Genomic DNA, 72089 nt, shown 5'->3' with positions numbered 1-72089 from the left:
TCGTTCTCAGCAAACTATCGCAAGAACAGGAAACCAAACACCGCATGTTCTCACTCATAGCGGGAAATTGAGCAATGAGAACACTTGGACACAGGAAGGGGAACATCACACATCAGGGCCTGTTGTGGGGTGGGGGAGGGGGGAGGGATAGCATTAGGAGATATACCTAGTGTAAATGACGAGTTAATGGGTGCAGCACACCAATATGACACTATTCATATGTAACACACCTGCACATTGTGCACATGTACCCTAGAACTTAATGTGTAATAAAAAAAGAGAAAAGGAGAAGGGGTAGGAATTGGTCTTTTGAACTAATTATAAGAGGGGAGAGAGCTGCTATATGCTGGCAACATTATCTTCATGGTAGTCCATGCACAACCCTGAGAGAGCAGAGGCCCAAGTGAGAGTGAGCTGCCTCATGCTGAAGAAAGGAATATCTCCCCAGGTCTTTCAGGAATCCCACTGACATCTTTGGAAGATAAGAGCCAGGTTGCTCCCTTGGCATGGATGTGGGCATTGTCACCAGGACTACTAGCAGGGGCAATACTGAGGCTCCCTCAGGAGGTGGGCAAGGAGGTACTGGATCTCCCATATATAATCATGATAGAGAGCCTGGCTCACAAGCATCTGTGGACCCCTCTTCAGAACCACCAGGAAACTTGGAGTAGCCTGTGTGCCTGTTGCAGGAGAAAGGTAAGTGTGGTAGTCTCCTGTGAGTAGATGAAACAAGATAAAAAAAATCTCAATTATTGATGAAATGTGACCAATTATATGTAGTGATGTACAGAGGACATTTATTACTTCTATCTATTCTATGACAGTGTCCAGTTCCTCTTTTAGTCTCAGTGGTTCATTGTAAATATGAAATAATATATTGCAGGGACTTGTTTAACCTGTAGAATTCTGAGAAATTTTAAGTAGATCTTGGTACTTTTAAAAAAGTGTATGGATACTTTCAGCCTGGTTAAAGCCCTAATACCTTCAAAGCAATGCTTGCATAAGCAACAATAACAAAATAATTTCCCCATTGCCACATTTCATTATGTTCCCATTCCTCTAATTTTGCACCTACTCCCAATTTTGCTGTGGAGGATCCATTTCATCTACTTTTGATCTCTTGGCATCTATGGCAAAGAGTACTAGCCTTTCAACCCTGAAAGGTTTTCATAAGATTCATCTGAATCTTTGTATCTAAAAAGCATTGAATTGCTTAAGTTCTCACCAATGCTTATCAATGGATATGAGCCGTGACAATACTGGAGCTCCTTCAGTTGGCTTCGTGAGCAGAACTATCAACAATGGGGAACATGAACTGGAGCAGAAGAGGACAGACTGAGATATACCATATGGTGACTGTAGCTGAAAGCCAAATACATGAGTGTACACACATACACACCGGAGGGCTATCAGGAATTCTTGAGGATAAACACATCTCATGAGGGCAGGCGATAGTGTAATCTGGAATCAATGAGGAGCATATTGAAACTATATAAATCCTGCAGGAAAAGATAAAGATAAAATGTTCTACATCAAAAGGAGTGCAGCTTAGAAGAAATATAGGATGAGAAAGGACTATAGCAATATGTAATCCCTGACAAAACAGGAAAAAGTAACAAAACCAGATGTTTCAAGACACCCTCACTGTTTATGCATGGAGTTCAAAGACTCCCCAGTTCCATTAAAAGACTCGTCTTTCCTTGAAAAACTATTACTATTGAAATCCTGACCTAATGAAGATATCTACTAGAATATCTCAGAATAAATAACTGAATATTGAATAATGAAACCTGAGTGCATAAGATTAAATGATATTGTAACAACTCAAGATAAGTATGAAAGTTCAATCTAAGGTTCATTCTGCCATAGGAAAAACAAAGCAACTGTTTGGATAATTCAGAAACATGTTTTTTTTTTAACTCAGTAGCAAAGATCTTTAGTAGAGATGAGACCTCTAGACCTCATCTCTACTAGACATTTTAGACATGTATAGTCAGGGTGATAGCCTGAATATACATCTGCATATAAATTTGGGGGTTTTATCATGTATGTAAGTCTGAGTTTTTTATTTTGTTTCATTTTTTTATTTTCAGTTTTGTATTTTTTTATTTTTTTCATTTTTTAAATTTTTATTTTGTTTCATTTATGTAGGTGTCTGTTTTTATGCCAGTGCCATGCTGATTTGCCTACTATAGGTTTATAGTATATTTTGAAGTCTGAACACAGGTATTCCCTTGTGTTTAGAAAGTCAGGTAGTGTGATGCCTTCAGCGTTGTCCTTTTTGCTTAGGGTTGCTTTGACTATTGAAGATATTTTGAGTTCCAGCTAGGCACAGTGGCTCACACCTGTAATCCCAGCACCTGGGGAGGCTCAGGTGGGAGAATCTCTTGAGCTCAGAAGTTTGAGACCAGCTTGGGTAACATAGTGAGACCTCATCTCTACTGAAATTCAAATATAAGTTAGCCAGGTGTGGTGGTGGATGCCTCTAATCCCAGAATACTCGGGGGGCTGAGGTTGGAAGATGGCTTGAGCCTGAGAGGTTGAGGCCTTAGTGAGCCCTGACTATGCCACTCCATTGATATTTTGAGTTCCACATACATTTTACGAGTTTTTCTACGTATGTGAAGAATGCCTTTGGTATTTTGATGGGGATTGCACTAAATCTTTAAATTGCTTTGGGAAGTATCATTTTAATAATACTAGTTCTTCCAATCCGTGTGCTTAGAATATCTTTCTATTTTCATATATCATCTTCAATTAGCATTTTATACTTTTCTTTGTATAGGTCTTTCTCTCTCTTTTTTTTTTTGTTAAATTGACTTGTAGGTATTTTATATTCTTTATAGTTATTGCAAATGATTTATTTTTCAGGTTGTTCACTGTTGGTGTATATAAATGCTACTGATTTTTGTATGTTGATTTTGTATCCTGCAACTTTACTTAATTCGTTTATCAGTTACAAGAGTTTTTTGGTGGAGCCTTTAGGTTTTTGTAAGTATAAGATTATATCATCTGCAAACAAGGCTAATTTGACTTTCTCCTTTCCAATTTAGATGTCCTTTATTTCCTTCTCTTGCCTAATTGCTATGGCTAAGACTTCCCATATTATGTTGAATAAAAGTGGTAAAAGTAGGCATCCATGCTTTGTTCCGGACCTTAGAGCAAAGACTTTCCATTTTTCTCCATTCAACACAATGTTAGCTGTGGGTTTGTCCTATGAAATCTTTACTATTTTGAGTTGTTTTTCCTTCTATATCTAATTTGTCAAGAGTTTCTATCACAAAGTGATGTTGAATTTTCTCAGACGCTTTTCAGCATCTATTGAAATGATCATATGGTTTTTGTTCTTGCTTCTGTGGATGTTACATATTATTCCTGCATATGGTGTACCATACTTACATTCCTGAAATGAATCCCACTTGATCACGGTGAATGATCTTTTTAATGCATTGTTGAATTTGGTTTGCTAATATTTTGTTCAGGATTTTTACATTTATTTTCACCAGTGATACTGGCCTATAGTTTTCTACTTTTGCTATGCCGTTTTCTGGTCTTGGATCAGGGAAGCTAGCTTCATGGAAAAATTTATGAAGTATTCCCCCCTCTTCAATTTTATTTGAATAATTTGAGTAGAACTAGTACTAGTTCTACATTAAATGTTTGGTAGAATTGATTAATGAAGCCATCAGGGTCTGGGATTTTTTTTTCATGGGAGACAATTTTAAGTACAGCTTCAGTTTTCTTGTTATTTGTTTGTTGACGTTTTCTATTTCTTCATGGTTCAATCTTGGTAGGTTGTATATGTCCAGGAATTTGTCAATTTAGTCTGAGTTTTTGAAATTGTTGGCATGTAGTTGCTCATAATATACTGTAATGAGTATTTGTATTTCTGCAATCTCAGTTTTTATGTCTCCTTTTTGGGTTCTGATATTATTTATTGGGGTCTCTCTTTTTTCTTAGTCTAGCTAAAGGTTTGTCAGTTTTGTTTATTTTTTTAAAAAACAACGATTTGATCATTTAATCTTCTGTATTGTGAGACCACTTTCACTTATGACTACCCTGGTATATTTGATTTTGTCTTTCTACTAATTTGAGGTTTGGTTTGTTCTTGTATTTCTGGTTCCTTTAAGTACATCATGAAATTTTATTTATGATTTCTTTATTTGAATTCTTTCTACTTTTTCAATGTAAACATTTATTGCTGTAAACTTCCCTCTTAATACTGCTTTTTCTGTATCTCATAGATTTTGGTTTGTGATATCTCCATTTTCTTTGTTTTAAGGAATTTTTACATTTTCTTAATTTTTTAATTCATTCATTGGTTATTCAGGAGCATGTTGTTTAATTTCCATGTATTTGTGTAGTTTTTAACGTTTCTCTTGTTACTTATTTCCAGTAGTAGTCTCTTGGGTTTAGAAAAAAACAAACAACCCCATCAAAAAGTGGGCATAAGGATATGAACAGACACTTCTCAAAAGAAGACATTCATACAGCCAACAGACACATGAAAAAATGCTCATCATCACTCGTCATCAGAGAAATGCAAATCAAAACCACAATGAGATACCATCTCACATCAGTTAGAATGGCAATTATTAAAAAATCAGGAAACAACAGGTGCTGGAGAGGATGTGAAGAAATAGGAACACTGTTGGTGGGACTGTAAACTAGTTCAACCATTATGGAAAACAGTGTGGTGATTCCTCAAGGGTCTAGAACTAGAAATACCATTTGACCCAGCCATCCCATTACTGGGTATATACCCAAAGGATTATAAGTCATGCTGCTATAAAGACACATGCACACGTATGTTTATTGCAGCACTATTCACAATAGCAAAGACTTGGAATCAACCCAAATGTCCATCAGTGACAGACTGGATTAAGAAAATGTGGCATACACACCATGGAATACTATGCAGTCATAAAAAAGATGAGTCTGTGTGCTTTGTAGGGACATGAATGCAGCTGGAAACCATCATTCTCAGCATACTATCGCAAGAACAGAAAACCAAATACCACATGTTCTCACTCATAGGTAGGAATTGAACAATGAAATCACTTGGACACAGGAAGGGGATCATCACACACCGGGTCCTATTGTGGGGAGGTTGTAGAGGGGAGGGATAGCATTAGGAGATATACCTAATGTAAATGACGAGTTAATGGATGCAGCATACCAACTTGGCACATGTATACATATGTAACAAACCTGCACGTTGTGCACATGTATCCTAGAACTTAAAGTATAATTTAAAAAAGAAGAAAATGCCTGTTAATTCCAGATAATAAATAAAATTGATCTTCTTGAGTGTTAAAAAAAAAAACCTGTAACCTACCACACATTATGGCTCAAGTTGCACTACCTTAAACATGCTCAGAACATTTACATTAGTCTATAGTTAGACAAAATCATGTAACACAAAGCCTACTTTAAAATGAAGTATTGAATATCTCGTGAGTTATTGACTACTGTACTGAAAATGAAAAACAGAATGGTCGTATGAGTACTCAAAGTATGATTTCTACTGAACTCATATCACTTTTGCACCATTGTAAAGTCAAAAAATTGTAAGTTGAACCATCATATATCAGGGACTATCTGTACATTACCCATGTCAATGGCAAATAAGACAAAACTAATTTATATTTGCTGTTGAAATGTATTTTTATTCACAAATCTCTCCATCTTGACAGTAGTCACCATTGAATCTCAAGTGCAGCATAAACTGAGAATGCATCTATAATTGTAGGTTGAATTTTGCATGAGCTACAGGAGGCAGCCAGGTGGGGATACCCATTGTTCTGGGGGCAGGAGACACTGGTTTTGATTTTTGCAGTGTTATTAAGATGAAATCGCTGAGGGATTTTTTTTTTTCTTTTTGGAGCCCGGGTTGTGGGGGAGAGAAAGTGTAGGGTGGGAAAGAGATAAGAAGATGGGGGAAAGTGGATGGGGAGCTGATGATAACTTACATTTGTGAAATGAAATTGGAGTTTGATAAATAAAAAATACTGGATTTTATTCAACCAAAAAAAAATGGTACCATGTAATAACATTCTAAGGTTTTTTTCATAGACATCTCTAATAGGAAATCTATATTCCTGTGATGTTCTAAGAGAGAATCGTTTTAACTCCTGATTATACCTGCCAATTGACAGAGTATGCTAGAACATTGCCCTAACTTCTGCAGTTGAGTGCACAGCTGGCTAAGGTGCTGGTGTTCAAGTGCAGAACTAATGATCAGCTAGAGGTTGTGAGATCTAGTGTTACCCTGTCTCTCAAATGCTGCAGACTTCTGTATGCTAAGCTTCTTATGTTATCTCTATTTTAAACGGATGGCTGAGTAAACATTTGTGTTTATGGTGTTTCAGGTGGCGCTTTTCTTCTCGTGATTTTCCTAATGTTTACTTCCTACTTTGTTTGATAAGTACTAATTAGTAAAACGTTTATATTCCACATTTTTATGGATTTCATGTTATACTTAAAAAAAGTCTGTCAGGATCATTGGCCATTATAACAGGATTCTTGAGGCCACAAATAATCTTCAACAGTAGAATGGCTGAATAGTTGAAAGGAGGAATCATTTTTTTGTTTTCATTTGAGATAACATTTTTAAAATTTGGTATTTGAATAATATGAAAATCACTAGTCAGAACTTTCCCATTTGGATGTTTTGATTTTGATCGGTAGTTTTCAGCCTTGACAATACATTGATGTCTCCTGGGGAATCATGCTTGATCCCAGTCCCCAGAGATTCTAGTTTAATTAGTCTTGTGTGTGGCCAGGTTATCTGGGTGTTTAAAAGCTTCTCAGGTAATCTAATCTGTGGTCAAGACTAAGAAAATTACTATAGGTAATTTTAGTTCTTAAATTTTGTTCTTAAATTTTGAACAGCTAGGTTAAACTGACCAGTTGGTTCAAACAACCTGTAAGCACATTTTAAATAGTAGAGCAAGTTGTTTTTCTCTGTTGACGAGCTGTGAGATAAAATTTAACTGATGGTCAATTCCAAAAAAAGCTATTTTGTAAAGTGACTAGTTCCTGAGAATTTATTATTCTCAGAACGTAATAACTAGTTTATCATGCAGAATATATTTTAGTTGATGAACTGCTCTTGAAAACAAGACAGAAGTAAATTCAACTGATTCTTGAACAATGTGAGGATTGGGGTGCCTGCTCCCCCCACAGTCGAAAATTCAAGTATAATTTCTGACTCCCCCAAAACCTGACTACTAATGACCCACCTTTGACCAATAGCCTTACCAATAACATAGTCAAATAACACATATTTTTTATGTTATATGAATTATATATTGTATTTTTACAGTAAAGTAAGCTAGAGAAAAGAAAATGTAATTAAGAAAATCATAAGGAACATAAAATATATTTACTATTCACTAAGTAGTTGTGGATTATCATGAAGGCCTTCATCCTCACCATCTTTATACCAACTAGGCTGAGGAGGAGGAGGAAGAGAGATGGGTTGGCCTTATTGTCTCAGGGATGGCAGAGGCAGAAGAAAATCTGCATGTAAGTTAATGCAGTTCAAACCACTGTTGTTCAAGAGTCAGCTATAGATTTTAATGTTTTCAAGTGTGCTAAGAATATTTTATCAGCTTTTTGAGCAGAAGTTTCAATGGATTTTTTTTATTTTCATGAGATCAAAGTGTTATTTCATTTTTTTCTCCTAATAAAGATATTTATATTCATCTTCTGTCTCAGAGACTATTTTCCTGAGAATTTTTACCCAAGTTTTAATCTTGATTCAAATTCAGCCATTGTCTAGTTAACTTCAAATTCTGTTTCCAAGGCTACACAGGTTTTTAAATCTTTGCTCTTGGTCAGTGGAAGTTGGTGAAGAAAATAAGATGACTTTAATTCTTTCTGCCACCTCTAGTGATAGAAATTGAATCCCTAGAAATTAGATTTCTATCCAACTAACTTTTCCTTGTTGCTGTGAAAAGTATCATCTTCAGTTGGTCATTCATCCTAGAATCCATTTTTTTTTTTTACAGATATTTGTATTCAAATTGATTGGTTTGGCTAGTATGGCTTAGATCTACTCTTAATGAGCAAAAGCAAATTTGAAAGCTTTGTATGAGGTTTAGAGGGATAGGAAGCATTCACCACCAGAAAATATTAAAACAAGGGGGCAATTTCTTAAATTGCAGCAAAGGACATGAAGGTTTGGCCAATAGGAAAGTGCTTTTATAGCAACCAACAGGCCAACAAAGTGTAAGGTAATTAGTCTATTGGTCTATAAAAGCTTAGATGAATTTTAACTGTGGCCACATCCCCAAATCCAGATTCTATGGTTCCCTTTTCCCTTAAATATTTAAAAGATTAAAAATTAACATGTAGTAACACATACATTTTGCCTTTTTATTTTTCTCCATTCCCTTCAGTCTAAAAATGTGTTAACCATAATCTATTCCTTCGAAAACAAATATTTATTAAGGCCCCTTACTGCATGACTCTAGGCTCTGGGAATTAATTAGGTACATCAGTGAATTCTGTTAATAAACTATTTTCTAGAGAATTTTTAAAGATATATTTATGGGCTACAAGTGCAGTTTTGCTACAGCAATATATTGCTTCGTGGTACATTTTTATATATAAAATATCAATGAAATTTCTCTTTACTTTTCAGTAGCCAAATTATATAAATATTTATGCATGTTACTTCTCACAACTATTTTTTTTCATCCCCAGTGTCTGCCTTTAATAATGTCCCTGTTGAAGTAGCACTCTTATTTGGACCTATTACACATGTTTCCATCTGCAGTCTACAGCCAGATTCGTCTTTCTGAAGCTTAGCTCCAGGGATCAGCTCTCTCCTACTCACACATGAGCTCTGGCTTCCCACCAACAGGAAAACTAAAGTCATGCTTTGGCTGCCTCACCAGTTGACTAAAATCTTCCACAACTGGAGCCCAACAACTCTTTCAAATTTACCTTCTCCTAATTCCCTGCACCCTGTACAGGCTGGTGTGTTGTATAGGTCCAAATACATTTAAGTCATCATGTTCTGACTAAGGAAAATAGAAAAACCAAAAGAAAAAAAATGACTTTTTAAATAAACTTTTTGATTTAGATAAAAGAGTAAATTGTCTAGGCTAATATTTAATCAATGTGCTAAATTAGACAGTTCCATTTATTATCTTATATATAAATACAGTATTATATAATATGCTCATTTTCTCTAATTTCATATTCATAACAATTTTATTCAATATCTTCATCTATCTTTCAGATAAGTCACTCTTGTCACTGCTTTAGTTATTATTTCCACAGTTCACTTCAGTATCAGGTTTAGTATATTTATTTCTACCAAGTTGTTTGAGGTATGGCACATCTTTGGATCTCTTTGTGCTGCTGTTTCAGAAGTTTTATCCTAACGTCTAAGTACCTGTCTGCATATATTAGGGAAGATGGCCGTTTTATTTGCCCTGCGTGTATATTTATGATTTCCATTTCTTTAAAAAAAAGCTTTTGTGTAACAAATGTAGCCCCTCATTATATAAAAGATTTTATAGTCACTGAATATAAGACTATAGCCTCTTTCTGAAAGATACATTTCTAGGAGGAGTAATTTTACATTAGGGCACTATATTAGTCCATTGTCATACTACTATGAAGAAATAGCCAAGACTGGGTAATTTATAAAGGAAAAAGATTTAATTGACTCGGTTCTGCATGGCTGGGGAGGCCTCAGGAAAGTTATAATCATAGCCAAAGGCAAAGGAGAAGCAGGCACCTTCTTCACAGGGTGGCAGGATGGATTGAGCGCTGAGGGTAGGGGGAAGAGCCCCTTATAAAACCATCAAATCCTGTGAGAACTCACTTGCTATCATGAGAACAGCATGGGGGAAGCAATGATTCAGTTACCTCCACGTAGTTTTTCCCTTGACGTGGGGATTATGGGGTTTATGGAGATTACAATTCAAGAAGAGATTTGGGTAGAGAAAGCCTAACCGTGTCAGGCCCTTAGGGTACTGCCCTTCTGATTTCCCAAGGAAGTTTCTGCTTCTGTGGCTTACTTCTTGTATCCCATTGTTAGCTATTGGTGCTCTACCTGTTCATTCATCCCTATAAAACTCAAATACCAACAATTTTCCTATGCTAATATTGTAGTTATTCATATAAACATCCTCTTCCTCTATCAAACCCCAGGGAGTTTGGGTAGGGAGAGGTAATGACTATACTTTATGGATTGTTTTAAAGCATGAATTTGAGAAAGATTTATTGAGCAAATAAATGGATGAATAAATGAGTATATTGGTAAAAACTAATTTATTGCTCATGATTTTTAGAAAAAGAGTCTAGGGAAAAAATATTGATGTGTCAAATATTACATACATTGCCGTATTCAATCATAGTAATCCAAGGAGGTGTTGCTACTGCCATCCTTGTTTTAAAGAGTAATTTGTCCTTAGTGAAATTACATAACTTTTCTGAGGTCACCAGCATGATAAAATCAATCCCAGATTTGCCTATCCCTAGAGTGCATGCTCTTTCTACTGGTCTTTGAGCCTTCATGGTTTCTTTCCCTTGAGTAATCCCCAAAACTCTTAAGGCTCAACATAATGTCTATAGCTTCAAAATTTCCTAGAGACTCCTTGTTTCACAGGTAAAGTAAGCTGTAGACCTGGTACAGATCTATTGATACAAAAACATGTACGATTTACTGTTACATATGAGCTGCCTAAAGAAACCCAGATGGATATTTCACAGCATCTAATTCTATTAAATGGATTGCAGAAGAGTTAGGGTATGACAGTTTTAGAGATGTTGCATTTTTATAAAAATAGAAGCCTTAGGACAAGAGAACTGCTATAATATGCCAAGTCTTTGGTGTATACTTCAGATGAAAGCAATTTATAATAAAATTTGAAAATGCTTCTGAGAAAATGTCAAAAAATAGTCTTCTAAAGACTACTTCGTTCAGATACTAGCCTTTGAACATCTACCGTTAGTGTCTGGAGTTTCAGAAATATTATTGATGCCCCTTCTCCCCTGGCAGTAAATATCCATGAGATAATTTAATGGGGATGACCAGTGGATGAGTTTGCTGTTATCCTAGATGTAGCAACTGGAAGTTACACCAGATAATGATGTCCATTCTGCCTTGCCCAGCACAGTTCTGTAATGCACTCTCATTCTTCCCAAGTTTGAGAGTGGTGCTTGCACCTCTAAAGGCTTACTTCTCACAAGTGGCTGCCAAAACGAAAGATTTTTGCTGCTTTCATCAAACTAGTTACCTATCCTGGCCTGAGAATGAGTCCTTGCTGAGAAATGCCAGAGGCTTGTCAGTCCACAATGAGCTCACTTTTCTGGCTTACTGCATTTTTGTCTTTTGCTAAAATGCAAATGACCCTAAAAGAGGTCACTTTAAAATGTGTCTGCCAGTGATCTCTCTCAGCCAAGATTGCAAAATTTTATGCTTTGTGCCAACTCTAAAAGTGGCTATGGTTGTCAAGAGTGCTCCATTAGGAAGAATGATGGGGCCACACCTCAGCTCAACAGGAGAGATTAGAGTGATGGATTCGAGATGCCCACCTGGGCACAGGATGACTGGTGGTCTTGGTGGCCTATGTACCAGGCATTTATGGGTCCTGATTGAGTGAGTGAGGGAGGTGATCATACCTTTTCTAAAACCAGGGTGGAGGAGGAGAAAATGAGAAACTTGCTTCTAAAGGAAAAATATGGATACGTAGGGAGAAAGGAAAGCAAACCAGAGGCTCTAAAGACTAGCCTCCTACTTGCTGGCCTCCTCCATGTTGGCCTTGCTGAGTGCAGTCTTGCCCCTCAGCTCCTCCTCCTGGGGTTCTTTTTTACCGGCCAGAAAGCCTTGCAAAGCCACTGCTATGCAGCAAAGTACCACCATTTTCAGTAGTTCAGAGATTAACATTAGAGAGGAGGCTGATCTATTCTAAGCCATAAAACTTCTCAGATCTCATGCATTCAGAGTTGTGATTTTAGTATTTGGCAACTGGGAGGTTGCACAACATGAAAAGATGCGTGATAAATGAGGTTCTAATCTCAGTGATCCCCAGCACACACCATGGCCCACAAAGGTCCAAGGCCTACCTATTAGTAGCCCCATCTTCACTCCAACGGTGGCCACAGTGAACATGATTCCAAACATGGTAAGTGATATAAACATATTTGTGGAAATTTTGAATAGAATATTCCAACCCTGGATCACAGAGGCTAAGGTGACTTGTCTCCCAGGTGGCGGTACTGTCTCTTCATGGAGATATGAACACCTCTAGCCTTTCTCCTGGCTTCTCATTCTCAACTGCCCAATTCTCAGGATTCTCCAATTTCTCTTTGCCCAGTGGCCTTTAGCAAATGCCAATTAAGGGTAGACTGCCAAAATCTCTGTTTGGGAAACACCTACATTTCTTACCCTTCTCTTCTTTGCTCCCTTCCCCCACAAAAAAACAAAACAAACAAAAAACAAAACAAGAGAGGTGGGAGGGAGAAGACTCCTGCTGCAATTTCAGATGAACTTCCTTTTACTCTTTTTGCCATTAAGACAACCCATCCCATCACCACCGCCACAACCAGGGTAGATTTACAGGCTGTCACTTTCAGATTACCTCAACCTCTGGTGTGTGTGTGATTTCTTAGCACCTTTAAATGCCATGGAGTGATAGGCCCAGGCCTCCGTGTCAAGTGGGGTTCATGCCAGGGCCTGAGCCCATCAGTATAATTAGAGTCACTTTAACATACTTATACGTTAGTATAGATAAAGTTAAATTGGATGTTATTCAGATAATTATGCAGCACCCTTTTGAGAATTGGAGAGGACCTGGAAAGCAGGAAATTGAAAGCTGAAGCTCCTCTGGAGAAAATTCTGAATCATGTTTTTACATCTCTGCAGCTTCTCTGTTTGGAAGTTGTTTGCCTGCAGTCATCCCTGCCCAGCACTCAGCACATTTTCAATGAGCATGTGCTGAGCGGTACATGCCGAGTGCCAGGGTGGGGGGCACCGAGAGAATCTGCAGTTCTTTTTAGGGGTTCTGCCAAAACCATTTTTAATTTATTTGTTTAACTTCTATGATTTGCTTCAAACATCAATCAAAAAATTAATTTTACTCCTTAAATGAAAACTTGAGCATTTTAAACTAAGAGTTTCTCCCTACAACCATTTTAATTTTATTAATTTTTGTTTTGCAGTAATATTTGCATAACATAAAATTTACCATTTTAGCCATTAAGTGAAAGAAGCCAGACACAGAAGGCCACATACAGTATGATTCCATTTATATGAGACATAAAAATCTTTTGGGGCAGAAAATTGACTGGTGAGGGGTTGCCAGGGGCTGAGAGTGGGGAGAAATGGGGGAGAGATTGCTTTGAGGGGTGCAGAGTTGCCTTTTGGCATGATAAAAATGTTCTGGAGCTAGATAATGGTGATGGTACATGTGCTGTGACTGTGCCACATGCCACTGAATTCTACAGATTAAAATTTGTTTTCAAATTAGATTCACTCAGAATACAAATTTTAATTCATATGTGTAGACAAAGTCATTTCTACCAAGGGCCAAATGAATACCATATATATATACATATATATGTATATGGAGATATTGGAGAGAGTAGTAAAAAGGTTAAAAGCACAGTTCAATTTGTTAGATTTGCCTAGAACGCAGGCTCTGCCACTCAGTGACCTGAGGGAAGGTAAACAACCTCAGTAGTCCCTTCTCTGTAAAGTAGCAATAATCCTAATGCCTCCCTTGCAGGGTGGTTCTGGGATGTTTTGAGAGATTTTGTCTAAAATGTGCAGAACAGCTTGGCACTTAGTATGCATCCAATAAGCAACAGATGCTAATATAAAATGAAAGCATGAAAGGTTGGACACAGGGAGAGACATGAAGTCAGGCTGTGTAGCATGGCAAAGCAAATGCCCTGAGGAAGGAGGGTGAGTGTGGTGGAGGTGAGAGAAGTGAGTACCAGAATTAAAGGTTACAAGCATTTATAAATACAAGTTGAGATCTGCCCATACTAAGAAACAAGAAGTGTGCTGAACAGTATTTTGCCCTACATCTGAGGCATCACTGTGTGCTTTGGGAATGTTGATCAACTTAAGCTTTTCTCTCCATGAGAAGGAAAAGCAGCCTTCTCTGACCTGGTAAAGTTAATGGACTTCAGGTAAAGCAGAGGCCAGGTGAGAATGAAGTTGAGACAATATTACTTTTGCAGAATTTGTGTTCTGCCCAATATCTCACAATATATCTCACAGCCAGGTGAGAATGACTTTGCAAGGAGTAGAATTGGTGAAATTTTCCTGACACACTCTGGCATCTTGGCCCCTAAATGTCAAGTTCCAGGTCAGAACAGAAGCATGTTTACTCAAAAACAAGACCAGGGTGAGGCCTGGCTGCTCCAGCCACTTAGATGTTGAGCATCTGTGATGTGAAGGTCACAGTAGCTTAAAAATTAGTGAGGAAAGACATCCCTGTTGTGTATCAACAAGAATATAAAAGGAAAACAGCCCTTCTACTAAGTTCCTTCATTCCACTAAACCCAATTTTAAGATTGTGTGAAATGATTGCTTTCCCTAACAGAGAGGGTGAAAGTATTCAATATTCACAAAAGAAAACCGCATCCAGAGAAATGAATCTTTTTGTCATTTTACCGCTTGAATTTCTATAACTCAAAATTGTCTTTGGCGGATGAAACAGAGCTCTGTGAACTTAACTTTATCTGAGGAATTTTTTTCCCTTTGCAGTAAGAAGCCAAAACCACATCAAAAGCACAGCTCCCCAACAGAAGCCTCTAACCTTAGCCTACGATAGACACTTAGACATGTAACCTGAAAAAGAAATCCAAATGTAGACATCAACTTAACTGCTTTCTGTTTTGCAGCTCTCAGACTTCCAAGTTTTTTGAGGAATCTCATGATGTGATATATTGGGCAGAATACAAATGTTGCAAAAGTAATATTGCCTCAACGTCATTTGGACATGGAGTCAAGGATTAGGTCTGCCATTTTGTTTTCACATTGTTTGTGAGTGTGAGTGTTTTCTTTTTGGTTTTGCCAAGGGACCTCAAAACCCTTCTCTTCCTGTTTGGAACTAGGGGGAAGAAAATATGATGGAATTCCCACAGACTTGAGCAAATTTGATCTTCAGCAGCATAATGACAGTCCAGAGGAAAGTCCAATCAAGGCATTTACTGTAAATGACGAGTCTGACACTGCATTGTTACACACCATAGTAGTGCAAAGTCTTTATTCTTCCCATACTTCAACACTGAATTTTCTAGAGTTTACATTGGTTTAAAGATTTTCAAATAGGATTGCCTATTTTCATGAACACAGAATGGATTACCATTTCATAAATTCTTAATGAGTTTTTAACCTTTAAATATTGTATGTTGTTTTGTAGCTGGGGGATGATAGCACATCATGGGTTGCAGCTACCCTAATTGCTGAACTGGATGAAAGCTAGGTCATTTCTGAAGGGAATGTGTACTGAATGTTAGAGTGTACAGATGAAATAGGTGGTTAAATTGGAGAATGAGGTAGATGATTTGATTACTAAAACTGTTTTAACCAAAACGTAGCCATGTAGATATAGCATTAACTACACACAGTTGTAATTCAGCTTAATGATGACAAACTCTGCTTTTGTAATTTTAATTTTCTTATCTGAATATTTATAAATTATTTTTTCAAATTTAACTATCTGACCTCATTTAATACACATCAAACACTGATCCTGTTTGTAGAAAGTGTTGCTTTTATAAGGTTTCAATAATATCTAAAACAACACATTAAAAAGCTGAGACCATTTTATGAAGATAATTGTTTGTAATCATAGGTGTTGAAAGCAAAAAGGTGCCACTTGTGGTATTGATTTGTATTTATAACAAACAAACTGCTCAAGAGACTGCAGTGTTGGCTGTTCTAGATTTATTCACCTCTGAAGTCTCTTGCCCTTGCTTTGACAAAAACTGTTAATATCAGTTTTTCAGTGTTTTAGGGGTTGACAGCTGCTATCACTGACAGAAAAAAAGGGAATATTACCCCTCCACACCATCAGGCATACTAGGAAACATTGCCAGTTAACGATGACATAGAGTAGCTTTTAGGGAACATTTAGAACTCAAATAATATTAGAACAAACCACTGTAATTATCAAACACTGATATATAAATGATATGAGAGAAGGAAGAAAATGGAAATGTTAGAAATGTGACACAACGACCAGATTAAAGGATGTTTTCATTTATACTGTGACCTCTATTAACCATTTAACATCTAGGTAAGTCCTCCAACTAGCTGACTGTGTCATTTTAAAATAATGGTACCATAATTTTAAAATAAAAAAGTGAGTGAAAAGAGAATAGTTTATTTGAATAGTGTAATTGAGGAAACAATTCCCAGAGTTCTGCTTTGAAAAGTTCACTTTAGCTAAATCATCAAAGCCGCCTTAGTAGTTGAAGAAAGGCTGCTTTGGAGATGAAACCATGACTAGGCCCTTTCTTGCCTATGTGACCCTGCACCAGGAATATAACTTCTCTGTGCCTCAGTTGTTTGACCCACGAAATGGAAGATAATGAAATTATGTCCCTCTAAAGTTAGACACTAATAAAAAATAGAAAATGCTTAATATTCACGACAAATCAAAAGTGCAATAAACATTATCCACAATTAGTATTATATTGCATATTCAGAGTTGGGAGCCTTAGGTCATTCAAGTTTTTCATTCATTACAGATTCAACAATTATCCATATATTTAATTGATGTCAATAATACTAGAGTTTTAGTACTCATGGCTTGAGTAAAATTGCTTTTCCAATAATACATGCCTGAAATAATATTTCAGTTACATCCAGTTCCCAAATATTTTAATCACTACATATTTCTTTCATTCATTTAAGCAAATCATATATGCTAAACATCTACCATTGGTTAGATATGGTGCTCACACTCAGAGGCACACTGTTGAATGAAATGTGATCCCTTCTGACTTTTACTTTACTTGAAAATTATGCCAGACAAACTCAAAGATTTGGGACGATTACTCCTTGGGAGGAAAGCCAGGTAAAAAGATATGAGTAAAAAAAAATGTGTATTCCATAAACTGCTATAGGTTTCAAAATTTGTACATGAAGTCTATGAACACTTCCTTAGGAGAGCATATTGCGTCTACCGGACAAACGGTTTTAACATGTTTAGTGCTTATAGGCAGAGAATAAAAGTAGGAGGTCAGAAGAAGTGAATTTGTGCCTTGTGCTACTACTAACTAGCCATTGACTTTAACAAGTCACCTAAGTCAGTTTCCACACTGCAGTGTAGAAAACAGACTCACAAACACCAACTGGTTTACCCTGTGAATGTATACAGTAGAGGTCCCAGAAAACTAGCTTGCAGAAAGATTCAGTTTCATATGCAAAGGGCTTTTATTTTTGAATTACAGTTATTTAAAATTGAGAGCTTTTACATAAAAATTTGGAGTTCTAGGTTCTCTTGAAAACTTATACAATTTGGTAACAAATACTTCAATCTTTCATGGCAATTTGCTGGAACTAAATGTTAAGTGCACTCTTTAGAAATGACATTCACTCATTGATTAAACAAATATGCCTTGAGTGTCCACTTAATTCATTTAACAAATAATTATTTAATATCTACTGTGTGCCAGGTACTACTCTCGGTGCTAAGTGTATGCTAGAAATGTAAAAAGTCTTTTTAAGTCCTTTCTCAAATCTACCTTCTCATTGAAACATTCCCCAGTGAGGATTCAACACTCTAATCCCAGAGTTCACAAATTACAGCTCTTGGCCCAGATCATGCCAACTGCCCATTTTCGCAAATAAAGTTTTACTGGTGCACAGCCATACCCATGCATTAATGTATTGTCTATAGCTGTCCTCACAATACAGGGTTGAGTAGTTGCAATAGAAATTGTATGGCCTGCAAAGCCTAAAACATTATCTGATTCTCTACAGAAAAGAACTGCTTACCCTTTTCCTGCTGGTTTTCTCAATCCAGTTTCTTCTCCCCAGTTTCTTCTTTTTTTCCATTGCCTGATTGCCTCTAACGTTCTATTTACTCTACATATTTATAGTTTGTCTGTTTTCTCTTTGGATTTCAATGTTAACACCATGAGGGCAAAGATCTTAATTTTGCTCACATATCTATCCCAAATATCTGGAATACTCAATGAATATCTGCAGAGTGATTGAATGAGGTTAGAGGAATTAGTATACAACATGCAACCAAGGAAGCCATGGTGAGGAGCTAATGTTTAATTCTGAATGTTACGGGCAGCTACAAGAGTATTTTAAACATGATATGATCCATGGCACCACAGTTTCATGACTTCCTACACTGCTTACCCTGGATTATATGGCGGGTCCATTTACCTGTATGCTTGGTCTGTGCTACATGTTAGTCCAGCAAATACTGCATGAATAAGAAATGATCATAGTAATGGAATCTCAAAAGACTAGCATTCAATCACTTCACCTCAGAAGATTCCCCTGTGGGCAGAGGCCCCAGGGAGAAATGGTTTTAATGCCAAGCTCTGCATAGTTCTTTAATAACAACATTAAACATCTAGCTCAATTATTTTGGGATAGAGAGATCTTACGGGAATTTTACAAGCTTATGTATTACATTTGTTATAATGCTTGTGAGTTTTCTTCTGTGAAATTTATGCAATGATGTTAGTGTAACCAAAGCGTGATAAAACTCACCTTATCAACTAATAATGCTGAGTACATAGTGTGCTACAAGTGGGTTTCAGGTGTGCTGGAATAGTGATTTCTCTTCACCATGGGGGTGACCAAAGCCAGTCAGTATCTTAGTCAGTCATGGCCTCATCCATTTACCCTCAGATATTATAGAATTACTGTCATTTCCATAAGATTAAGTTCCTGCAATGGGCAACGATCATAATTTATTAATGATATTTATTTTCCAAAAGACAAGAAAAATAATTAAATTTGTAGTTATTCATAAAAGCAGAAGGCCTATTAGAACAACTTGAAAAAGGTTTCCTGAGAATATTCCTATTTTAAATAATTTACAAACTAGGGAAAGCATATATAAACAACAAGAAACAATGCTATGGATGGGTGCAGAAAAGAGGGCTTCACTAATTGCATCTAGGGGATTAAAGCAGGGCTTAGGAGGAATAGGAATTTGAGATGCACATTGGAGAGTAAAGACTTTTTGACAAGGATAGAGGGCCAGGGCCTGATAATTGGCTGACAATATTGCCCCAAAGATTCAAGTGAATGTCCACATTCTTTGTGATAAGAACCAGGGTGAGGACATTTTAACATTCTTAGATTGATCTAGGGATGAGATACCAAACAGTTGTTTCATTGTTTTCATCAAACAGCGTGAAATGGTTTTTCACTAACACCTCATGTTCCATATTATTGTCAGTCTTCCTACCAAAGAGTTTTTATCCCATGTCCACCATGGAGCAGCCTCACCAGTCTCACTCCAGGAGGAGCTGTGGAAAGCAGTATATGCTGCTCAACTACCTAATTAAGAAAACCCTGCCTCAATTCACTTATAGGCAGAGACTGGGGAACTGGGGACTATTTAGTCACAGAGTATAGGAATTACACACACACACACACACACACACACACAAATCAAAAAACAAAAAACTTCCTAGAATGTCACTTGGCCTTTTATGATTATTGTTAAAGCAAAATCAACAGTCAAATGATTGAACAATGTCAAACAACAAAATTGTGTGATTCAGAGATTCCCAAACTTCCTTGATCCACAAACCGTTTGTGTCTCAGTAATTGGCCAAAAACAATGTTTAACTATTCTGCTTATGAATAGTTAGGTCCAAACAATTTATGTCTTAAGAATTTAGTAGCCTTTAGGAAAAATATAGGCATAAATGAAAAAATATTTTTATTTTATTTTTAAATTACCGCAATTACCAAGTCATTAGGAGTCTGAGTCGATTTATGTTCCTTGAACTTTTCAAATTTTGGAATCTGTTTGGATGCTATCACCTTCATTTCCAATTTCATATTGATTTCTGTGCACTTTTTATCGGAGCAATAAATGAAAACCTAGGTTAACAAAGATGTGACATCATTGACAGAAATGTAGTGTGATGAAATATGAACTACTTCAAGCTAGTAGTTCATATCATGTCTGATGGAAGCTACATTTTGCTGTGTTTTTCTCATAAATTTAAAATCTGATCGATGTAATGTCAAAGAGATCTTTGATACAGAGCCAATGAGAGTTGTGTCTCTAAATGGCCAGCGTTTTAGATGTCAATGTCAATTTTTTCCCATGAGCTTATTTTTCATTTCAGAGATGAAAAACTGCATGAGTCTCATTTTGTTGTTTTGCTTCCCAAAACTGCAGCTTCAACTTATTTCTCAAATCTCCAAATCTCTCTCTATCAAGAATTACTGATTTGCTGCATGTTTAAAAGCACGAAGGGCACAATCAAAGGGCTTTTCCATGAGTATGGCTACTCACCCGTCATAAATCTATTCTGTATAGATATAATTTTATGGGAAATTTCCTTACAATAGAGTATTATGCCCTCTTCTCACCAAGTTTTCTATTATCAGAGTCTTTACCCAAACACTGTTCATTGACACCTTTTTGACATAAGCATATTGATAATTAACAAAAAAGTAACAAGGAAACATGCAGTTGGAACAATAGATAGAACATGGCAAGAAGTTGTAGAGAAATTGAAGAAATTAAAGGATGTAGAGACATCTTCAGCTGGTGATTATTATATCAGAGTTGGAAGGATCCAAGGCCATTGTCACAAAAAGCAATTTATAAAAGTTTTATTTGTGACTAATATTTCTGTGATTATATATATGTGTATGTGTGTATATATATATATAAACACAGGTGTGTGTGTGTATTTCTTCAGGGGAACTAAATTCAAGATTAACAAGAAAAGATCTAAGACCACTATGAGTTAATAAGTTCCATCTCACTACATTAGGCAAAAAATAATTATTCTTATTTTAAAGATATGGTTAGGTACTTTGGAAGATGATTTCCTCAGTAAATTGTAACAAATCAATTAGAATAGGCCTGAAACTACTTGGGTGATTAATCTTTTAACCAATAGACAGGCTGTGGCTCCCATCTTGTAGCCTAACCAAGATGAAAAATGACTGTGTGCCACATTGCAAACTAAGATCTTACAGATCTGGTCATAATGGCAAATGTGGACATATGGTCATGTTCCATGCAGGGCCATTGAAGAATTCTTTGTTATTGTTCCCATCTTTCATTTTAACAGAATAAGAGGGTAGTTCGTTTTAATGGCTCTGTACTGTATCTTACTTTGGACAGGATAACTAGACAGGTCGGACAATAAGGCGAATCACCTTTGGTAGATACTCAGTATGAAGTACTTACTCAGGCTGCTCAAAGTGCTGTCAATTAGAGAGAGAAGGGGGAAAGTTCTGAGCACATTAGAAAGCAGGTGAAGTTTCAAGTCCTCCTTTTTGTGTAATTGACACGAAGGAAAAGAAAAGCATTCACAGTCCTCATGAAGGCTGCAGGGCTTTCCCAGAACCATGAACCTCCATTTATGTTCCTTATTGCACAACAGGGGTTTCCATTCTCAGTTTCCTCTATGTGAATGATTCCAACAGGAGCTCTGTGATGCTACAGCCTTGATGGTCTACATAGTTAGTTTGATAATGTGGAGTAACTGCTTGAACTTTTTTTAATTTTGTAAGATGAATTTATCACACTTTATATTTTAAATAATGAATAGGAATGTTTTACACTGAAACTGGAGCAGCAAATAAACAGTAGCTTAAAACAAAGGTCAAATTCTATAAATTTATTTTTTACTCAAAAAACTATATTTTGTTGATTCAATTATTTAAACTGAAAATGACTTTAAGTATAAAATTTTAATTTATTGACTTTTCATATGCATTGTTATTTCAAATACAATGACAACACAACACCATCTTGCCTCATCCTAAGATTTGGAAAAGATTAAAAAAATAATAAGTACTAAATGTCATACAAATTCCTTTACTTATCAGATTTACCTTACAAACCAATCTTTTATCAATTATAGAAACACTAAATATATACATGGCATAATATTCACTACCATTGCTTAATCTGACATTAGATTATATATGCCAGTACCAATTTACTTAGTCCATCTCCTACAATGAATAAATTTATAATCAAATCTTAAAATTTTAATAATTATACCTATATAAAAATTGAAAAATAGGTCAACAGTAGTCACTTTTGAGGATACAACTTATTTCCGTAAGTTTCTAAGAACAGACCTTTCAGTTGAAGAAAAATGGCAAATATATGACTCTCTCTAAACAAAGTTAAATAAGCCTTTCATTGCAAATAGTTTGTAGAAATCCCAGCAGGGATATGCAGAATGCAGATACATAGTGCTGGATCAATTTGAATTCAACTCAAATACAGAATTGATTTTTCTCCCTGGCAGTTTTCTGAAATGTACATTATAGCTTTGTTTAGTTAAACCAGTCATGACACTTGTGCCTCTGAAATGCTAATATACCTGCAACACACCCTCTGAACGTGTTGACTTTACTTCTTTGGTGGAACAAATTTCTGTCCCTTTTATGCAGAAAACTAAGATGAGCAGATATTTGTGTAACGTATATGTTAATTAAAACACGCTGTTCCCTGGGGGCTGGGAGCAAAGAAAGTATTATGGCTATTTTAAGGAAGACATTCACTTGTGAAATACAGGAGCAATAGGGCAGGATAGTGGATTGCTAGATGCTGTAAAGTGACTTATAATAACGTACTTAAGAGAAAACCATGCTCTAAAAATAAATTTGGATGCCTTAATTTAATAGTAATAACGGTTTCCATCTAATGTTGTGTCATGCTGATGGTCACCAAGACAGTAAAAATTACTTCACCTGGTTGTAGGCTGTCACAGCTCTACTCACTCAATGGTTGATAGGTTTAAATTACCATAAATAATTAGCTTTTCCAGGTTAGCTGAAAACCGTCTTCAGACCCTATCACCATTCTACTCACTAGCAAACCATGGGCTTACAGATTAAGAGATAAAAAGCTAGCATGTCTCAATTGGTGCTATACTTTCATGCCAGAAGAATACACAGGCAAGCAGTGACTGTCTGATAGACAGTTGGTCAAAAACCCTCTGGACTCAGGCAGTGATCCCAGAACATACTCACTAGCTTCCTACTTATCTTTTGTTTGGTTAAAGATTCAGTTTCTAAATGTTGAGGTTATTTGTTTTGTTTTTAATTTATTGTCCATCTTGGTCCAAGAGTTGGTATATGTCACCCAGATATCAATCAAACACTCTAGGCTGGAGTTGACAACAAACTAACTACTCTTTTTCACAGTGGTATGACCATACTGGTTCCCTCACAACCAGCATTCAGTTAGCCCACTCAAGTCTTTCTTTGATGAGTGAAGTTTCTAACAAGTGTATGTGTCTTAGAAAGAAAACACAGGTGATGCGGTGAAGTTTCAAAGTGACTCACAGTTTTATTTGTAGAGTACAAATGTCCAAGTCTTATCTTCAATGTGAGATGTAGTAGCTGACCACAAACACGTGGAATATCTTGAGTAATTTCATCAGTTTTACATAGGTAAATGTGTATTGTCATAATTGCAGAAAATATACTTCTACCTGTATTTATTGATTTATTAACTTTAAAAAATAGTAATTGATTTCAATATGAATCATGAGCATTGAGATTTCAAATAGTTTTTTCTTTCCAATTTTTTATATTTACATAATTTTAAATATCCTATCATTTATAATTTAAATTCAAAAATATATACAAACATCCATATATTCAATAATCTTTTGACTGCTTATTTTTTACAATAATAATATTAACATTTGTCTCTTTTCCCGTCACCCTTATGCCACAGGCATTTTTAATGACCAAATAAATATAGCACTCTACTAATCCAAGTAGCATATTGGAATATAAATTTCCTTCACTAGGCATCCAGTCTGAAAGACGCTGTCTTTTACGTAGTGCTTAAAAGTGTGCTCTTTTTCATTTTATTTCCTATCTGGGAACCATTTTTCTCATCCAGTTTTCCCCCTTTTTGAGTGTCTAGTTGATTTTTCCCCTATATATTATTACTTGTTTTCATTATATTAATGTTTAACTTCATAAATATAGATTATATGCTATAAAGCCTTTTTTCTTGTTCTCCAGCTACCAAACTTCCAGTCTTTCATTGTCTTTCTCAGTCCAAACTGGTTATAGTTTAGATTTATTATATTACAGAGATCTCATTCTGGGACTTGCCTTCATTGTTTAATTGGGTTGTTCCATTGCTTTTTAGATTCCATGGCTTTCTTTCTCATGGATTACCCCATTATTTTGCTGAAGAACATCCTAATGGTTTGAATCTTTCCATGTCCGAAGAAACCATATTCCACCTTTGTATGGTTTGATTCTAGGCTAAAAAAGGGGAGGGTGGGATTACATAAGAATAAAAAGTTATAAAACACTATAAAAATTATTAACTAGAATATATTAATAAAGCCTCAAATATGCAATAAAAAAATGAAGTACCATAAGAATTCACTGACATACTGGATTTTTAACATATCTCTTTAGTAAATGGTCACTTAGATAAAAGATAAAATTGTAAGTACAATTTTTAATCAGCATTGTAGCCACCAACTGAGGAATATACATTAACTTCATACATAGATAAAACAGTTGACAACAATTTTAAGTAAATTACAAAGATAACTGCAATGTCACATAAAGTTGGAAATTTTCAGAAAAAAAATTAAAGGCTAATTTGGTTGTTTGAAAATACTGAAAAGCAGATAATTTTCTGGAAATGTCGATCGAGATAAAAGTTACAAATAATATCTGGAATGTAAAAAAGGGACATATTGCATGGTAGAGAGAATGAAATGTAATAGGAATAACATGATGAGTTTTATGAAAATAAGATTAGCTTACATAAAATTTCTTCAGAGAAAAACTCAAAAGATGAACTGAATGGACTTCTTAATATTAAAGAAATTCAATGATAATAAAATACAGTTATATACAAGATATAATTGGTCCAAATGGCTTTGCTTATACATTCCAGCAAACACTCAAAAAGTAATTCTAAGGATTCACCAACTTTTACATAGAATTTGTAAAAGAGCCAGTACTTTCCAATTCATTGAATTGGGTTAGCATATCCTTGACATCACAACAAGTAAAGATTGTACAACTTATAAAAACATAAAAATTATTGGCCAGTTACACTCATGCAATTCTAATTGCATCTTTTTAGATGTAGTGTTTTTTAGAGAGCAAAGCATCACAGCCCTTGGCACCTAGTATACAGATAATGACTTGACAATTTTTTTCATTATTGCTACCAGCAAAATTAGTTAGAAGCAATTTGTCTTTCTATATTAGGAAAAACAGTATACCATTATGCCCTTGTCACTCATCAGCCCTCCCGTTCTCTGTCCATAATATATTCTAAAGGGAGCTTAATTTTCCTGATGGCCTACAAAGTATTTTGCTAGTTCATTTTATTGATGATATTTTCTTCATTGTGCCTAGTGAGCAGGAAGAAATACATGTGTACCCAAGAGAGGGTGATAATACCCATGAAACTCAGAGGCCTGCTACATTGGTGAAATTTCTGGACCCTCTGATCCGTGGTATGTTGGGATCTCTTTTATAAAGTAAAATTCAACCACTATATTTACCCCTGCCAATCAATTAAAAAAAATTAAAGGTGGTGATGCTCTAGATTTGGGGGTAATTATAACTTATTCAGCCTTACTGTGCCAAGGTGTTTACTAAGTTAATTGAACACCTCATGGTTTTGAGCAGGACTTGGGAGCAAAAAGTCTCTGCAGCAAGTTTAGGCTGCAGTGCAAGCTGCCCTGTCCCTTTAAACTTAGGACCCACAATCGTAACTGTTTTGGAAAGATCTGTAGTAGAGAGATGCTGAATAAAGCTTTTAGCAAGCCCCAATATAAGAACTGCAGTGCAGGCCCTGAGAGCTTTGGAGTTAAGCCATGTTCTCTTTCCCTCTTTCCCTGACAACTATATGCCGTCTGAAAAGCAGTCCCCGGTTTGCTACTGGGCTCTATGAATACATAACCATGTGACACCAAGTATCTACACAATAGAAACTACCTGTTATGTACTTGGTATTATGTAATTTACCAAATCATAAAATTGGAACATTTTCAGCAGCTGTTGCATTGTAAGATGGGAATAGCATGGAATCCAGCACTGGCAGGTGCCGAGTGCATGGGTAAACGGCACAAAGTGCTTTGGATTTCAGGGCCCACTCCCATGACTGCCTCTTACTCCACCACTTACAGCCTTGTGGAAAGTATTCTAAAACCAGTTAATGAAAAATGAAACAAGACCAACCTGGCTGGTAAATAAATCTGCACAATGTTCTGCCATGAGTTAAAATAAAGGAAAGATAAAGACAGCAGTGAATGGCTATCCTCCCAGTGGGTTGGTTGCTTACTTTACATGATTTAGAGACGACCAATGATAAAGACTGACACCAGCTTATAGCCAATGCTATATGCTGGCTGCTTATTCAGGGATGGAGAAAGAACAACACTGACAAACTGGTAACAACAAAGGCTGAGACTGAAGTAAGGTGATGAATACCTTGGTGCAGCATATAAAGATGATCATGTGCCACATGAACGTCCACCAGAGGGTATCCACAACCTAGGACCTTAAGAATTAAACAGACAAGATCCTTTCTCTGATGTGAATCAATCTCTTTCCCCCACCACTCTTCTCTTTGCTCAATGGAGCCATGTACAACAAGGCCCTAATGACATGTGTGGAGGTTATACAGAGCTCAACAAATGATCCCCATCATTAAGTACAAAACCTGCTAATAACAGACACACAAATAGAGCCCTAAATGGCACCATTTCCTAAGGAAACCAGCTAGCTACCTGATGGCTGATTGCAGACATACACAATCATACATGGAGTGAAATTGCTGGTTCATATGGTCAAAGTATTTTAACTTTATTGGAGATTACTTGGCAGTTTTGCAAGGAGGTAGTACAATTTTAGATTCTCACCCTAAGAGTTCCAGTTGCTCTACATTCTCATCATTCCTTGCTTTTCAGGTTTTTCATATATGAGCCTGTTTGGTATATGTAGTTGTTTTTATTTTAAAATCTGATTGTACATGCAATTTGCATTAGCCATGACAATTGAGAACCTTTTAATATGCTTATTGCTATATGGATATTTGATTTTCTAAGTGTCTGTCCAAATCTTTTGGTCATTTTTTAAAAGTGTGTTGCTTATTATTTTGTTATTGTTGATTTGTGGGGCTTATATGTTCTGGATACACATTCTTTGTCAGCTATATGCTTTATGAATATTTTTTCTGAATCTGTGGATCATCTTTTTATTTCCTTAAGTTTATCTTTCTGTGAGCAAAATATCTTAATTTCAAACCTAATTTTTCAACTTTTTAAAATGGATAGGCCTTATTTGCCCTAAACAAACACTTGCTACACCAGGAAATTTGTGCATGTTTCCTTCTAAAAGCTTTAAAGTTTTTAGTTTTTGACATTTATGTTTACGTTGAATTAATTTTAGTATAAGAAATAATGTAGATGGTCAATGTTAACTGATTTTTTAAACCGTTTTTTACATTTTGATATATTTTTCCCCAGAAATATTTGTATTTTAAATTGAAGAACACTGCTTGGGCAACATAGTGAGACACTATCTCTACAAAAACTAGTTCTAGCTACTCAGGAGCCTAAGGAGGGAGAATCACTTAAGCCCAGGAGTTTAAGGTTATATTAAGCTATGATCATGTCCCTATACTCCAGCTTGGGCAATAGAGCAAAACCAGAGGGAGAGAGAGAGAGCAAGAGAGAGAGAAAGAGAGAGAGCGCTCCGTTATCCTATTGAACTGCATTGGTGCATTTGTCAAAATCAAGTCATTGTATACGCTCTTTAGGCCTATTGATATATTTGTCTGTGTACTAACACTCATTGGCTTAATTAATGTAGTTTTATTCTGCCTGGAAATATGGTAAGTCCTCCTTTTTTTTTTTAAGAATTGCCTTGACTCTTCTGCATTTTTTAATAAAATACGGAATAAACATTTTCAGTTCTAGAATTTAAAAACATGCTAGAATTTGAAATGATATGACTATGATGGCTATGAGTATATACATATCAGGACAAATGGCCTCTTAACATTTTGACTTCTAATTTATGACATTATTTCTCTATTTAGTTTTTTATTTCAATAATTTTCAATGTACAGGTCTTACACGTGGTTCTTTACGATTATTATTCAGTATTTTATGGTTTTGTGTTTTTTTAACCACTATTGTAAATGGTATTATTTCCCCATTTTATTTTCCAATTTTGTTGTACTATACCAATATGACACCATTTGAAAATTCTCCTACAGGGCTCTGATTATCAATTTAAAAATTATTATTTCTATTTCCTCTCTGTGCTTCAGTTTAGAGAATTTCAAATGACTTTATTTGAAGTCAATAACTTTTTTTTTCTGTGTCCATTCTACTTTAAGATAATCAGATTAATTGTTCACGTCCAACATTACAATTCTCAGTTCTAGAATTTTCTCTTTTTGTTTTCCTTTTCTCTGCTGAAATTCTTCATTTGTATACCAATTCATCCATTTTTTCTTCTAAATTACTTTAATTTTTTTCATCTGCTGATTTCTGTATTTGTATCATCTATAGTTCTACTTCTTTTGACTTTTTAACTTTTTTTAAAATACTTTCATCTAATTGTATTGCCTTGAAAGTGTTTTGACAGCAGTAGCCCTCTCTCACCACTCCTATTCAACATAATATTGGAAGTTCTGGTCAGGGCAGTCAGGCAAGAGAAAGAAGTAAAGGTATTCAAATAGAAAGAGAGCAAGTCAAATTGTCTCTTTGCAGATGACATGCTTGTGTGTTTAGAAAACCCCATCATCTCGGCCCCAAATCTCCTTGAGCCAATAAGGAACTTCAGCAAAGTCTCAGGATAAAAAATCAATGTGCAAAAATCACAAGCATTCCTATACACCAGTAATAGACAGAGAGTCAAATCATGAGTGAACTCCCATTCACAATTACTACGAACAGAATAAAATACCGAGGAATACAACTTACAAGGAATGCAAAGGACCTCTTCAAGGAGAACTACAAACCACTGCTCAAGGGAATAAGAGAAGACACAAACAAATGGAAGAACATTCCATGCTCCTGGATAGGAAGAATCAATATCGTGAAAATGGCCAATTTATAGATTCAATGCTATCCTCAAGCTACCATTAACTTTCTTCACAGAATTAGGCTTTTTATTTTTTTTTATCAGGAATCACATTGTCTTAAAACTTTTCATGTCTTCTAGTTTTCTATTGTGTGCCACAATTTAAATACAAAATAGCAGCAGACACCCAAGCTGGTAAGTTCTTACAGAAAGAACGTGCTTTGTTCCTTTGTTATGGAGCTAGAGGGTTATGTCCTCAATTTAATCAGTAGTTTAGATGACTTGGGTTCTGTCCCTAGAAGCTTCCAAAATGGGATCAGGCCCCACCCTCCATCAGGGCTTAAGCAACGTCTCTCTATTTTCAACCTGCCTGCCATCAGTTTTTCAGAACCACTGCTTAGTCACCCAGATTCCTTATGTGGAGAATTTCATTAGCAGCCCTGTCAGCCAATTTGCACTGGTAAAAATCTCAACTTGCCTCTCCCTTTGGCATTAATGCTGCTTTGCTTATAATGGTCTTACTTTTCCACCCAATTATTCCTATAGACTCAACAAATGCATTCAGAAATGAAGGATGTTGCAGTCTCTGCTCATCTCAAGGTCTCACATATTTCTAAAATTATGTATTTAGGCCAGGCATGGTGACTCAGGCCTGTAATCTCAGCACTTTGGGAGGCCGAGGAGGGTGGAATGCCTGAGCTTCGGAGGGAGAGTCATAATGAACAGTGGGTTTGAGAGATTCCTAGGGCGTTTTCTTCCTACTGTCATGATGGGGTTAGGTAAGCAGCCTCGGCCTCAATCCCGCTCCTGCTGCTGCCTCTGCCCTCAGATTCTGCCTCTGGGTCTTCAGGCAGAGGTGCTGCTGCCCCAGAGAAGGTGCTTGACCTTCCAAGGGTTCCTGCTGCTCAGAGGCACACAATTTAGCATATAATTAGAACATCAAACAGGGAATACAGTGCAAGTTCCTAGGAAACATTTCCTGTGGGCACAGTCCACTGCATATGCCTCAGTTGCACCTGATGGCCCATCCACAGGCTTTAATATCACAGATCCATTTTAGACTGTTTCTCTCAAAGGAATGGAATGAAAAGAAAGTTGAATGCAAATTAAGTACACTGCCACAGCCTCACTATCAGGGTTTCCTGGATCTACAGCACCCTTTCAAACATCACACTGACTACAAAGCAGTCATTGGAATGATTCTTTCACCAAATATTCAAAAAGAAGTGCAAAGAGGGTGCAAAGAAAGCCTTTCTATTGCTAGGCATAAAGCTATCACAAAGCAACAGGACTGTGAGGGTCCCTAGAGCAAATTTTGATTTTGTTTGATTTTGTTCTGAGTGTCCCAGAGTGCCCTATGGCTGGTATTTCCCTGGGCCATGGCTGTGATTACATCTCCGATACACAAATTAGCTACGGCAGCCTTGCTTCCGGGGGTGACCCGGAAATGGAGAGGATGCTTGAAGTCCTTGCTGCCCACGATGACGCAGAAGTCCCATGGTCCCGGGCCCTGAGAGACTGTCTACTGGGTGCTCATGGCATGGGGACAGGCTTGCAGGACGAGAGCACTGGTCATACCAAGAGGACCTCTTCTGAGAATTGATTTTTCCACAAGGCTAGTTGCTGAAAAGGCCTGCTGCAACCCAAGGACCAGTTTAAGCTCGTATTTCCTCAAACACACTGCCCTGACTCGAAGACCAACCTTTCCTCCGGCTGTCACTCACCAGTCAGAGCTCACCAGCTCTCAGAAGCTTCGCCAGAGCCAATATACTTTCTTTCCAAGCTGTACCTAACGTTTCTCTAATAAAACTGTCACCTTTCTTCAAAAAAAAAAAAAACTTTTATTTTAGGTTTGAAGGTGCATGTGCAGGTTTGTTATCAGTTTACACAGGTGAACTCTGTCATGGGCGTTGGTTGTACAGATTTTTTCATCACCCAGGTATTAAACCCAGTACCCATTAGTTATCTTTTTTGCCCTTCTCCCTCCTCCAACCCTCCACCCTCAAGTAAGCCCCAGTGTCTGTTCCCCTCTATGTGTCCATGTGTTGTCATCATTTAGCTCCCACTTATAAGTGAGAATATGTGGTATCTCGTTTTCTGTTTCTGCCTTGGTTTGCTAAGGATAATGGCCTCCCGCTCCATCCATGTTCCTGAAAAAGACATAATCTCATTTTTTATGGCTGCATAGTATTCCATGGTGTTTATATGCCACATGTTCTTTAATCTGTCATTGATGGTCATTTAAGTTGATTCCATGTCTTTGCTATTGTGAATAGTGCTGCAATGAATATTTGTGTGCATGTGTTTTTACAGTACAATGTATATTCCTCTGGGTATGTAAATCCCAAATGGGATTGCCGAGTCAAATGGTAGTTCTGTTTTTAGCTCTTTGAGGAATTGCCACACTGCTTTCCACAATGGTTGAACTAATTTACACTCCCACCAACAGTGTACAAGTGTTCCCTTTTCTCCAGCATCTGTTATTTTGTGACTTTTTAATAATTGGCATTCTGACATTCTGACTGGTGTGAGAAGGTATCGCACTATGGTTTTGATTTGTGTTTCTCTAATGATCAGTGATACTGAGGTTTTTTTTCATATGCTTATTGGCCACATGTTTGTCTTCTTTTGAAAAGTGTCTCTTCATGTCTTTGCCCACTTTTTAATGGGGTTGTTTTTTTCTTGTACATTTCTTTAAATTCCTTAGAGATGCTGAATATTAGGCCTTTGTCAGATGCATAGTTTGCAAATATTTTCTCCCATTCTGTAGGTTTTCTGTTTACTTTGCTGACAGTTTCTTTTGCTCTGCAGAAGCTCTTAAGTTTAATTAGATTCCATCTGTCAATTTTTGCTTTTGTTGCAATTGCTTTTGGTGTCTTCCTCATGAAGTCTTTGTCCGTTTCTATGTCCAAGATGGTATTTCCTAGGTTGTCTTCCAGGGTTTTTACAGTTTTGGGTTTTACATTTAAATCTTTAATCCAGCAGTCCACAACCTTTTTGGTACCAGGGACTGATTCTGTGGAAGACAATGTTCCCACAGAAAGCAGTCGGCAGTGGGATGGTTTCGGGATGAAACTGTTCCACTTCAGGTCATCGGGTATTAGTTAGATTCTCAAAAGGAGTTCACAACCTAGATCCCTCACACGTGCAGTTCACAACAGTGTTCGCACCCTTATGAGAATCTAATGCCGCTGCTGATCTGACAGGAAGTGGAACTCAGGTGGTAATGCTTGCTCACCAGCCACTCACCTCCTGCTGTGCGGCCTGGTTCCTAACAAGACACAGACTGGTACCAGTCCATTGCCCAGGGATTGGGGACCTCTGCTTTAATCCATCTTGAGTTGATTTTTGTATATGGAGAGAGGAAGGGGTCCAGTATCCCAGCACCATTTATTGAATAGAGAATCCTTTCCCAATGCTTGTTTTTGTCAGGTTTGTCAAAGATCAGATGCTCGTAGGTATACGGCCTCATTTCTGAGTTCTCTATTCTGTTCCATTGGTCTATGTGCCTCTTTTTGTTCCAGTACCATGCCGTTTTGATTACTGTAGCCCTGTAATACAGTTTGAAGTCAGGTAGCGTGATGCCTCCAGCTTTGTTCTTTCTGCTTAGAATTGCCCGTGAGCTATGTGGGCTCTTTTTGGTTCTACATGAATTTTAAAATAAAAACTCTCAACTTTATCTTTGTTCTTGGAACATACTGAAGACCATCTGATCTGTGAGTATGCCCCACATTGCCATTCTTGCCTCCTAAATAATCAGTGTTACGTTTAGAGATTTATCTCTATATTTTATTCGACTTCAGCAATATAAACTGTGAGTCAGAGCTGCAGTGGTGGAGGCTGCAACCTTGGCGGCGGGAAGGTCGGCTCACAGGGTTTCTCAGCATGCTCCTCCTGTGTCCCCACCATCGAAAGGTGCCCCCTGTCATGTGCGTGCCCTTGGCTTGTAGACTAGCCTTATCTTTCCAGAACTATTTTTGGTCATGCCTCATGCATGAGCTTGTGCCTGAGCACAATCATGTGAAAATTAATGTAGTCAAGTCTTGTCCAAACTAAAAACATTGAACCATTTTAAAGGAAAGCAGCTTCCCAATGTTGCCGTATATTGTTTTAAAATAATTGTAAAAAGTAGTTGCTCATGTAATAGCACCGGGCCTGCCATTGACTTTGCACGTGTGTGTCACACACATCTGAGAGGCTGTTACTGTGGACGCCATCCTCAGTGCTGCTGCTGCACAGCACCCTGCCTCACAGGAGCTCTGCAACAGCAAAAGCACCAAGCAGATTGAAGAGGACAGAGCAGGACCATGTGGCATCCTCCTCCCTGTGGTCAGTTACATCTTCCTTTGGTATCATGGCAGAGGTTGGGGGTGCCCCTGAAGACACCAGCTGTGCTTCCTGTGCCCACTTCCCATGCCCACTGTACCCACCATGACAAATTGAGCGTGTTTCTGTAGCCATCCTCTACCCTGAGTAGATGCTCTGCATTCTTATTGTGCAGTGCTTTCAGGACTGTGCCTCTGTGGTCACCCCTGTCGTCCAGCTCTGTCATGGCCATGGAAACCAGAACGTGGCATGTCCCAACACCTCATTCTGAAGTTAGAAATCAACAAAACCTCCCAACTGGGAGAGGAGGGTCTAAAACCCTTGGAAAATTTCCTCTGCGAGATTTGCGTGAGACCTGGAATGTCCGGAAGTGTAATATATAAAGGTATTGAATGACACATGTAAGACAGTTGTAGCCAACAGAGCAAATCATTCATATCAACAGTCTCTCTTGTGCTCTCTCAAAGATCCTCTGAATTATAGCACTGAGAGACCCTGAATGGCTTGGGAGTGGATGAGCCCCATGCACAGGCAGGAGAGTGGCGCATTCTCTGGGTCACAAAGTATCCTGTAGCTAGAAGATTAGAAACAATTCTACATGAAACATTTGAAAGTATATCTTGATCAGTTTATTTGTTTCTGAAGACACAGCCTTCCTTTGGAAAACAGTAGCACAGAGAAAGGTCTCCACAACCAAAAAGCACCATGAATTGTTAGTTGCATTTTCCCTGCTCACGTGAGTCAGTTTCCTCCTGGATTGCATTGAATCTGCACTGTTTTGGAGACTGGCAGATGCATTGCTAATGAAGCCACGTGTGCAAGGTCATCATCAGTTTACGTACTTCCATCCTAGCTGATGCTGTTGATTTTTCCCTTCCATGAAGCTTCCTGACACAGCCTGCAGCCGAAAAACTTCCCAAAGCAAGTCAAGTCTGACTTTGCACCCCCAACATGAGAGTCATGTGACTTCTGGGCACACCACTGAATACTGATGTACCTGAAGGAACCCTGGGTACCAAACATGCTCAAGTGAATGAATGGTGTCCAGGACAAAGCCCAGCAGGTGTCCAGGCAATGGCCTCACACCAGAGATCTTGTCAGCACGCCGCTCTGAGCACTGTGTGCCTTAGTGTCTTTCTGTCCTGGTTACAATGAAATCTTTCTCCATAATGTCAGTTTTTATACTTTTTGACCTAAGTAGGACATCATGTGATGAATTTTCATGTGATATGAATTCAGCCTAGGTATTTCTTAGGATTGGTTTAGAGGGAAGACTGAAGCAGGTAAATGGCAACCCCTTGAATACACATCCATAATAAATTTTAAAATATTCAGCATGATTTAATGGTGTCTTTTAAAATGGGAAACAAAATCTTTCCCGTTCATTAGAATCATTACATCAACTAAAGTCATTATAACTAAAGTCATCATTACATCAACTAAAATACAAAATATGGAATCTAATCTTCAGCAGATGTTGGCATTTCTTTAAGTACACATCTTCACTTCCTTGGTGCACTAACAGAGACTCAAGAATGACAAAGGGAAAAAAAGGCAAAATTAGGGAAAAGGGAGACATTTTGTAGCTGATGTTGGATACACTGGATGGACTATCCACTTGATATACCTTCTCATTGATAGAATAGGAAACTTCAGGTTTCACAAAGGCAAATCGTGTTTTCGTGAGACAAAGCAACAGAAAAATATCGATAATAAAAATATTTTAATGTTTTATGAAGAACTGTATTGTAGCCTGAATCTTTAATTAAATAAATGTTTTCTTTTGCGTGTAAAATAGAATTCAGCCTTTCCTAACTCATGACAGCAATGGGATGAAGACACTGCTGGGCCTATCCTGCCACCTACTGGGAGGGCTTGCTCCCTCAAAAGCCTTGGTTTGGAAGGATGTTTGGAAAATAGCTTTACACACCCCCTCTTTATTGTGTTTTTATTCACAAAGCCTTAACATACTGCCATATTTCATGTAGTTGGTTTTTCATATCTCTGATAAGTTTTTAAATGTCACTATTCCTACTAAAGTCTCTGTCTCTGTCCTGTGTTCTGTGTTCTAGGGTGTGTGAAGAAACGGCCTCAGCAGAAACAGAGGCTGAAGCATGCGTGCTGGGGGCTGAGAGGCCAGAGGAGAATGTGATGAGACATAGAGTTGGTAGTGCAGGAAGTCGGAAGATCAAGTACCATGATGTTGGTGCTGGTTGCTTGTGTTAAAGTCTATGGTAATTTTTGCCCACCTGTGGGGTTCCCCTGGTGCCCCAGCCATGATGGGGTAACTGAACTGCTGCTGGGGCCAAGCTGCCCGTGGCCCGGGATCTGGCACTTGGAAGAGTTCTGAGAAGTGCCCCTGGATCAAAAGAGGAGAAACAGACTTCATCCATACCTATTCCCACTGTATTTAAAGAAGTGAATATTTCCACATTTTTAAAAACTTCTTTTAATTAAAACGTTTAAAAGAAAATACGGTTGAGGTAACAACCAGGTTACAGTTCTTCCAGTAGCACCCAGCCAGCGAAAGCCCTCAGATTTTAGAAGAGAGGACTGCAGTCATGTCTGGAATTCAAAGAAGAAACAGTGAGAAAAGCTTGATAGAACTGACAGATGCTAAAATGTCTAATATTAACATAGAAGGGCAACTGTTAATGATAATATAGAATTACAATATTAATGGCAGAGTAATTAAAGAAGCCATTAATGTTGAATTATGTATGTGTACATTAAACCTATAAATTAAAATATGAACATTATACCATCTGTGCTGGCTTCATTAATGTTAAGTTATAACATTAAACTATCAATGACATTTTATTAATATAAAATTATAAATTGCTATTGTTGAATAGAACTTTAAAGTTGAATAAAAAGAAAATATTATTACTAATATGTTAGACTTTGATAAAATACGAAATTCAAGCATTTTAATAAAATGCTGTTTCCCAGTAGTATTTACATGAAGTTATTTGAGGTATTGTTTGTTCAATAAAGAATGTGACAGTGTCTCCTGTTGGCATTGTTTGATTAACTGGTGGAAAAATCATTTGCAAGGAAATGGGTTATTTCAAGTTATATTTTGATATCCTTTTATTTCCACATAATAAAATCTTTCTTCTGGGCATGATGACTCATGCCTGTAATCCCAGCACTTTGGGAGCCTGAGGCGAGACAGGATCACTTGAGCCCACAAGTTCAAGACTAGCTTGGGCAACATAATGAGACTCTGTCTCTACCAAAAAAATAAAAAATTTACCGGGGCCTGGTGATGTGCGTCTGTGGTTCCAGTTACTCAGGAGGCTGAAGTAGGAGGACTGCTTAAGCCCAGGAGGCAGCAGCTGTAGTGAACCATGATCCTGCCACTGTACTCCAGCCTGGGCAACAGAACAAGGTCTTGTGTCAAAAACAAAATGAAACAAGAGTAAAATCATCATTATTCACTTGATATTCCTAAAACAAATTTTCCAACAGTATGTTTGTGTACAGTTCTTGAGTCTTACAGTATACAGTCAAAGCTCAAAACCTCCTGCTAAATGGACAACTGTTAAGGCGCGCATTCGGTTCTGTTTCCAACCTGCAGGCTCGGGTGTTCCTCAGCCTGGCAGACAGGGAGGCGGGGGTGCGGTCAGAGAAGTGGTGGATGGCTCGGGTTGTGGGACACAGAGAGTGCTGAGCCACGAAGAATTGGGGCAGCGAGGCCGAGCGACAGCAGAGCCTAGGGAGGTGTCCAGGCCTCGGGGAAGCAGGGACTTCGGAGCAGGGACCCTGGGGGACGCTGAGCACAGGGCCAGGGCAGAATCCAGGGGTCTCGGGTAGGCCTGGACTAAAGAAGGGCCTGGGAAGAGAGATGTGGGGAGGTCAAATGGCCCTAGTGAGTCTGGGTGAGGAGCGGGGGATCGAGTCCCCCCCAGAACTGAGTCCAACGTTTTGGGGGAGAGGGACAAGGAAACAGTGAGGGGGTGGGGGCCACGGGCCACTGTTCGAGGGACAAACCCAGCTCAGAGGAAATAAGGCACGGGGGTGAGGTGACAAGGGACATGGGGGTGACAGGGCCATAAGATGAGGGGTGTCGAGGTCGGGCCAGGAAAAGATCAACTAAAAAGCAGGGGGACGTGGGGGCTCGGGGAAGCAAGATATGGAGGCATGAGGGAGAAAAAGGGAGGAGAGGGAGCTCAGCAAATCCGTCATTGCCAGGCGCCTCTAGGAGCTTGGTTTTGTGGTACCTTAGTCATGTTTTCAGAGAAGAGGTTCATAGTATAGAGGATCACGTGGCCACGTGGCCAATGCAGGGAGGAAGTGTGGTAAAGAGCTGGGGTGCCCGTCTGGGGCCCCGCTTCCTTGTAATTTTCTTACAACATTTAGCATCTTGGCAGCAGGCTGTGGTGCTTGAGTGGTGCTCACACACTGAGTTCTTAGACCTGATAATGCTTATTTTAAAGTTGCAAGGTCTATTAAAATGACCTGAGGAATAAAAATTAAATCATAAGTTCCCCCAACTGACTGATAGAGCCTTCTCTTGGCCAAGGGGACCCCAGAGAAACCTTGAAAACTGAGCTCCTGGCCATGATGAGATGGGAGGTCAGACATATTTCAGCATGTCCCTTCCATATAATCTTTAACCAAACTCTTAAGGAGTAAGCAGAAACCAACTCTGGCAAATCAGAAACACAGGACTCATTCCTTTATCATCTTTAGCCAATCATCTGAGGCCGTGGCTGGACTCACCCTACTTCTTTGCAGTTTTGGAGTGATAGTCACCAGCTTCACAGTGCATCTTTCCTAAAACAAACCACCGCCTCTGGACCGGTTTTGGCTGGCTCACAGAGGATGCACAGTGAGTGGTTTGTGGCCCCTGATGCACCTTTTGATGTCAGAGGCTAAAAACTCCACCCCCAGATCATGCTAATACATGAACACGTGACCCATGAAGAGGTATGAAACTCAACGGCACATTCACGTTCCTTTCATAAATATTCATTACTACTCCTATAACTTATTGAATATATACGTTCTGCCACTCCACTCATCATAAATTCCTACTCCCTTTACCCCTCCCTTGAAGCACTTGCTTTTGGCAGAGCCAGAGGCTACACTTCCAAGCCTGTGAGCTGCACTCCTTCACAAGAATTAAAGCTCTCCTTTCCAGTGCATGAACTGCATGATTTATCAGTTGACTGCTTTGCTGGTGTTCACACTGCTATCAAGAGCAGTAAGTGGTCAATTCTTAGAAAAATATAAGTCTAATAAAGATTTAAAAAATCTTTAAGCTCTTGAATATATTCTCAAATAAGACAACTTTTCTACTAACTAATTTGCAAAGATAAAACATCACCAAAAATGACAGAGGTGCAATGGAAAGCCAAACCAAAGTGTTTTTCCCATTCCCACATAGCAATCCACACAGAGTACAGTCCCTCCTTCATATCCATGGGTTCTGCATCCATGGATTCAGCCAAACTTGATGCAAAAACATTTGAAAAAAAAGAATGGTTGTGTCTGTACTAAACATACAGACTTTTTTTCTTGCCATTATTCTCTAAATAATACAATATAACAACTATTTACATAGTATTTACATTGTATTAGATATAAGTAATCTAGAGGTGATTTAAATCAACCTTGTCCAACCTGTGGCCTACCCTCCAAAACAAATTTGTAAACTTTCTTAAAACATGAGATTTTTTTTTTTTTGCGATTTTTTAAAGCTCATCAGCTATCTTTAGTGTTATTGTATTTTATGGGTGACCCAAGACAATTCTTCTTCCATTGTGGCTGAGAAAAACCAAAAGATTGGACACCCCTGATTTAAAGCATGTGGAGGATGTGTGTAGGTTATATGCAAATACTACAATTTCTGTTGCCTAGGCTGGAGTGCAGTGGCACAATGATGGCTCACTGCAGCCTTGAAATCCTGGGCTCCAGTGATCCTCCTGCAAAACTGCAGTTTGCCACTGGTGGGTGGCTCAGGATTCAAGGCCAGCCCCCAGCCCCAGTCCTACAAACCTTCACTGTGGACTTGGCCTGATGGCACTCATCACACCCACACCCCCCTGGGAGTGCTGAGGCCCAGCCCTGGCTACCACACTCGCTGTCTCCTTGCTCCCCCTAGCCAGAGGGAGGCCCCGCACCTCGTGGCCGCTTTGGGTGTTGGGGGCCCCAAGTGCCTGGGGGACGTGTGTTCAGGCAGTAATGGTGCACCCGAGGCCTCAGCCTGCTGAGTCACATCTGCGCCCCCATTTCTCAAGAAGGCTGGCAGCTACAATTCAGGTGAAGTCAGCAGGCCCATCTGCACCTGATCAGCAACGCTGGCCCAACAGGCTCCAAATGCCTGGGTTTGCGGTGCTAAACCTGAAGGTCTTACCCTGCAGATACAGAAGGCGGCGCGGTGGGTCACAGCTGGCAGAACTCCAGGCTGCTCTAACAGGTCAGCGCTCTGCCCTGGCACCACACCAGACGGCTGCCAACCACCTGGGTTTCTGCTCTGCCACACTGAAGAACATTTCTCCAGGGGACACAAAAGCTTAGCATTCTCTACTGAGGTTTTCTCTTTTAGTTTAACATTGAGGTGTGCGATTCATCCAGAGTGCATATTTCTGTGCACCGTGAGCTGGTGCCCGCAGTTTGCTGGCCTGGGGCCGGGTAGGCAGGCATGGACCAGGTGTCTAGCCCTTGTGGAGGAAGCTTTGGCAGCTCACTGACCAGGCAGTGGGTGCCCAAACTGGGTCCCTCTCCCTGCTCGCCACTCCCCCGTTTCCCCTCCCAGGGTCCTCACTGGTCTGCCGCACCCTCTTAGAGCTACTTACCTTTCCTCCTGCTGCTTGCCCATTGCCTTCACAGAGCACGTTGCATGCGCAAACCTGGGGCTCTGACTCCAGCCACCCTGGGACCCAGCAGGGGTAGGTGGCCATTCTCCATAGTCTGTACCCTACTCTTTCATCCCCCGAGGTTAATAATGATAATAGTTATTGTTGCTGTTGTTCATCACTATTGTAATGATTACCATTATTATTTGTCATTGTTATAAAAACACTAAATGAAGTTTTTCCATCCACAAAGGGTTTCGCCATGTTGGCCAGGATGGTCTCAATCTCTTGACCTCGTGATCTGCCCGCCTCTACCTCCCAAAGTGCTGGGATTACAGATGGCCACCACCACTCCTGGCTAATTTTTGTGTTTTTAGTAGAGATGGGGTTTCACCATATTAGTCAGGCTTGTCTTGAACTCCTGACCTGGTGATCTGCCTGGCTCGGCCCCCCAAAGTGCTGGGATTACAGGCGTGAGCCACCACACCCAGTTGAAAGGTCCTGTTAAGAGGATGAAAACAAAGTATAGATCAGAAGAAAATATTTGCAAACCACATATTCTACAACAATGTGTAAAAAATATTACAAAAATTATCTGGGCATGGCGGCATGCACCTGTAGTCCCAGCTGCTTGGGAGGCTGAGGCAGGAGAATCACTTGAACCTGGGAGGCGGAGGTTGCGCTGAGCCGAGATTGTGCCACTGCACTCCAGCCTGGGCAACAGAGTGAGACTCCATCTCAGAAAAAAAAAACAAAAAAAAAACAGAGGACCTTTCACAGAGCCTGGGTTTTTAATTTTGATGACTTCCAATTTATCCCTCTCTCTTTATGAACCATACTTTTGATGTCAAGTACAAAATCTCCTTTTTTAGTCTAGATCCCATTATTCTCTAAGAATTATTTTTCCCTGAAGTTTTATAGTTTTACATTTTACATTGAAATGTGTGATCCATTTGGAGTTAATGTTTGTATGAGGTGTGAGGGTAAAACCCCCACAATTTATCCATTTAGAAAGGTGAGGAGACTTTATTTCTCATAAGAATTACAGCCTACAAGGTGGCCGTCCCAGCCAAGGGACCAGAAAACCAGAAAGAGGCACTTTGAAGGAGGAGGGGTTGGGGTTGGAGCTTTATGCTGAGCAGGTTGGCTAAACATACATATTCAACAGGTTATAGGAGGAGCTATGAATATTCATGAAGGTGGTGCTGATACATGCATATTGAACAGACATGCATGTAGCATATGACCCATGTTCACTTTGGGGTGGAGACTTAACATTTAAATGTATTACAATTAGGTCCTATATGTCAACAGGTCTTTTCAGGGCATGAAGGCACACAAGTGTGCAGCCTCTGTAAACCAGCCAGAGACGCTCCATGGTTGGTGGTGTTATCAGGAAGTTATGGCTGGTAGAGCAGGGGTTCAGTAAGTCAGTAGGTGGTGGAGCTGGACATTGTTTTAATCTTGTCCATCTCGACGCAAGTGGTTGTTTAGCTGCTAGAGTAAAAGAAAAGCCTTGTGGCCCTTAGAACACAGTTTATTCTCTAGGCGTAGGGTTAGTGACTTCACCCTTGCCTGGCATGGCCTTAAGTCCTGTTTATAATTTGGTGTTTTATTGCCACAGAGTCTGTTCTGTCAGTCTTCTGATCTCTATGTTAACATTAATGCTGGTCTAAACCCCAAAAGGCAGGGGGTATAATGAGGTGTGCCTGACCTCCCACCCCATTATGACTAGAACTAAATTTTAAAGATTTTCCTGAGGTCCCCTTGGCCAAGACGGGGTCCATTCATTTGGTGGGGGCTTAGGATTTTAAAGTTGACAGTGTCTAGGTCAAGGGTTTTGGTTTGCCTGCTTGTTTGCTGTGCCTGTGATGTGCAATTGCCCGACTCCCATTTGATGGAAAGGCCACTTTTCCTCCCATGAGTTGCTTTCGCATGCTTGTCAAAAACCAGCTGGGTGCATTTGTTTTCTATCTTTTTTCTGTTCTGTAGATCATCTCCCTCTGTCCATACCACACGGTCTTTACTAGCTATTTAATGTGTTGAAATAGGGGTAACTCAATTCTTGTTTTAAATTCTTCATTTAATATTTCATCATCAACATTTATCTCATCTAAAACAAAACAAAACAAATTCACACAGTGTACGGTGTGGATGTACTGGAGTTTATTTAACCCAGCCCCTCTTAATGAATGGCTATCAACCCCTACACCAGTTTTTTTGTTATTATAGTAAATAATGCTGAAATCTTTTCAAACGATTTTTAAAGTTTATTTTTAATTGACAAATCATAATTGTATATATTTATGGGATACAATGTGATGTTTCGATATATGTATACATTGGTGGGACAATTACTTTAAGCTAATTAAGATATCCATCACCAACTCATCTATTTTTTGTGGTAAGAATATTTAAAATCTTCTATTTTAGGAATTTTGACATATATAATGCATTAACTACAGTCACCGTGTCATGTGGATCACTAAAACGTATTCCTCTTGTCTAACTGAATCCTTGTACCCGTTGACCAACGTCTCCCCGCTCCTGCCCTTCCCCCGGCCTCAGGTAGCCACCATTCTACTCTCCGTTTCTATGAGTTCAGCTATTTTCAGATTCCACGTACAGGAGAGACCAAGTGGTATTTGTGTCTGTGCCTGGCTTACTTTGCTTAGTACAATGGCCTTCACGTTCATCCATGTTGTCGCCAATGGCAGGATTTCCTTTTATTCAAAGGCGGGATAGTACCGCATGGTGTACATGCACCGCATTTTCTTTATTTGTTCACCCACTGGTAGATGCTTAGGTTGCTTCTGTATCTTGGCTACTGTGAATGAAATCAATATTCTTATCACCCGCGTATTTGCAGAATTGATCTCCACAGTCATTTGTTATCTTTGGACTTTGCTTGTGTATTTTGTTCAAACGTTATGTTGTCAAGCTGATCAATCATTTCCTTGATGGCTTCTGGGTTTATTTTGTGGTTTAGAAAGGCTTCCCCACTTCCAAAAGACAGAATAAAAGCGATTCACCCACGTTCTCCCTTTCACAGTTTCAACTTCAGGGTCTCTCCCGCCTCAAAACTTTCGAATACGCTGGGAGCCCGGGACCCCGCTGCGCTGGGAAGATGAGGCAGGGCGCCGGTCCCGGGGGGGTCTCCGGAAACGTTCCCGGTTAGCGGAGAAGATCGCCCATCCCGGAGCCGCGTGGGCGGTCTGTCCTAGCCGGTAGCAGTCTCTCGGAGCCTAACGGTGGTTAGGAAAAATTTTCAAGTCCCCTTCGGCTGCGGGGTCGCACCATTCTAGGCCGTGCCAACTGAGAGCTCCTCTGTCCGCCCCCGGCTGAGAAACGCGATACCAGGTAGCCCGGGACTTGGAGAGGCCTCTACCGCCAGCTATGCCGATCCGATCCGCGGCTGCTCGCACCGGCTGTCGGGCGCCACCTGGCTGCACTGTTTAGGTTTTCTCTCCTGCGCTCTGGAGAAGCCGGCAAGAAAGGGGATTTGGCCACAGAGTGCTGTGCAGAGTTCAGGCGACTGGCAGCACTGGCAGGATGAGCCCAGCTTTGCCCGGTGTACTCTTCGTCCTTTCGTCGGAGATTAAACCTGCAGGTCAGCGTTGGAGGCGCGCTCTTAAACTCGGAGTGCTGTGGCCTGAGCTGATCAACTAGTGCACGCAGGAATCGATGGGCCTTCCGAGAGTATGAATGGGGGATGGGGTACCCCGCCCGGACGCCGACTGGTTTGGGGCCTTGTCCTCAGGCCTTCCATTACACCCATTATCTCTGAGCCCCGCCCCGGAGGTGAGGACCGGCCCGCCTGTTCCAGGAGGACTGCAAAGGGTAACATGGGACCGTCCGTGGCCACGCGTGGGTCGTGATCATCCGATTTGAGCTTTACACCTTTTTCGGAGTCTTGTCTCGGAGGTGGAGACTGGCTTGGGCAGTACGAGAAAAACGGGGAAGGCGCAGTGGATTTAGCTGCGGCCTGCATAATGAGATATTGTGTTTGGACTTTGAGGCCCTACCCTCCCCACCGGGGAAGAGCCTGCAGCCTCTGGCTCCGAGATAGAGGGGTGACCAGATGTCCGACGGATGATCTTTGTTAGAGTTGCTGGGTCGATCAGCCTTTTCTGCAGTTTTGATGTGTCCTCAGAAAGTTGATCAGATCGACCAGCAGCCCAACCCAGCAGATGGGCAACTAGAATTTGGGAGAGGGGAAGGGAGCAAGGGAAGGGGAGATGGGCGTGGGGGGAGGCCTGTGGGGAGGTGAGGAGGGAAGGGTAGGGGCAGGGGGATGGGGGAACCTGAGGTTTATATAGCAATAGTAATTGTTATAAGCAAGTATTATAAACAAATAATAATTTATTTACATTTAAAAACTATATGAATATAAATAATATAAATTTATAGAATCATAAGTATAAATTATACTTTATAAATACTAAATCTACATAAATAGTGATTAGATATAAACAGTTATAGTTCTGAAGAGGACGCAGGAGGGGTTTTCGGTCCGCAGAAATTTCTAAATGCCCCTGGGGAGGCTGAGGCAGGCCCACTTCGGTGAATTTTGAAGTCCACTCTGGGTGGGGATCTGGCCCGGGAGGCGCTGGGGAGTCTGTCCCCAGCCCGGCAGCTGTCCCTGGCCCCGGGCGCTTCCCCCCCAATTTTCCAAGGCTTCTTTTGGCTGCCAGGGATCTCACGGTTCCACTCATGCCTGCCAGGGAGCCCCGAGGTGGGAATGCGAACCGAGGTGGACCCGGACGAGGCCTGGCGTCCTGCCGGCCGGCGGGCTGGCGATCCAGATCCCTCCGGCTGGCTTTCAGGCTGGTTGTCTGGCGACACCTGGCGGCCGCCTTTATATATAGAAGCCTCAAGCACCTGTTCCTTTCTGTAACTCAGGACGCTATCTAAGCTTCAATTATCTGGCCCTTCTCGTGGTCTATACTTTGTGGGATTCCTGTGCATACAGACGTAATTAAAATTGTTTTTCTCCTATTAGCCTGTCATGTCAATTTAATTCCTAGCCCAGCCAAAGAACCTAGAAGGGGAAGGGGAAGCCATTTTTCCCTCCACTACCTGCTTTTCAAGATCCCACTTTCTTGGAACCACTTCAGAGTTAGCCCTCTGTAAATACTTGTCAGTACTCATCTTTTCAATGTTTTCACCTGACATTCCCTCTTTATTTCACTCCTATGTCTCCCAGCAAGTTGCTCAAGAAACTCTCCCTTGCTATGGACACTGCTGACTTCTGTAAAATACGTTTACAGGAGGCCATTGATTTGGACTGAGTTTCTGCACTAGGCCCAACAGGCTGAGATGGAGCAGGGACCCCTATTAGAGGCCTGCTGGGCCTCCTCCAAGTGTGGAAACAAAAGAAAATCTTGATTTCCTTCAAGGGAAATTGCAGGCACCTAGCTGGCCTTGAGAAGTAGATGAGCCACCTGATAAGCAAGAGGGAATCATAGCTTCAAGTAATAACCACTCAAGTAAGTCAGAGCCACAAGGTGTTTGGTCCCCTATTGAAACTAAAGATCACATCTTAGCATATGTCCCTAAATTGTTTTTCGGCAGACCCACCTCAGATGGAAAATACTGACCATCATCACAGAGACCTCAGATGACAGGGGAGCTGAGGGCTGCGCTCTGACGGCTGCTCTTTGTTCTAAATTTCTTTCTCATGGGCCTGGAGAGAGTCATGCCCATAAGCCAGACCTTAACATTGCTTTCTGCTGACCCCAAGTTTTTAGAGAAAGCCTGGCTTCCTTAACCAATTGCAATCAAAGAATCCTGAAGCCACCTATGACCTGCAAGCCCCTTGCTTCAAGAGCTTCCACCTTTTTGGGCCAAACCAAGGTATACCCTCTGTATTGATTTATGGTTTCCCTGTAACTTCTGCTTTCCTGAAATGTTCCCCTGCCTTTAAAATCCCTTGCTTGTAAACCATCCAGGAGATTGGGTCTGAAGCGTAAGCTGCCCCATTTTCCTTGCTTGGTGTCCTGCAAGTTAACACCTTCCTTTCTCCTGCTGCAAACCTCAGTGTGTGTGTTTGGTTTTACCGCACGGGGCAAGCCGACCCAGGTTGAGTTCAGTAACAAGATTAGACTGGAATGGAGTTCCTCGTGCGAAAGTTCCATCTTTCCAAACCAAAACTAAGTTGTTGATCTGACCTTCTGAGAAGTCAGGACACAGAGAGATAAAAGGCAAATCCCCAACAGGCCAGGTTTAGCCAGCATGATAAGCAGTCCCTCCTGTCTGCTTTAATGTTTACAAGGAAAGTAACTTTGCAACCAATCCGTGTTTTGTTCTCTGTTTCTGCTTCAGCCTTTTCTATCCATAAAGCCCATCTCCCCCACTCTGCTGGGAGGAACGCTCAGTCTGTTTTATGGAATGAAGTGTTGCCTGATTCTAGAATAGGAAATAAAGTCAATTAGGATATTTAAACTAAATCTGTTGTGCTTTTGTCTTTTGACAGTTCTATGATGGAAAATCTAATGGCCACTTTCCATTTACCACGTCCAAGGAGCAGTCCAGGTAAGTGGCTCCCTTTTGTTTCCATCTTGCTCCTGGCTTCTGATGCTGATGTTTCTCCTTCTGGAACGTCCTGCCTTTCTGGATGCTCCTCCCCAATTTTTGCCAGTGCGCTCACAACCCCTGCTTGGGATTTAAAATCTGAAGTGCGTCATAACTCACCCCTGGACTCTGTTATTCTTTTATTGGTATGCTGGAAAAAAAGAACCCCAAGCCCTCCAGGTGAACAAATTGATTTTTAATGCATTAATTATTAACTCTATTCTTACAACCTCCAGATTTTATCTCCACTCAGAATTATATGTACAGCTGCCTAGCTGATTTCCAGACTGAAATGCTTCTTTGACATTACATATTAAAACTGATCCCGCTCTATAGTCTAGGTCGTCTTCCTTGACTTGGCTGTGACCCAGACTTACTGTCTAAATAAATGGTGTGACGGCTCACCTAGGGACCCCATTCCAGACTCTAGAAGAGTTTCTTCAGCCTGTATCCCCCCAAGTCATAAACAGTCCATTACTGAGTCCTATTCATTCTTCCTATGTATCTCTCCAAAGCCTTCCCTCCATTTCCACAATGACCCCAACTGTTTCACCATTTGCTCCTCGAAGAACATCTGGATTTGTTTCTGGCTTTTGGCTATGAGGAATAAGCCTGCTGAGAATATTCAGCTCCAGGATTTTGTATGAATGTAAGTGCTTTAGGGGTGGGGCGGGACCCTGCAGGCCATCCCTCGGTTGGATGATTCTCTACAGGGACCCAGAGAACTCCACCAAGCTGACCTAAGCCCCCGAAAGTCAAACAGATACTGCGTGGCCCAATGCCTGCACCATAGCTCACTTGTTGGAATAAACTGCCCAAGAAAAAAGGGGGTACATGTTACATTATCAGAGGCATCCTTGGTGGATCCTGGAGACGTGGACAGTACCTGTAGTCATGAAGCTGACAACTGGAAGAAGCCCGTCTGGTTCAACCCCTGTCTGGCATATTCCTTCCTTCTCCATCCTCACTTTCTACCCCTCACAGGGACAGATAATTTACAGCTTACCGAGCCAGGCCACTGCACTTTTGGACAACTCTACTAAATGGATTTTCCTCATGCCATTGCATAACTGCTGCCTGCCACCAGAGCCTTAGAAATGTATGGTTTTCCATCAAGCACTCATGGAACATGTCACTGTGGGCACTTCTAGGGGGGTTCATGATGGATCCTCCAAGATCAACTAAATATAAAACAAGATCCCAGGTAACAGAACCATTTCAGCTGTTAAATAAAATCATCTGTGTTAACCTAGTTTAATTATGGGGGACATCTCTCCCAAAGTGTGTATGTGTGAGACCCTGTCTCACTCTGTCATCTAGGCTGGAGTGCAGTGGTGCCATCACAGCTCACTGCAGCCTCAACCTCCCAGGCTCAAGCAATCCTCCCACCTCAGCTTCCTGAGTAGCTGGGACTATAGATGAATGCCACTATGCCCAGCTAATTTTTAAAAAACTTTTTGCAGAGGCAGGGTTTCGCCATGTTGCTCAGGCTGGTCTCCAACTCCAGGGCTCAAGCAATTTGCCTGCCTTGGCCTCCCAAGGTATTGAAATTACAGCATGAGCCACTGTGCCTCCAACATAATAATTTTTTGTTTAAAGAATAGTTGGTATTTGTGGGCCAGGTATCGTGGCTCATATCTGTAATCCCAGCACTTTGGGAGGCAAAGACAGGTGGATCACTTCAGGTCAGGAGTTCAAGACCAGCATGGCCAACATGGTGAAACCCTGTCTCTACTGAAAGTACAAAAATTAGCCAGGTGTGGCGTGCACGTGTAGTCCCAGCTAATCGGGAGGCTGAGGCAAGCAGATTGCTTGAACCCAGGAGTCAGAAGTTGCAGTGAGTGGAGATCGAGCCACTGCACTCCAGCCTGGGTGACAGAGCAAGACTCTGTCAAAAAAAATAGTTGCTATTTTAGCCTTTCTTTCTGAAATCATGGCTAGTGGCCTCATTCATCTGTTGAGGTTTTATATGAAAACAAAACCTTATATCATTGTGTGGAGAAACGTGCTGACCTTCTTTGTTGTGGGGTGAAAATGGCTTCAGCACACCCAGCAGCTGTTTTGCGTTCTCAAGAAGGGAGGCCCAAAGTAGTCCAATCGTAATAGGGTCTCTCAGAAACCCAGCCCAGCTACTCCCCTCCTTCGGGGGAGTTTGTGACCTTGCTACTCACAGCGTGGTCTATGGACCAGCAGCACTGGGGTTACCTGAAGCTTGTGTGAAATGCGGCATCCCAGGCCTGCTGCACCACGTGCATCAAAAGCAAACGTGTTCTTCCTATTGCTGAGAGACAGGAGGGATGGCAGCACAGGAGCAAAGCCAGCACTGTGATTGCCGTTAGGGACAGTGCCAGAGCACCCAGTCCCGAGCCCCACCATCGCCACCCCTTTTCCTTAATTACAGAATTCACTTGAAATTAAAAATCCCTGCTTCCTAAATACCCACCCTCTCCTCTGGCTTTCTTTTTAGCTGAGTTGGCTGCTCTCGCCTCTTCTTTCACCCGCTCCTGGCAGCACAGCAATCCCTGCAAGTTACTCGGACCCTCAGGACTCATCATTCAAGTGCAGTGGAGGACCATGAAGATGGCAGGGAAAACCAAAGGAAGCTCAGGGGGCCCATCGTGGTCTCTCCTTGGTGCCAGTGTTAGAAGGAAGAATTGGCGCTCACTCGGTCCTGCTGTGTGTGGGAGTCTCTTCCGCACCCGGCCCTATCTTGTCAATCATCACCACTTGGTTGAGCATTTCCAGACTTTGTTCCCAGGCTTTGTTTCCTGGCCCTTGACAATAAACAGAACAGTCTCCCTGAGCCTTTCACACCACATAGACCCCTCAGGATGAATTGCTCGAGCAGCTCCTGCTGATGCTGGGCCTTGGAAAGAGGGGGCCAGTGGGGAGGGCCCACCCCTGAGCTGAGAGCTCCCTTTATGAAGGCAAGTCCAAACCCTAGCGATTTGGGGGTCAGCAGGGGAGAAAGCAGGGCTGAAGGCGTAGAGGGGGCACCCTGCACTTCATGCCTGGGGCAATGCAACAACAAAGGTGTCAGGCATGTGGACACACGCCTAGAGGAAGAGTGCTGTGCACCCTCAAAGCCTGGTCTGAGGATCAGCAAACCAGCCTCTCTGGGAAGCTTGTTGGAAAGGCCAACTCTCAAGCCCCTCCCCACCCCTGGTGCACCAGAACCTTCAGTCTGACCTAGCCCTGGGTGACTCCCCTGCTCCTGACATCTGGGAGGAGCTGCCTGCAGTACTGGCTGTCAATCTGCCTGATTGTCAGCACCACCTGGAGAGCCGGAGGAGTTCTGAAAAGACAGATCTCTGGGCGCTTCCATCTCTGGGATTGTGACTCAGTAAGTAAGGGATGAGGCACAATCATTTATATCTGTGTTTTTAAAGCTCCCCCAGTGTTCTGGATGCTTAGCCAGGCTTGGGACACTCTCTCTGCTCTTTGGGTATCTTACAGGTAAGAAAGATGTCATTGTAAGCTTTTGTCCTGGAAACACATTCATTCCAAACATATGGAAAGAACTTACTAGGCCGTGTGTGGTGGCTTATGCCTGTAATCCCAGAGCTTTGGGAGTTCGAGGTGGGCGGATCTCTTGAGCCCAGGAGTTTGAGACCAGCCTTGACCTCCTTGACTTCTGGGGAGTTGATGAGGGACCTGGACACTGTCACAGTGGTTTTTTGTTTCCCTTTGTGTACAGTTCTGAGTTCATTAATTATGTATCAGGGTTTGGAATAAGCTCATATAAATATTTCAGGTCCTAAAATAGCTGTGACAGTGTCACTGATCTGCCCCTGAGCTGAACATCCACTCCCCCCACTGCCATTTTAATCCTCCAGTCACATGAGGGAGGATAGGAGTCTGTGTGAACGTCTTTCTCACTCGTGTTCAAAGATCATATCTGCCTGTCTCATCTGTCAAGAGTGTAGATTTTGTTGTAATGGTGGATTCAAAATAGACAAAACATGTGGTCATTGTACTTGGCAAACAGCTTTTCACGTCAGGATGCTTCCGCCCCCGGCTCAGGACTGGTCCAACTGTGTGATGAATGTGGCTCAGTGCAGGTGCCCAGTCTGCCGCCCTCAGCCCCACGGCTGCAGTGTTAGAATAGCCGTGCCATGGGCACACAGTGCTGGTGACATGGGGAATGTGGAATAACAAATACTTAATCCACATGTGCTTATAGAAAAAACTTTATACAATAAAAACAGACAATTGTTAGATTTACATCTTTTTCTGTCACTATATATAAAAGGAATCAAGAATTTTCATGCCGCTTCCAGGTATTCTTGAGACTGGTATATCGTTTCTTTTTGAAAAGTGCATTATTGCATAACAACACCTAGATAAATATATTTTTATATTTTTATGTATTTATAAGTATATTTTAGCTGAAAAATATCAATAGTATACATAGCTTATAGTACAGTTTGGGAATTATTGATATATATGGTAATAATGCATTGTTGGGGATGATTTAAAATTATATTAGGATATTAGGAGCCCAATATAGCAATCCAAATTGAGATCCTCTTGTCTAGTATCCTGTAAAATGGCAAAATATCAAATCTAGAAAACAGATAAGAAATGAATTTTAAGATAAAGATACAACAGATTTTCTATTTTTACAAAATCATTATTTATTTTCAAAAATATGTTTTAGAATTCAAGTTGTTAATTTAAAAAGTACTTATTTCATAATACAGTGAACAAAACTGGCTGTTAGAGAAAACACCTCATCTTGCTGTCCCCAAATCTTGCAGCTTTTCAAAGTTTCAGAATTTTGTAAAATATTTTGAATAGCCCAGACTTTCTGATAATGGGTATAGCCTTTCAAAGTAGTAGAATTGACAAGCTTTTAATTTAGCCAATCTTATTTTATAAAGTGTTGACTTTTCACTGTAGACTAATAGCAAACAGTTTGTAAAGAAATGTAAATTAAAAATGTAAATAAATAAAATAGGTTTATTAGTTTTCAAAAAATTTATTTAAAAGGAAGGGGCAATGTTGAATGGAGTAAGGAAGTATTTGAAAATGTATTTTGTGAAAGAAATCAATGCACGTTCGCACGCGCGCACACACACACACACACACACAGCCCTCAAAAGCAGAACTCCAACAATGCAGCTGTTGTTCCTTTGCAGCAATATTTACCTCACCTTGAGTGAGGACCATGCTGCTTAAAAGTGTAACTTTCAAATGTAAACTTAAACACCTTGTAAACACCTTGCCTATGTGTAAACTTAAACACCTTGCCTATGTCTGGTGATTAAAAACTAAGTTCTACTCAGCTCATGTAATGCCCCTGACCTCCAGCAGACAGAGATTCTAGGTTATTCCTTGTGGGCAAATGTGTCCGTGGATCACTGGATCAGGGACTGTTGAATCAGATGTGTGTCCCTCTCTACATGTCATGGTTTGTAGAGATCAAAATTTTGCCTGAGAACTCCCTGGGCGATGTCATCTCCAGCTATGAGCTCCAGGGCAATGCTGTCTGGGATGAGGGTCTGGGGTGACCTGAGCTCCTGGAGAAAGCTGGGTGTACTTAAGCACTCTATGAAGACTGTATGTGGTGGCAACGCTGTTGGAGTACCCCATGGGTAGCCTAGAAAAGAAGTACCATGTCCCATTGCAGGTGAAGGTGAATTAGGGCAGAGAGGCTATTGAAGTAGGCACAGAACAGAACATGATAGCCGCATCTAAAACAGTAAAATCTTTACCAGTTGTTGATTGGATGGGGTCAGTAAGTTCTTTAATACTGGCTATTGGGTATAGGGGCCTTAATGAAAGGATTACAATCTTAAGGTTGCAGTAAACCACCGTGAAGCACCATTTATTTTTTTTCCAGGCTTAAGCACAGGCAAGATTGAGCTGTCAATTGGAGAAGCAGTGGAGAGAACCACCCTTTTATTAATAAGGTTTTACATATTAAGTTTTAAACTTGAAGGTCCTATACATCTGAATTGGGTCTCTCCCAAAATTACATATTGAAGCCCTTACCCCCAGTACCTCAGAATGTGCCCGTATTTACAGATACAGCCTTTAAAGGGTGTGATTAAGTTAAAATGAGACCATTAAGGTGGGCCCTAATCCAACATGACAGGTGTCTTTATAAAAGAAGCAATTTGGAGACATAAAGAGACTTCAGTGCTGGGTGTGCCCATAGGAAAGGTCATCTCGGGTCAAGAGAGAGGCCTCAGAGAAACCAAATCCCCCACACCTCAGTCTTGGAATTCCAGCCTCCAGAACAGTGAGGAAATACATTCTGATTGTTAAAATCACCCAGGCTCTGGCAGCCCTAGCAGACCAACACATCTGGCTATAACTTGCAGAGTCATATGAACTATTTTAACTGGGGATCTACAAGGTCCAATTTGTCTCACAGTCATAGTCATAGTCATATTATTTTAACTGGGGACCTCCAAGGTCCAAGCCAATTTATAAGTGCCAAAGACTTAATTGAATCATATTTATTATTCACTGTGTTAGAGCATATTTTAGGGCAATGAGTATTATGCCTATGCGAAATTTAGGCAAAGCTACAGTTAAAATAAAGCATGCCTATTTTTCCTCTATAGTTATTTTGCCAGGATTACAGGCATTGCAATGTTCATCACAGGTATAACTGTAACTTGAGTCCCAGCATTGGCTAAGTTCATGAAGCTTTGTCAATTGGTGCATTTTAGCATTTGTTAATCTGGAGCCCATGCTGTACGGGCACAAAAGACAATCAGGGCCCTTTTTATCTCTTTGTTATATAAATCCTTATAGTAAATTTTGTGTTTCCAATTGGGTCAAGTTATGGACCTTTGTTTCATTACATATTTATGTTACTGGGAAGGGGTCCTGATCCAGACCCCAACAGAGAATTCTTGGATCTCGTGCAAGAAAGAATTTGAGGCGAATCCATGAAGTGAAAGCAAGTTTATTAGAGAAAGCAAAGGAATGAAAGAATGGCCACGCCATAGGCAGAGCAGTGGCATGGGGTGCTCAACTGCTTGTACTTATCGTTACTTTTTGATTATATACTAAACAAGGGGTGGATTATCCATGAGTCTTCCAGGAAAGGTGTGGGCAATTCCTGGAATTGAGGGTTTGTCCCCCTTTTAGACCATATAGGGTAACTTCCTGACATTGCCATGGCATTCCTAAACTGTCATGATGCTGGTGGGAGTGTCTTTTAGCATGCTAATGCATCATAATTAGCATACAATGAGTAGTGAGGACAACCAGACATCACTTTCATCACCATCTTTGTTGTGGCTGGCTTCTTTGCCGCAACCTGTTTTATCAGCAAGGTCTTTGTGACCTGTATCTTGTGCCGACTTCCTATCTCATGCTGTGACGTAGAATGCCTACCTTCCTGGGAATGCAGCCCAGTAGGTCTCAGCCTCATTCAAGATTCTCCAGGCTTAAGGGTGGGGCCTAAATTACCCAGGACCTATTCAAGATGGAGTTGCTCTGGTTCAAACACCTCTGGTATTTATATTAAAATATATAGACTTTTATTTTGGTGTCTAGGCCTGCCCTCTCCCTCATTTCTGGGCTTCTGGCTGCCTAAAGCTGAGGTTTTGAGTTACTGTCTCTGGCTGACAACTCAAAGTGTGGACCTCCTAAGGGATTACAGGAGGCAGGGTGTGGGGTGGGAGTAACAGGCGGCCCAGCCTTTTCCCAGGATCTCCAATCCCCTCCCAGGGAGCCCTGGCAAATTGAGCTCATGTTGTCCATGGCTTATGAGTGAGACCAGATCCAGGACTCGCTGATGGGCCACCTAACTGGACCTGGGCTGTATGCAAACATCCCAACCTGGAGGGCTCCAGCACCACAGTGAAGCCCTTGCCTTTGGCTGATCCCACCACCATCTGCAATCCTTCCCTTTTCTGCATGACACAGCCTAGGGTCTCTGCTAATCCAAAGCACAGGTTTCAGCCATTGCCACCTTTAATTCCTCCTGGAAGAGAAGCAGCCCAGAAAATCAGCAACCTGGGGAGGACCAGGGGCAGGGCAGAGGCCACAAGGACAGCCAAGGTGCCTGCCAGTTCCTACCTAACATGAAGATGAAAACCACCAATTCCAGAACAGCCCCCAGTGTGGCCCTGTGGCTCCCCTATGGCATCAGCAGCAGTGTGGGCACCATAAGAAGCCAGTGGCCACCAGGGCACGTCCCCCAAGGACGTCCCTTGAGTTTTTAGTATTTGTTAAAGTTAACCTCATTTGTGGTGCTTTGCTTCAGAAGGATTATTTCTGGTGCATGATGAGGTGCGAATTTCTGATGAAAGCTTCCCCACTTTCTAGGCGTTCATGGGGTTTTTAGTGAGGATGCATTTTCTAGTGTCTAATGTTGTGTGACTTCTTGCTGAAAGCTTTCCCACAGCTGCTCCACTGATAAGGCTTCTTACCTGTGTGTATTCTCAAATGCATAGCAAGGGTTGAGAACTGAGAGAAAGCTTTCCCACATTCATTACAACCATAGGGCTTCTCACCTGTATGGCTTCTCACACGCACTGTGAGAGATGAGCTCTGAGAGCTCTGAGCTCTGAGAGAAGCCTTTTCCACAGGCATTGTATTTGTGAGGTTTATCACCTGGATGAATTCTCACATGTAGAATAAGTGATGTTCGCTGAGAGAAGGCTTTTCCACATTCGTTACATTCATAGCGTTTCTCTCCACTGTGAAGGTTCTGATGTTGTATGAGGTACTTCTTCTAAACAAAGGTTGTTCCACATTCACCACATTCCACATTTAAAAGTCTTCTCTCCAATTTGCATTTTGTCATGCTCAGTAAGGTTGGATTTACCACTAAAGGTTTTTCCACACTCCTTACATACATAGGGCTTCTCTCCTGTGTGAGTTCTCTGGTGTCTGATGAGGTTTGTCTTCTGAATGAAAGCTTTCCTGCAATCTTTACTTTCAAAAGATTTTTCTCCAGTGTGAATTTTCTGGTGCATAAGGAGGTTTTCCTTCTGGCTAAAGGATTTTCCACATTCAATACATTCGAAAAGCTTCTCACCGGCACGGGAGTTCTGATGTTTAATGACATACTCCTTTTGGCTAAAGGCTTTTCCACACTTGTTACATTCAAAAGGTTTCTCTCTCATGTGAAAATGCTCATGCTCAGTGAGGTTTGATTTGCGGCTGAAAAATAGCATAGCTTACAGGCAAAGGGGTTTTCCCCACTGTAAATTCTCTGCCAGCTGAGGTGTGACATCTGAATGGAAGCTTTCCCATATTCACAAGGTTTCTCTCCAGTACAAATTTCTTGATGAATGAGGATGGACTTTTGACTTAAGATATTTCCACATCTCTTACATTTATGAGGCTTCTCTGTGTGTGACCTCCTAAATGCAGAGTAAGGGATACGGTTTGAGAGGAAATGTTATCACACACAGTACATTCAATGCTTTCTCTCCAGAAAAATTTTCTGTTATTCAATAAAGTATTGCTATCTTCACTGGTTTCTCTCCAGCATGAATTTGCTGCTTCTCAGTGAGGTTTGTCCTCTAGCTAAGGGCTTGTCAATATTCCTTAGATGCACAGGGTTTCTCTTCAGCATGACTTCTATGTTCAATGCAATGTGGACATCTGAGTAAAAGTTCCCCCACATTCAGTAAATTCATAGGGCTTCTCTCCAGTATGAACACTCTGGTATCAGATGAGGTACAAATGTTTAAACCAAAGGTATTTGCACTTAAAGGGGGTTAATACCATAAGGAGTAAGCTGTGGTAGAGAAGCTCCCAACTAACTCCCTTGATGATTCTTTCCTACACAAGCTCCCTCATTATTTCAGTCCAAGTTGTGATTCAAACTCAAAACTTCAAAAAGGTGTGGCCTTAAAAGAAATAAGGTCTGAGAATAGAGGAAGTATTTTTTCATATATTCAAAGCTCTTTTCCTCAGTCTTTACTGGAAATGGATCAACATGCCCCCCAAGTCCTTGTGCCTGTCTATCTCTTCATCATCTTCTCGGGCTTCTTCTAAAATGGAATATAAAGAACCATAGCACAAAGGAGTTAATTCATAAACTACCCAGAACCATGGCTGGCACATGGTAAGCCCTTCATCTTGCCTTTGTACTGCCATCACTTTTATTTGTGAAATTTCCCATTACAAGCAATAAAACATCAGACTGTGCTTTTCTGAGATTAACTCTGGTAGCCCATTTCCCAATATGAAAAGCATTTATATTATTAATGCTTCCAACTAAATCATGAGAAGGGAACCCTACTTCAGGTGATCTAGGTAGAAAAATAACATAAATGGGTCCACAAAGCTGAGAGTACTCTTGAAAAATAACCTTTCTATTTCAGAATTTAGCAAGTTGCATAACAAATAATGAAGAATTGTTAAATAGAAGAAAAAGATGACTACATAAATATTAGAAAGTCCACCTGGGATGCCAAAGAAGAAAAATACTGCTCATATTTCTATTTATTTATTTATTTACTTATTTATTTATGAGACAGAATTTCACTCGTTACCCATGCTGAAGTACAGTGGTGCGATCTCGGCTCACTGCAACCTCCGCCTCCTGGGTTCAAGCCATTCTCCTGCCTCAGCCTCCCATGTAACTGGGATTGCAGGCATGCATCACCACACCTGGTTAAATAATGCTCATATTTAAAAGAAAGAGAATAGACCAACCAACAAGTGCTTCCTCCCAAAACCCCATGAAAATGATAAGAAAGGGGAAAGTGGTACAAACACACAAGAAAAAAAAATACAGAAGAGACACTGGTACACAACAACAGATACTAACAGATTTTTCAATAATGGAAAGGATATGGAAGATTTCAGTGCACAGCAGAGTTATCTGAGGAAACTCAAATAATGAAAATGTACTGCGGAAGAGAACGCCAGTGATTTGTACCACAAAATATCAGAAAGACTCAGAAAATGAAGGGAATTAGGTTTTTCAAAAGGAATAAAAGATGGTGGCTGAAAAAAAGTGTAAGGAGCAGTTGAATACGCAATGTCCTCTCATGAGAAAAAAGGACTGGTCACACCTTTATACGAAATGGAAGTTTATCCTTGCAGAAATTTAATCAGAGCTCAGGAGCATTCAGGAAATGAGATGACAGGAATGAGCTTCTATACGGAAATCAGAGATTAAACCTACATATATGGTAAGACCTGCAGCACCATTCTGCAGATGAAGACAAAAGATGCTGGCAATGAGGTGTATACACCTACGGGCAGGATATAAGAGGATCCTTCTCTGGAGAAACTGAAAAGCCCACAATGAACCTCATTAGCAGCCTGGCCAACATGGTGAAAACCCATCTCTACTAAAAATACAAAAAATTAGCCTGGGGTGGTGGTGTGCATGTGTAGTCCCAGCTGCTTGGGAGGCTGAGACATGAGAATTGCTTGAATCTGGGAGGCAGAGGTTGCAGTGAGCTGAGATTACACCATTGCACTCCAACTCCAGCCTGGGTGACACAGCAAGACTTACAAAAACAAAACAAAACAAACAAATAAAACCTCATTAATATGCCCCTCCAAGATGAAAAATGCCACTTTTATTCATATTTCATTGGCTAAAACAAAGGACTTGGCCATGGCTGAGTTCACTGGAGTCAGACAGTATAATCCTTCTGCAAGACGGAGACCAATTATTTTTGTTGTTGTTCTTTGAATATTTCCTCCAGTGAGTTTTCTTTTCTTTGTTTTATTTTTTGTTTTGTTTTTGGAACTTCTTTTACTCAGCTTTTTGTTTCCTTGGTGTATCCTCTGAATTTGTCATTGAAACTTCTACCATGAAATGACACTTTTCATTTGTGATCCTATTTTATTGGTCAAGCGAGCACCTAGCCATGACTGAGTTTGCTGGGGTGAGGCAGGCTATGCCTTCTGGAACAAGGTGCCTTCTTGTTCCAGAGATAAATGGTTCACTAAGCATTTCACTTTTCAGTCACTGAAGCCTACCAGATATGAGCATCCAGGTACAAAAGAGCTTATGATCACCTTTTAGTGAGCTGTTAACAAATATTCCACTAATTCCACTAACATGAAAGACATCAAAATCAAGAGAAGAAAACTATGAGGAAATAAAGGCAAGGCCAAGCAAACAACACTAAAACCAATCAGGAATAGGTAAAAGATATTTTGTCAGTTAAACAATAACAGGATTTTGTAAGCAAGAAATGGAAAGGAAAGTTCCCTTAGAAATTAAGACTGTGAGAGAGGGACCAAAAAAAAAAAAAAAAAAAAAAGATAAAGTGGAGCATATCCACATTCACCAATAAGAAGGCACCTTGTTCCAGAAGGCATAGCCTGCCTCACCCTAGCAAACTTAGTCATGGCTAGGTGCTCACTTGGCCAATAAAATAGGATCACAAATGATAAGTGTCATTTATGGTAGAAGTTTCAATGACAAATTCAGAGGATACACCAAGGAAACAAAAAGCTGAGTAAAAGAAGTTCCAAAAAACAAAACAAAACAAAAAAAAAAACAAAGAAAAGAAAACTCATTGGAGGAAATATTCAAAGAACAAAAAAACTGCCTCTACTGTAAGTCAAAGGGCCCACTTGAGTGAGAATAAGACCCATACCTAGACACATTACCATACATTTCAAAACAGAAAATATGGAGGTTATAAATGTTCTCAGAAAGAAAGAACAAGGCTGGACATGGTGGCTCACACCTGCAATCCCAACACTTTTGGAGGCCAAGGTGGGAGAATCTCTTGAGCCCAGGAATTTAAGACCAGGCTTGACAACATAGTGAGACCCCATCTCTACAGAAAAAAAAAGTAGAGTTTCTGAGACCAAACAGTCTAAGAACAGCTGCTCAAAATATTCATTCAGCAAATACTCGTCTCCTTACCATGTGCATAGCACAGTTCTAGGCTCTAGGGATAAACAGTATTGAACAACATTGGTATCTTCTGCTCTCATCAAGTTTACATTCTAGTGGAAATAAGAATAGAGATGGTTTGTTAAAAAGCAATCCAGGTATAGTGGCTCCCGCATCTAATCCCAACACTTTGGGAAGATGAAGCAGACAGATCACTTGAGGTCAGGAGTTTGAGACCAGCCAGGCCAACGTAGTGAAACCCTGTCTCCACTAAAAATAAAAAATTAGCCATGGCAAGGTGCGGTGCTCGTGCCTGTAATCCCAATGCTTTGGGAGGCTGAGGTGGGCGGATCACCTGAGGTAAGGAGTTCAAGACCAGCCTGGCCAACATGGTGAACCCCATCTCTACTAAAAAAAAAAAAAAAAAAAAAAAAATAGCTGGTCTTTGTGGCAGGTGCCTGTAATCCCAGCTACCTGGGAGGCTAAGGCAGGAGAATCACTTGAACCCTGGAGGGGGAGGTTGCAGTGAGCTGAGATCACACCAGTGCACTCCAGCCTGGGTGACAGAGTGAGACTCCATCTCAAATTAAAAAAAAAAAAGTTTTAAGTGCTATGGAAAAAAAATTAGGGAAGTGGTAAATAGTTTCAATTTCAGATAGGATGATCTCTGACAAGGCAAGAATCATGTCAAGACATTAAGATAATGAAATTAAGATAATGATCCTTACAGGTATATGGGGAGAGAACTTTCTTTTGTCTTCTTTCTTTCTTTCTTTTTCTTTCTTTCTTTTTCTTTCTTTCTTTCTTTCTTTCTTTCTTTCTTTCTTTCTTTCTTTCTTTCTTTCTTTCTTTCTTTCTTTCTCTTTCTTTCTTTCTTTCTTTCTTTCTTTCTTTCTTTCTTTCTTTCTTTCTTTCTTTCTTTCTTTCTTTCTTTCTTTCTTTCTTTCTTTCTTTCTTTCTTTCTTTCTTTCTTTCTGTCTCTCTCTCTCTCTCTTTCTTTCTTTCTTTTTTTTTTTTTTGACAGAATTTTGCTCTTGTTGCCCAGGCTGTAGTACAATAGCACCATCTTGGCTCATCGCAACCTCCACCTCCCGGGTTCAAGTGATTCTCCTGCCTCAGCTACTCTCTCAAGTAACTGGGATTACAGGCACACACCACCGGGTTCAAGCGATTCTCCTGTCTCAGCTACTCTCCTGAGTTGTTGGGATTACGGGCGTATGCCACCACGCCCAGGTACTTTTGTATTTTTAGTAGAGATGGGATTTCACCAAGTTGGTCAGGCTGGTCTCGAGCTCCTGACCTCAGGTATCCACCCGCCTTGGCCTCCCAAAGTGCTGGGATTACAGGCGTGAGCCACCACACGTGGCCTGGAGGAAAAACTTTCTAAGTAGAAATTAAACAAATTCACAGGCCCAGAAGAAGATCCTGCTGAGCCTCAGTGACACTGATACTTATCAAATACGATGTCCTTCATGTCCTTCTTTGGCTTAGCCTGACCCCCTCCTATGATTTTTTTAATTTACTTTTTAAGAGACAGGGTCTCACTGTTGCCCAGGTTGGAGCACAGTGGCACAGTCATAGCTCAGTATAGCATTGAATTCCTGGGCTCAAAGTGATACTTCTACCCCAGGTTCCTGAGTAGCTAGGAACATAGGCATAGGCCACCACACCCTACTATTTTTAAAAACTTTTCGTATAGATGGGGGTCTCATTATGTGACCCAGGCTAGTCTCCAACTCCCAACCTCAAATCAAGCAATCCTCCTACCTCCCCATCTACCTAAATGCTGGGATTTCAGGTGTGAGCTGATATACCTGGTGCTTATCTTTTAACATTTTTAGAATCTATACATCTTCCTGGAAGTGGCTCCCAGAATGTGCTCTCTTTATTTCAGAGATGGAGTCTTGCTCTGTCCCCCAGGCTGGAATGCAGTGGCACCATTTCAGCTCACTGCAACCTCCACCTCCCAGGATCAGGTGATTCTCCTGCCTCAGTCTCCCAAGTAGCTGAGATTACAGGTGCATGTCACCCCGGCCAGCCAATTTTTGTATTTTTAGTAGAGATGGGGTTTTGCCGTGTTGGCCAGGGTGGTCTTGAACTCCTGACCTCTGATGATCTGCCCGCCTTGACCTCTCAAAGTGCTGAGATTACAAGTGTGAGCCACCACACCTGACCAGAAAGAAAAGTTTAGATTTTTAAGATATAGGAACCAGATGCAAAGCTTGAAACTTGATTATATCCTGGAATTTTAAAAATGATGAAAGGCATTCTGGGGACAATTGGAAAAACGTGAACAAAGACTGGATCATCTATAATATTAGGACAATATGGTTAATCTTCTAAGGTGTGATAATGGCATTTCGTTATACGGGGAGCACCTTTTTTTTTTTTTTCTTTTTGAGACAGAGTCTCGCTCTGTTGCCCAAGCTGGAGTGCAGTGCTGCGATCTCAACTCACTGCAACCTTGACCCCTGGATTCAAGTGATTCTCCTGCCTCAGCCTCCCAAGTAGCTGGCATTACAGGCATGCGCCACCACACCTGACTAATGTTTGTATTTTTAGTAGAGACGGGGTTTCACTATGTTGGCCAGGCTTGTCTCCAACTCCTGACATCTGGTGATCTGCCCTCCTCCACCTCACAAGGTTATGGGATTAGAGGCATGAGACACTACGCCTGACCGGGAGCTCCTTTTTTTGGTAGAAAATACATATTTAATTTCTTAGGAGTGAAACATCATGATGTCTCAGCACAAAAAATAAACGCATGGATACGGACATATAAAAGCATGGCAAAATATTAATTATTGTATCCACATGATGGGTACATAAGAGATTGTTTTACTGTTCTTTCAGCACTTGTTATGTTTAAAGATGTTCATATGAAATAATAATTGAATGGCTGGGCATGGTGGCTCACACCTGTAATCCCAGCACTTTGGGGCCAAGAGTTTGAGACCAGCCTGGCCAACATGGCGAAACCCCGTCTCAACTAAAAATACAAAAAAATAGCAGGTGTGGTGGCTCATGCCTGTAGTCCCAGCTACCTAAGAGGCTGAGGCAGGAGAATCACTTGAACCCACGAGATGGAGGTTGTAGTGAGCCCAGATTGCACCACTGCACTCCAGCCTGGGTGACAGAACGAGACTATGTCTCAAAGAAAAAAATAAAAAGAAAGAAAAGAAAAGAAAAAAAAAAAGAACTGGTCAATATTTCCACACAAAAAATTCATAGATTTAACAGCATCTCATGAGTTCTCAAACTACTGATCAGAAAAACCAAACATGGATCTTACTTTCAACAGGATTATAATGCAGACGATAGACAGAAAAATCCAAAAACATGTTTAAGATGTCATTTACTGAGGACTCGTAAGTTCCTCTGGAAAACATGAAGTCATGGACAAGCAGAAGGAAGATGAAAAAAAGGCAGAAGTAACGGAAACATTTTGATGAAAATTGTATTCAAGTTTGTATAAGAAGTACGTACATAAATAGAATATTTCATAATCAAACACCAAGATTCAAAACATTTTATAAAAAGAAAGAAATATGTTCATATTCATTAGTCACACAATTTGTATGTTGTTTTTCCTTTTTCTTTTTTTTGAGATGGAGTCTCACTCTGTGGCACTGGCTGGAGTGCAGTGACACAGTCTTGGCACAGTGCAACCTCCGCCCCCCAGGTTCAAGCGATTTTCTTGCCTCAGCCTCCCAAGTAGCTGGGTTGATAGGTGTGTGCCACCATGCCCAGTTAATTTTTGTATTTTTAGTAGAGACAGGGTTTTACCATGTTGGCCAGGATGGTCTCCATCTCTTGACCTTGTGATCTGCCCACTTTGGCCTCCTAAAGTGCTGGGATTACAGGCATGAGCCAACACACCTGGCCTTTAAATATTATTTATACAATGATCATATTTACAATATTATAGTTTATTATTGTTGTCACTTAATTGATGAGTTTATTATTATATTTATAATATGGGTTTATAATATGACTGGTTTTCATTCATTTACTCATTCAAATATGCTTTGAAAACAATGTGCAAATTCTTTTTTAAAAAAAAAATTATATGTCACAGGATGGTGTTGCATGTCATGTACATAAATTGGTAACCAAAGCCTGCAGCTAAGAAAGGGATCAAGGACCCTTCCTTTTCCTTTTCTTTTCTTTTCTCTTTTCTTTTCTTTTCTTTTCTTTTCTTTTCTTTTCTTTTCTTCTCTTCTCTTCTCTTCTCTTCTCCTCTTTCTTTCTCTTTCTTTCTTTCTTTCTTTCTTTCTTTCTTTCTTTCTTTCTTTCTTTCTTTCTTTCTTTCTTTCTTTCTCTCATTCCTTTTGAGATGGAATTTCACTCTTGTCGTGCAGGTTGGAGTGCAATCATTCCTTTTGAGATGGAATTTCACTCTTGTCGTGCAGGTTGGAGTGCAATGGCACAATCTTGGCTCACTGCAACCTCTGCCTTCCTGGTTCAAGTGATTCTCTTGCCTCAGCCTCCCAAGTAGCTGGGATTACAGGCACGTGTCACCACCACGCCCAGCTACTTTTTATATTATTAGTAGAGATGGGGTTTACCATGTTGGCCAGGCTGGTCTGGAACTTCTGACCTCAGGTGATCCCCCCGCCTCAGCCTCCCAAAGTCCCGGGATTACAGGCATGAGCAACCACACCTGGTCAAGAACCCTACTTTCTAGCGTCAGGGGACTGTGGCATGGGCCTACTAGGGGAACCACTTTTTCAGAATGTGTGGGCATCACTCCACCAGCCCCAACCCCACAGTGCTGGCTATAAGGAAAGGCCTAGAGGAAGACCAATCTGGCCTGTTGTGGGAGCCGAGGGAGCTGCTTCCCTTTTTCAAGCCAAGGGAGGCAGGCCTCTGGGAAACCCTTGTCGAGGTGGCAGGATGTGGGCTCTATAAGCTCCTGGCTTGTTTAAGAACCAGTGAGCCCTCTAATTCAGTTGGATGCCGCAGTGTCCAGGGTGTGGGTGAACAGCCCTGGGGTGAGCTACTTGGTGAGGGCTGTGGGTAGAGAGAGGGCAAGACCCATCTTCGTGTCCCTTGGCCTGGAGTTTCAGTCCCAGCTGGGACATAAAATTGATTCTGCATATGCCGATGGTCCTAATAGTTTGCTACCAAGGATAGGTGAGTTTGGGAGCCTGTGACCATCGCTGAGTGGAACATCTGAGGCATGTAGCAGGATGCTGTGAGCTGGGGCAGGAAGATACAAGCCAAGAGTCTAAAAGGACCATCAATGGCTATGGGAGGTACACAGGAGGGGGCTCTCCTTAGAGGGCCTATTGGAAGCACCACTGGTCAGCACCAAGCCCATGCATAGTGCATTGCTGCAGGATAGGAGAGAATGTCTCCTTGCTGGGTCAAATGGGACAACAACTGTCTTTTGCTTCTTCCTCAGGCCCCAATACTGGTCTCATTCTGGTAATATTGAGGGAGAAGAAAGGATGACGGAATGATCACCAGAACTGTAAGTAGACAAAGCCCAGGTCTAATCTTGCCTGGTGAAGAGGACGAGGACTTCGAGTTTGGTATACTAAGAGCAAAACTTTCATAGCACTTACTTCCTGTGCCTGGCCCTCTTCTAAGCACCTTAATCATATTGACTCATTTAACCCTGGCAATATTCCTATGAGGTAGCTACTATCATTATCCCCATTTTACAGATGATGACACTGGGGCACAGAGGTTGAGTAACATGCCCAAAGCTCTCAGTTAGTAAGTGGCAGAGTTGGGATTCCAATCCAGGCAGCCAGCTTTCAGAATCTGTAGGTTTTCACTGAATAAGAATTAATCCAAAGGATTGAAATAAGGCTACTTAAAACAACAACAAAAACAACAATAAAAATGAGAAAACAAAAAATGACCAAGAAGTTATAGAACCAGAATGAAATATCATTAAGGGTGCTACTATCTAACAGGAAAGGGGGTTTGATGGAACATAATTAGTGGCAGGTTTTAGATACTGATATGTGCTTTGGTGGTGTCCCCACCTAAATATCGAACTGTAGGTCCCATAATTCCCATGTGTCATGGGAGGGACTCGGTGGGAGGTAATTGGATCATGAGGGCGGGTCTTTTCCTGCTGTTCCTGTTATAGTGAATAAGTTTCACATGATCTGATGGTTTTATAAAGGGAAGTTCCCCTGCACATACTCTCTCTTGCTTGCCTGCTGCCATTCAAGATGTGACTTTGCTCCTCTGCCTTCCACTATGATTGTGAGGCCTCCTCAGCCATGTGGAACTGTGAGTCAATTAAACCTCTTTCCTTTATAAATTACCTAGTCTCAGGTATGTCTTTATTAGCAGTATGACACCAGGCTAATACAGATAAAACAATATTCACCCTCAGTGAGTTGAGACTCCTTGGTGAGCCACTTTCTCACAGCCTTCTCTGTTTCTTCCTATGAGCTGTGAGGTAAGCACTGTTATTATTTTCATTTTACAGACAAGGAAACCGAGTTTTAGAGAGTTTAAATGATGTGCCCAAGGTCACCCACCTACAAGTGGTGAAGTTGGGTGTTTGAAGCAAGTTCTTTTGACTTTAGAACTTTAGTTTTGAATCTCTTCCTCCTGGAGGATGTCAATATGAAGCTCACATACATGTTACCATTTTTGGTCTAGTTGGCCTATGGAAGAAGGCACAGTGTAGAGCTACAATGTGATGGAGAAAGGTAAGAAGATTCATGAAACAGGTGTGACATTTTGAGTGGGTGGAGGGTAGATAGACCCAAAGTTACAACTCCTCAAAATAATTAAAAAGGACAGGACTAAGGACATTACTACACATTGCCAAACAATAATGGTGATGACACCATTTTGAGGCTTTATATAGCACCAGATTTGAAGGAAGCTTAGTTAACCTAAGCTTCATGGTAACCTTAGGAGAGAGGTGATATCTACTCCATTTTGTGGATGAAAACCCAAGGCTCAGAGACGTTAATTGACTTACCCAAGAATGCACAGCTCATAAAGAGGTAAGTACAGATTAAAATCAGGTTTGGCTGGTTCGAAACCTAATCCCTTTCCTCCAACATATGACTATTTTCAGAGCACCACTGTCGTCTTCCCTCATTTGATTCTCATGGTGATCTGAAGCAGAGAAGGGACTGTTATTCCCACTCTACACAGGGCATAACACTGCAAAGGCTGTGCCCAAAACTTCTCTCTGGAGCTCAGACCTGCAGATACAACGGTCTCATGGACATTTCTCCACTGAGATATCCCACAGATTCCTTAAGCCCACCACATCCAAAATGGAACGTATCATTTCATCTCCTTTTAAAATGATTGTCTGTATTCTTCCATTCATTCATTGATTCATTTAATAGATAGTTCCCATTCTCTGGGAATAAACAGTGAACACCACAGTAGCAAGAGACTCACTCTTCAGCCAGTTGCCTAAACCAGAAACCTAGAAATGTTCCTGGCTGACCCAACCCTCCACATCTAATCATTCATTGAGTTTCTGTATGTCTCCTACTAAATAGCTCTAAAATTTATCCATATCTCCCAGGGTTCTATTATCTCTTGGCTAGAATTTTTTTTTTTTTTTTTTTTTTTTTTTTTTTTTTTTTTTTTTTTAGACAGAGTCTCGCTTTGTCACCTAGGCTGGAGTGCAATGGCGCAGTCTTGGCTCACTGCAACCTCCGCCTCCCGGGTTCAAGCGATTCTCCTGCCTCAGCCTCCTGAGTGCTGGGACTACAGGCGTGTGCCATTGCACCCGGCTAATTTTTGTATTTTTGGTAGAGACGGGGTTTGGTCATGTTGGCCAGACTACTCTCGAACTCCTGACCTCGTGATCCGTCCACCTAGGCCTCCCAAAGTGCTGTGATTACAGGCATGAGCCACCGCACCTGGCTTGGCTAGAATATTATATCAGCTTCCAGATGTCTCATGTCTCCCTATTCCATTGTTTGTCCTCCTCTTCCTTCTCCTCTTCCAATGCACATTCCCTACTGCAAGTCTGAATGATCTTTCTAAAATGCAAATCTATGTCAATCCCCTGCACTGAATGTTCTTCAATAGCTTCTGAAACTGCTCAGGATGGCTTACAAGGCTCTAGGGCCTAGCCCCACCCACCTCTGAAGCCTCAGTTGTTACTGTTCTTCCTTGGCATTTTCTATTCAAGTTTTGCTGCACTCATTTTGATTTTTCGAGCTTCATCACAGCGGCTTTCACGCCCAGGATTTCATACATCCTGCTTCTTCTGGCAAAACATCCTTCTGATTCTTTTCACCTGGCTGATGCCTACACATTCTTCAGATCTCAGTTTAAATGGCTCCTCTTCAGGGAGGTCTTTTTTGACCCCATGGATTAGGTATTTGTTTCCTGTTCCAGCACATTCCCTATTTCACCAGCCACTGTTTGTTGATGTACTGACTTATTTAACAAATTTTTTCTGTGAAAACCAAATTGTCCTGCCCACCAATGACACATACTAACTGAACATATGAGCAAATGAATCAATGAATCAATGAACAGATGAAGGCCTAGAGTTACTAAAGACCATGGCAAAGTCTGGAAAGAGGAAGTGTCTCTGAGTCTCCAGCAGGGAATTTCAGGGGCCAATGATAACAGGTGATGTCAGACTCTTTTCTCAGCTGTAGGGTCTGCAAGGCAGCAGCCAGGTTGGTTTTGGCCCTTACTCTATACTCAGAGGGTGGCCTAACACCAAATAAGTACTTGTTGAATAAACCAATGAATGAAGGTATGAATGAGTGCTCGTAACTTTCCTGGGTTAAGAGGGATGAAAGGGTGTGTTTTGTCATACACGATTTTTGTCTGTGATGATTCTTCCTTCTAAAGTGTTTTCTGTAATAAAAGGTTGATATTTTTGTCAACTGATTCTGATCCTAGTTTCTTCAGAGTAGGGGGAGGAGGGGGAGACGAGTGGAGGAAGGAAGAGGGGATTTGGTATTACCTAGAAACTGGTTCTGTGCATTGATCTTTCTTTGGATGCAGGAGTAGGCTGCTTAGAGGAAGAAATGAAAGCTGTGTTGATTCTGCTTCTGGAAGGGAATTTAACAGCTGCTGCCAGGAGTCCTGAGGCAGTGGATTCTAGTTGATGGTTCAAGCTCTGATTTGGGGTAAAAAAGCATGAATATATCTACCTTGTTTAGAATGTTCCAGTTTTACCATTATCCGGAGATTGGAGAACTACAGGGGAGTGGAATATGAAGAAAAAAAAGTCTCTTTTTTGTTTTAAATTCTTGTGAGATTCATCTTCAACAAAAGGGGCACAGTTAAGTCAATGATGCCTCATCCATTGGGGGAATATTATATATCCATTAAAATAATTTATATTAATATAAAACAAGATTATGCTACGGTATTTAGTGCAGAATCTAAAATGAAATAAAACCAGAAAGACTCAGGACCCAAAGTTGTTGCTACAGAATAGTAATAACTGGGTTGATAAGCTCCCTGCCTGGGGCCTGGCTTACCTCTGCAGCACCATCTCTTATCTCTCCTCCTCCTGGAGGCCTCAGCCCTCTGCCCTCCAGTCACCCCAGTGCCATGTTTCACTCACAACTTCCCCACATTGCCACCCTTCCCATCTCCTGGACCACTTCCCTTGATTCGTTAGGTCTCAACTTAAATATCTCTCCCTCTGGAAACCCTTCCCTAAACCCAGAGTCCATGCAAGTGCCCCGAGGTCTCAACTTAAATGCCTCTCCCTCTGGAAACCCTTTCCTAAACCCAGAGTCCATGGAAGTGCCCTGAGGTCAAGCCCCTCCTACTTTCTTTTTGTACTTCCAGGTCATCACACTTAACACAAGGTCTCTAAGCCGTGAGCTCTGAGGGGAGGATGCAGTCATTGATTATAGTGTCACTAGCACAGTGCCTGGCAAAGTGTCAGTAAGTAAGAATATAGACCTGAAGGAAATAGGCCAGAGTGTTGCCAGTAGTTGCCTCTAAGTGGAGCAACTCATGCAGATTTTTATTCCCTTTTTCCAAGTTTTCTGTATTTTCTAAGATTTCCATAATAATCATGTATTACATTGATTGTTAGGATAGAAAATAACCCTTTAATTATCAAATATGTGGAGAAGGCATAAATATAGGCAACATCAAACATGTTTTCTATTTTAACAGAACAGTGGGATTTCACTTGCACTTTTTAGGTCTTTATCTGGGGCAAAACATACAAATGCATCTGAATTACAAACCCATGAAAGAGTGTGGTGAGACCTGCGGGCCATGCAGGGCTGTGTCATGACATTATGCCAGTGAGCTACATATACCAGGGAACTTCACCCTGTTAGGGATCAGGCTTTTCATCTCTCTGTTTTCAGCAACTCTCCCAGGGCTGGAGCAGAGAAGGTGCCTATTTACTAAATGTTTGCTAAATTCCTTGATAGCAGTTTCAGAGAAGGAGCTAACTTAAATTGATGCACAGAAAAGTGGAATGTATTTTGTGCCATTGTTCTGGAAATTTAGAGATGCACAGTAGGAAAAATTTCCCTCTGCCTTGAAATAGCACAATTGGAAGGTGTGTATGTGTAGTTATACTCCATTTATCTAGAGATAAGGTTTAAAGTGCCCTCAATTTTCCAGACTATGACTGAAAGCAGAAACAAGCCAAATAAATAAATAGGAATAAGAGAGAAATAAAACAAAAAGAAACCTGTGAGCATCCTGACAAGTTCACAAAGGCTGTCAAGTTCATGACCTGAAACCTCCAAGAGCTTCACATAGCCTCCCTCAGAACATGTTCACAGGTACCTTGGACACAATTCTAACAAGCACAGCCTTGATCCTAACAAGGGTCCCAAGTCCTCACATACTACGGGCATTTTCCAAAGGGGCGTGCTACCGTCCATGGTGTAAAGGCACTGGGACTTTTCTAATGGCACAACGTAAGCAACGAACATCAAAACTAGAACAGGCCTTTAAAGAACTTCTAGTGAGGTCCATCCCCTCCTTTTACAGATGAAGAAGCACAACTAGTGAGGTTAATGGCCCCAAATCACACAGCAATAAGGATGAAACTGTGACATATAATAAACACACAAGTAAACAAAAACCTCCCAGGCCCCTGACTCCCTGTATTAAAGCAACTGTAATCAAGGGTCATCATGACCAAATGAAAGGAAGGCAAAGGAGTAAGTGCTATATTTTAGAGTGATTCCCAGCAAACATTCTCTTACAATTTTTTAATTGGTTTTTTTTTTTTTTTTTTTTTTGAGACGGAGTCTCGCTCTGTCACCCGGGCTGGAGTGCAGTGGCCGGATCTCAGCTCACTGCAAGCTCCGCCTCCCGGGTTCACGCCATTCTCCTGCCTCAGCCTGCCGAGTAGCTGGGACTACAGGCACCCGCCACCTCGCCCGGCTTAGCTTTTTTTGTATTTTTTAGTAGAGACGGGGTTTCACCATGTTAACCAGGATGGTCTCGATCTCCTGACCTTGTGATCCACCCGTCTCAGCCTCCCAAAGTTCTGGGATTACAGGCTTGAGCCACCGCGCCCAGCTTTTTAATTGGTTCTTAAGAATGATTATCTTCAGTTACCTGCACTACTGACTTCTGGCAAAGTTCCACTGCCCGATATTGCTGGACAGAAAAAGAACTCCTTTATATATATTTCCGCCTATTGTTGCAAAATGGACTCCGTACTCTAGCTGGGTACCAGCTACACACGCGCACACACACACACACACACACACACACACACACTTTTTGTATCATCCCATTGAGCAGATAGCGTGCTATGTGAAGGCAGGCAGACTTGTTCATTTCTGTACAGTGCCTGGGGCGGTCGTTTTTCTGGATGAATGAATAAATGAACAAATGAATGAACCTGAAGATTCAGTAGTCAAGTTGTCCTATTTTTCAACACAGCACGCCCATATCTTGAGGCCAATTCTTAAAATCCATATGGTAGATGCATTTGGTATGACAGGAAGTAATTAAAACAAACCGTAAGCATTGCGGGAACGGTGGTCAACGCTTATTTTGATAACCCAACAAACAATGTGGAAACTGCATTTTTCCCTGTAAATAGGAGCATGCTGAATGGTGGAAATATAAAAAAAAAAAAAGAAAAAGAAAAGGAAAAACTTCAACACACTATGTAAATCCTAGGAGGAAAGAAAGAAATCACACAAAGCATTGATCTTTTACTTTTTTTGATGCAAGATTTACACACATGTAGTTTTGTGTTTCCTTTGCTAACTTACCTTTTCCTCCACAGATAACTGTTAAAATCATTCTCCCACTTAGTTCTCTTATTTAGTACCTTCTTAAAATTCAAGCTATTATTTCTTTTTTTTTTTTTTTTTTTTTTTTTTGAGGCGGAGTCTCGCTCTGTCGCCCAGGCTGGAGT

The 72089-nt window shown here is 40.6% G+C and overlaps 1 long non-coding RNA gene and 1 pseudogene across 1 annotated transcript; one reads left to right on the top strand and one right to left on the bottom strand.

Moving 5' to 3' along the window:
* The first annotated feature begins 45693 nt into the window (after positions 1–45693).
* On the top strand, positions 45694–48088 carry LOC139361389 (uncharacterized). The gene is made up of 5 exons (XR_011618956.1): positions 45694–45881; positions 45967–46248; positions 46868–46926; positions 47481–47614; positions 47950–48088. It is a non-coding gene; the product is annotated as an uncharacterized lncRNA (long non-coding RNA).
* Positions 48089–55154: 7066 nt separating this feature from the next.
* Positions 55155–56185, bottom strand: LOC105473129 (zinc finger protein OZF-like; annotated as a pseudogene).
* Positions 56186–72089: the final 15904 nt, after the last annotated feature.

This window comes from Macaca nemestrina, unplaced genomic scaffold, assembly GCF_043159975.1.
Source record: "Macaca nemestrina isolate mMacNem1 unplaced genomic scaffold, mMacNem.hap1 Scaffold_46, whole genome shotgun sequence".
NCBI classification, from domain to species: domain Eukaryota; kingdom Metazoa; phylum Chordata; class Mammalia; order Primates; family Cercopithecidae; genus Macaca; species Macaca nemestrina.
The sequence above is the reverse complement of the archived record's forward strand: the minus strand, read 5'-3'. Positions and strand labels throughout refer to the sequence as shown.